The 51,459-nt window shown below is 33.1% G+C and overlaps 2 protein-coding genes across 2 annotated transcripts; one reads left to right on the top strand and one right to left on the bottom strand.

The window, feature by feature from the left end:
- Nucleotides 1–4,370: 4,370 nt before the first annotated feature.
- Nucleotides 4,371–11,115, top strand: LOC148271795 (peroxisomal membrane protein 11C-like). The gene is made up of 4 exons (XM_088240921.1): nucleotides 4,371–4,686; nucleotides 7,385–7,549; nucleotides 8,171–8,358; nucleotides 10,522–11,115. The coding sequence occupies exons 1-4, from the start codon at nucleotides 4,639–4,641 to the stop codon at nucleotides 10,793–10,795; spliced, it is 675 nt and encodes a 224-aa protein (XP_088097047.1). The 5' UTR covers nucleotides 4,371–4,638; the 3' UTR covers nucleotides 10,796–11,115.
- A 7,586-nt stretch (nucleotides 11,116–18,701) lies between these two features.
- Nucleotides 18,702–51,447, bottom strand: LOC148271794 (ectopic P granules protein 5 homolog). The gene is made up of 21 exons (XM_088240920.1): nucleotides 51,398–51,447; nucleotides 50,702–50,896; nucleotides 43,466–43,574; nucleotides 42,487–42,794; nucleotides 41,330–41,480; nucleotides 40,879–41,018; nucleotides 39,258–39,402; nucleotides 38,072–38,260; nucleotides 37,545–37,676; nucleotides 36,865–37,035; nucleotides 35,797–35,980; nucleotides 35,164–35,370; nucleotides 33,988–34,160; nucleotides 31,683–31,841; nucleotides 28,666–28,793; nucleotides 28,007–28,185; nucleotides 25,949–26,055; nucleotides 24,477–24,612; nucleotides 23,351–23,540; nucleotides 21,705–21,899; nucleotides 18,702–20,279 (listed from the first exon to the last, which is right to left on the bottom strand). Exons 2-21 carry the CDS (start codon nucleotides 50,890–50,892, stop codon nucleotides 19,973–19,975), a joined length of 3,501 nt encoding a protein of 1,166 aa, XP_088097046.1. The 5' UTR covers nucleotides 50,893–50,896; nucleotides 51,398–51,447; the 3' UTR covers nucleotides 18,702–19,972.
- Nucleotides 51,448–51,459: the final 12 nt, after the last annotated feature.

The following is a 51,459-nucleotide window of genomic DNA, read 5'->3' as shown; positions in this document are numbered from 1 at the left end:
TGTACATACAATAAATAGATTAATTAAAAAAACCATAAAGATAGTCGGTAATGGTCAGCGCGTTTGTCTACCAGACAAGAGGTCTCGAGTTTGATCCCGACATGGTTATGAAGTATTGATTTAAAACGGTTTTTTTACACTAGAATATTTCATAGTCCCTGGACTGGTATCTGAAGCTTAAGACTGATCATCTTACCTCCATGTAAGAAAAATGATCAAGATACACTGCGATTGGTGTACCAATGCAGTGTCCTATGCGCCATTTGCTGTGGAAAGGGAATGATGATAATGATAGATATTCACCATTGGCGTGTCTCTATTATTTTGCCTTTTTGATAAATTGCTTCTTGAGGGAGCTAGAACCATCCAAAAACTAAAGAAAGTGTCCAATTTTATCTGGCGTCTTCGGACGTACGATATACAAATATGGTGAAAAATAGAAAATGTACCAACAGAGGAAATTTTATTTTGATTCTTTTTCTTAAAAAAAGTCATCAAATCGGTTCAGTTTTGGCGTGCAGAGAACGGGACAGACTAACGACGATTTTGTCGATTTTAGTTAGGCTAAATTAGTCTCACGTGCAGTTGTCTTTTTCGTGCAGTATCGGGAAGGCATTTGTGAGAGAATGACAGAAAAACTATACGTTCAATTACGATTTCATCAAAATTGTCTGGCATCAAATAATTTTGACGCAATGTTTGATTATTCATTTTTTATACTAATTCGATACATACGTGCTATGGGATTGCAGCAAAGTAGGCGTTGTGATTATTCAGTAATAAAATATTTTTTCGGCGAAGAAGTTAATTGGGTGTAAATCTAGGGTTTCCTAGGACAGCGGTGCCGGTATCTTAACGGCCGTAGTGAACGGTGATGCGGCGGATTGCCGTCGTAACGGTGACTAGAGAGTGGTTTCCTAGGAAAACGGTGTAGATAAATGTTACCAACACCGTTTTCCTTGTAAACCACTCTCTAGTCACCATTACGACGGCTGTCCACCGCATCAGCATTCACTACGACCGTTAAGATACAGGCACCAATGTCCTAGGAAACCCTAGCTTAACGGACGGTTAAAACCTGTTACTTGTACAGTACATTGGGTTTTAAAATTATTTTCTCGGCCTTGTTGACAATACAAAGATTTCACCTTTACATAATATTTTAAACCACGTTTTGCATCGTCGTCGGGTTTTTTCCGCCTTTTAATTATTTAAAAATAATTTTGTAAACTCTTTTCAAAATATTTTATATTTAAGTTTATACTATTTTTTTAATGAAAATATTTTTTTTATATTGTGATACAATAAAAGAGTGTGTTTATGTGTATTTGTATGAGAGTAAGTGTAGAGGTGTGTTTGTGTGTATTTGTGTGGGATTAAGTGTTCAGGTGTGTGTAAGTGTGAGCATCATTAAATTGCAAGTGGGACCGTATCACAGCCAGAAAAAATAAGTCTTAATTTATTTTTAAAAAAATTAAGGGGCGTGTTAAATATATCAATAGATGAAAAAAAAACATTATAATTTTTATTTGTAAACTTCGCTGGTATGTCTTTGAACCGTACCTTTTTATGTTATTATATCATTGACGACTGTTTGTTTTTTTTTAAATAAAATAATAAACATTACATAAATTGTAAAATAACAAATAAATAAATATAAATTGTCCAAGTCAGTTGTCGGTAGTAATTATGTGTATTGTGATATTATTATTTTTCATTTGAATAGCGTAGTTGCTTTTTTCACGAACGTGACATTCGCTTCAGTTTTTGTCAGGTTGGCTCGTTTCGCAGTTTCATTTGTTTTACAGACACGCGGAGAAGTGATGACGTCAAAGGTACTGAATTTTAACCGGGAATTTACAAAAAAAAATCCTTTAAAAAATCTTCACGATGTCAAAATAACACATAAATATTATTTAGTTATGCACCAGTTTTATTTATAAATAAAAAAAAGCTCGACTTCCCATAAGTCATCTATTTTAACATACCGTAAAACTCAATTATCCGGATCAATGAGTGGCGGACGTTATACAGATATGCAGGAATCTGGATAGTTGGATTAACAATTGAATAAAGGCAATGTTTTGAATGAAAATGCAAAACTTGCTCTAAGATCACTTTTTTATAGTTTTTTTAAACAATACAGCAAATTGGAACACATTAAAAACTTACTTAATCATGTCCAGCAAACTTACTTGCTTTGATGAAGAAATTTGTTTACGAGCAGCGAGGTCTTTATTTAGAAGTTTCCGGATGACTGGAGCTCGAATAAACGGAGTTCTACTGTATTACAACAGAGGTGGATAGCAAATTGGAAAAGGGAATATGGATGTCTAAGAATTTATAGGGCTTATGACCTATCATTTGCTGGTTTCAGTTGGTACATGATACACTGTAACATTTACCTTTTTGCCTATGTTTGAACATTCATGTTTCTTCAATTCTTTTAGCTGTTGGCAACGCTTGAAAGCATTATTCAGTTTTTATACTTCCTGTTGGTTTAATCAATCATATTTTGAGTTTGTTAAAATGTTTATAGACAATGAGTGGATATAACCCCCTACAGAATTAAGATTAACATTTAACTACGACAACAACAACAAACCATCACACCATTTCCCCGTAAGGGTAGGCAGAGAGGATAAAACGCCACATCGCTCTATCTTTGTATATAGATCTCGCTTCCTCTACATTTATACATCTTCTCATGCATGCGCGCCGATTATTCTGACTTTTAACATGTCCATCTTCAAGTATTTGTTGGATTTGGTCATGCCATGTCCTTCTCGGTCTTCCTCTATTTCTGCATCCATCAACATTCGCATTGTAAATATTATTAGCAGTTCTTTCGCTGTCCATTCGTTCTACATGTCCAAATCAGCGCAGAGATCCTTTCTTGATTTTGTCAATAATGCTTGTCTCAGCCTTGCATAATGTACGGATTTCAACATTTGTGCATCTATCGTACATAGTTTCACCACACATTCGCCTGAGAGATCGCATTTCGACAGCATTCAACCTACTTTCATCCTTGTTTTTCCAAGTCAATACTTCGGTCGGGGTCGGGACCAGGACTCCATTGTGAACTGCTAATTTTGCCTCTTGCGACAAACATTTATTTGCCAAGGTTGATTTAAGTGTACCGCTCATTGTGTTCCCGGCACTCACCCTCCTTTCAATATCTTTCTCAGTCATTCCATCCCCAGTAAACACACTTCCCAGGTACACAAATTCCTCTACCTGTTTTAGTGTAACCCCATTCACAGTGATTTCACATTTAGTCATAATTTCATTTCTTTAAAAAACCATCACATTTGATTTATCACATATATGTTAATCTAAATAACTTCCTAAGGCAGCAGTTCCTAAAAGGTGTTCCACAGAACCCTGGGGTTTTGTGGAAGGGTCACCACAAGGGTTCCAAGAGATAGGGCGTATTATCGTATAAAAAAGGCCGACATTTTTATCGGTAAATAGTTTCACCATGTCGGACATTAAACCTAATTTTTGTGCTATTATAAGTAAATCTAAAAAAAAAACATTCTTAACATAAAATACCTGTAAAATGTTTTGATTTAAAATACTGTTTTTCTTTTCAAGTCAAACATTACAGCATGCAAATAATAATGTGTCGTATGGGTCTTAAAAATAACATTTATGTCAATTTATTTTTTATTGTCAAGATGGGGTTCCGCCAAAAAAAGTTAGATTAATTAAGGTTCCATGACCAAAAAAATTAAACTGCACCACCACAGTTCAATTGATATCGGAAAACTTTTGAAAATTAATATATTCAACGAAAGCATATTAATAAAAAACCCCCATTAAAAAAATAATAACATGGAGTGAAAATAATATGTTTGAAGGAATATTTCATCAAGTATGTATTTATAACATTTTTCATTGTTAAATAATGCAAATTCGACTTGATCAAAACTATTTTTAGAATATTTAAATTGTAAATAAAAATAAATATGAATATTCCTTTAATTATTGATATTTTTTTTTGTTTGTTTATTAAATATATATCCGAAATCGCAAAATTAATGACAAATAAAAATGGATTTATGTTATTATTTGTTAAATAAGAATAATGAAATATCGTGTAATATACAAATGTAGGTAATATTATTATTCATATTAAAAGCTAGTAATTAAAGTAAAAAATATATACCAACAGCACATTATAATCATTATTGTTTTAAAAATATTGCTAATTTTATTAAATGATACAACAAACACCGTAAATCCAAAAAAAAATTGTAAAAAGCATAAAAAATATACAACAATGTAATATCACGTAACACGCTTTCCGTGTATAAAATACATGTAGTGTGCATTATTAGTTCTTCTAGCCGTTCGTTAACAGCTGACATTGACGTTGACATGTCGGAATTATGTCCAAAATATGTTATAGGTTAAACTTTAACTAGTGCTGAACTTCAAGGTTGACTACAATAGTAAGTTGGTATGCTAAATGTAATATTTCCTACTTGGTGACTATCGCCTACATTATTATGAGACTGCTTTAGGCAATTTCAAACGAAAGTGAAAGTGCGGCTTGAGATTACGGGTCTTATCATATGGCACATTTAGAATCGCCGAGTGTTGACACTATCACTTTTGAAATAATTCACGATGGATGATATTTGTGAGTTGCTTTCAACATATAACGGTCGTGATAAGGTAAGTGACATTTCTTCTTGCATATTATAACTATTTACTCATCCCCCTAATTCATTATTACAAAAAAATATCTATTTTTTCTTTTTGCAAAATTTCCGATTTAAATCATACAACATATTGAGTCAATATTAACTAATCTAATTCACAACGTTTTCTTACGCAATTGATAATATTCGCCCAAAAATATTATTTAACAAAATATAAATGCCACTTTTAAATTTATGTACTTAATCAAGTTGGAAAATCTGACTCAAAAGTGAATTAATTCATATGCAAAAGAGAAGAATAGTGTTAAATTATAAATTAAATTATATTAAATCTGATGCTCATATTTCAAGTTTTTTGCATTCAAAATAGTACAAATCTCTGCCTCATTACATTAAAAAGTTTTAAAACAAATATGTCACTGAAAATTCTTTTGCTTTTATTGATAAATAATTTTAAACATCTTTTTTCCCTTTATTAGTTACTTTGTGAGGCAAGTTAATATTGTCATGCAAGGTTGTATTTAATGTCTATTTTTATCACATTTACTACCTGCATTAAGTTGAAAGTACTTTGTGACGACAGTTCGCATAATGTCAACAATTGTATCTTTTTTATGTTAATCCAAACATAAAATGTTTGTCTTTTATCTTGCTGATTTAAAAATAGAGAGAGCAGCCAGTATTTTAATTTAACCAAAAAAACTTGTTAGAAATAAGTTTTCAAGTTTAGAAATTACAATGCAATGATGTTTAATGTTAAGAAATAAAACATGATGGGGTACAGTGTTCAGAACGCTCAGATGTCTTTTAGTATCAAATCTCATAATTCTTTTATTTTTTTTGATACTGGTTTTATTTCAAAAATTGGTTTGAAGTAAGTAAGATTTTTGTAAAAAAATTGGTAGCTCATATACAAAACAAATTGAAGTTTTTTTTTATATAGAATTTATATTGAATGCATTAACTTTGTGGTTATCTTTATAAATATATAATTCTTCTGTACGTGTGATGTCACTGAACCCCTCCTAAACGGCTTAACCGATTTACGTGCGGTTTTCAGCGAAATGTAGATCTTTGCGTTGTGCGTGTTTGTAGATATTAAAATTTACAATCGAATCTGTAAAAAAAAGTTAGAAGCATAAATATGTTTTTCATCGACCTACCAGGGTTGCATTCGACGAGAATGCACCTACAAAAAAAATAAAGGATGTTGTTTTTTTATGTTTAAAAAAGTTTGTTTTTGAATGTTCACAAACAACATTCGCTATTTATGGATTTCAATCAGATTCTTTCCTTACATTCCTTATAATTTCTTCCCACTTATTTCTTTTTACTGGATTTTTGGCAATACTAAAATAATATTAACTGACATTCAATACATTTTTGAAAATCGCATTCATGAATAATGTGCACCCCTGTTGGTGAGAAGAGCTGAGTTCGACATATGCAAAAAGAATTCTATATTTAAAAATGAATTATTTTATGTTTCGAAATTCAACCATAAACAAGTACCTAGGTACCTACTTAAATTCAATATTTCAATAGAAACCATTTTAAATTTTGGAATTCAATCATAAACAAGTACCTAGGTACATACTTATTAATGAAAAGTCTTTTTCCAAGCTAATAGCAGGCAACCAAAGTTCAGGCAGGATAACGTCTGTCGGGTCCGCTAGTTCATTATATAATTCAATATTTGTTTTATTACCGACTGATTTCAAAGCTACATGAGCTTCCTTATCAAATTATATTTTAGTAATAAATATTATCCTATTTTATTATTTAAAGTATCTACTAAATACTAACTACAGTGTGTATTTATGTATTAGATTTAGTAGACACTGTTTAAACATAAAATAGATTAATATTCATCACTAAATCATACCTTGATAAGGAAGCTTGTGTAGCTTCGAAACTGGTTAGTAATCAATTAAATACTAAGTGGTTGAAAACAATGTGTTCTTATTTTAATTTTAATTGTTTTTTTTCCAAATTTAAAAATTAGCATCAAGCATTAAAAAAAATGTAAAGGTTATCCGTCATTCGAAAGAAAATTTTCTGCTCCACAAAGTGTTCTATTTGCTTTTACGTTAAATATATTATTTTATTTAATTACAAGCCTTCAAAAATGGAATTTCAAGTAGACGAAACAGAGCATTTCCGGCGACACGTTTAATCAAGGGAATAAATCAAAAATTAAATAAGGAGAATACATAATTGACTAATTTGTTGTAATTCTTTTTTTTGTTGTGTTCTCTTGTTCTCATTTGGAAAAAAACGAACAACTTATATTAACACGTAGTATTATTTTTTCGGTTTATGTTATTTGTTGACAATCTTGATGGAATTCCATTGTAATTGTATAATTCATTCATTTATTTATATATTTAAATATAAGTTATAAATTTAAAATACTTAGTACACATTCGCTTATTTATTTGACCAATTAGTACTTTCACTCTCTAATGGGCATATTCAGACTGGTTGACATATTTAATATAAGTTGTTACAAAAGTGTTATTTTTTATTTGAAATTGTCTATTGTACATGCTAAATACATATTAAAATGTAATGAATTACTCATCTGAATGGTTATTGCAATATATTACAATGACCATGTAAGTTTTATTTAAATTTAATGTTTCCGTAAAATGAATAACGTTTTTTTTAATGTATTGCTGCTTTAACTTGTACAAAAAAAATATTTGCAGGTTGTGCGTTTGGCCTGTTATTCTCTAAAACTTGTTGGAAGTCTTTACAAAAATGAGGGCCTTTTACGGGCGAGTAGCAAACTATCTGCTACCCGAGCCACCATGAGACTCTTCGATGACCTGCCTATGCTGAAATATACTCTAGAATATGGACTAGGTAAAGACGTAAGTATTATTATCAGCTCTCCCACCACATACCTCACCCCGCATCTGAGGACTTAAGACTCCTTGGCGGTACCCACATACGAGGAAAAATTGCTCATTGCTGAACGAGAAAAGCTGCCCGAAGAAGATCTCTGTAATTTTCGGAATCTTTGTGCTGAAAGGAGGTAATCCAAAAGTACATGATATGTGCTTCATTGGATTGAGGAAAATAGGAAAGTGAATTCTTCACTAAGTATTAATATCAGTTAGTAATAATAGCAATCAAGCACATTTATATCCGTCCTCTAGTATGAGCGTAATATGGTGTCCATAAATGCTTCTCCGTTGGTTTACAACTCCTGTGCGCTTTGTGTCAATAACTGGTTTCAGTGATCACTTTATGTTCATTGTAATTCCACTATCCTATGAGGGAAGGTGAATGTTTCAGAGTCCTAAACAGTTTCTCCATTTCTTGTGTTATTTTTAATAAGGATTATCAATATCTTGACAAAATCCTGGGTTGAAGCCAGCATTTGTCAACAAAGATAAGGACATATGAACTTAAAATATTATTGATAAAAACTATACTTATTATTGAGTTTATTTGGCATTAATAAAAGCGGTGATGCATTTTAATTTCAGGAACCAGACACAATATCCAGTGTTCTCGGGGTATTTGCTAATATTGTAGACCAACTGTTTTTCCCTCTGGAGAAGATATGCTGGTTCGGCGAACTGGGAATCATAAAACTAACTGAAAAGCAGGCCGAGAATTTCGACACTGCCAACACAGTATTTTGGGTTACATCTTTATATGTTACTCTTATAAGGTGAGTGATTGAGTTTATTTATAAATACATTATTCTTTTGCAAAAAACTTGTACAGATTCAGATGACACATGGTTTAAAGTATTTAATTATATAGTACCAAGTAATATTTTGCAAAAGTCAAAGAAATAAAAGCGTACTCTACAGATCTTTTAAAATAAGTAAATAACTGGTGAGCAGGTTTTCACAGTCACTGTTATCAATTATTTGGGTGATCCCGTGTAAGTTGGATTCGTTCTGACATTTCCGCTACCATCTTCAGGATAAACTGTGTCAAACAGGGTAAACACAGTTTACCCTGAAGATAGCTCCTGCAATATTAGCCAAAACATCAGAACTAATCCAACTTACACGGGATCACCAAAAAAGATACATATAGATAAGTAAATAACATTTTTTAAACTTAAAACATTATTATAATATGCACTTTACACAATGAAGGTTTTGTGATGCTTAAAAAACAAAAAAATATTAAATACAAGTAATTTTGATTTGAATAGCCTGATGCAGATTTTTAATTTTACAAGATTTATTAATGCCAAGTGGCTATTTTTAGAGATATAATTTTAAGAGAATCAAATTGCCCTATAGTCACAAACTATTTTTATTATTTAATATTTTCTTTTAAAAAATAGACCGTACAGATCAATGGAGAAAATTTTTACGTCAAAATTTGAAAAAATTTAGTTTTAATATTTCTGACGGTTATAACAATTATAATTTTCAAATGTAATTTATATTAAAGATCATTTGAAAATTTTATTTGTTTGTTTAATTTACAATATTATATGGATAGTGATTATTAGGACAATTTTCAGTGAGCCGAAAACATCAAAAGAATTCACTGGGTTTATCTACGACTTCCTTTTTAAATTATTTTTTTATCACAAAAATTATAATATTCTATCTTTTATCCTAAATCAATCATCAGAGTGAACTGATAATTTTATAATTCAATTAGATTCTGCTTAAATTGACGTGTTTTCCTATATCATATCAAGGCTATACTGACAATGCATTAAGTCAACAGTCTTTATATATTTAAAATATTTTTAAATATCGGTGCAAGATGTTGATTTCAAATTTTATGCTTTGCCTAGAATAAAGATAACTCTTTCAAAGCTTTAAAATAAAATAAATTGTGGGAGAAATAATGAGTTGAAAGAATAAAACAGCTTTAAATGCAATTTTTTATTTTATTTTTTTGTTTGTTTATTTTTCCATACATATATTATTTACATAGAAATATAATTACAAAAATATACTTTAGAAAAATACATCTTAAAATTAAGCTATAACATAAGCTATAGCTATAGCTATTAAGCCAAATATGTTAGTATTATAAATTTTTGTAAAAGGCAGATTTGCCGTTTATGTAAATAAAATAAAATAACATGAATTGGAAAAAATGCCCACAAAGACTACAGCGTCTGAGCTATTATCTCAGAACTTGTTTTAGTGACTTCGTGCATTATGACAGTAAAGCTCCGATATTTGTAATGTTATCATAATGCTTTAACTTAAATAACAAATGTTTTTTTTTTATCATTATGAGAAATGATACATCTAAAAACCTATCTTTAAATCAACATTTTGTAATGTCATATTTATGTTAAATTTAAAGTAAAAATAACAACTCCAATTTTCATTGCAATTGTTTCCTAAATTATATTTGTAGATATTAATGAAATTATTGGGATGTAATATGTGTGTTGACTAAAAGAATGTACTCTTCTCTCTATAAAGTTATTAAATTTGAAAATATAGTGAGCTACCAAATGTATCTATTACATTATAATTATTATGTTTTAAAACATATTAATACACAATTTTACAAGCACCTAAAATACTGATTGCATGCTCTAAAAATAAATAGGGTCTGAAAGAATTAGTTACACCATTATATATGTTATATTTTATATTTTAAAAAAATAATATTTACACTTTTGTATAACATTGCTACCTCTTTTATGAAACAAAATAAAATAAAAGATAAAAAGTCATGAATAACAATCATATAAGAATAATTAAATACAGTACATGGAGTGAGTGATAACATGTTTCTCTAGTTTAGCTTTTAATTCTCTAACATTTTGAATACATTTAAATTAAGTGGGTTATCTATTCAATTTAGTTTTTTATCCATGTTTATTATATTGTTCAAGATGTCTCAAGCAATTAAGAGTGACAGAGAAACAGCGGCAATACATGGACATGACACAGAATTCAGAGATTAAGAGACAGATGTCTGTGAAGTATATAATGGAGACCATCACCTGCATAAAGCTGTGTATGGATGTAGTTCACGCAGTCAACTGTCTACCCCGCGGCTGGCTGTGGGGAGGCAAGATGGACGGAGTTCAGGTTGGAGCTTTAGCCACGCTGTCATCACTTATTGGATTAGGAATGTATTTTGGGAAAAAACGGTTTTTGAAATAAGGTAACTTGTAAATGAAACCGTTCAATAATTTTGTCTCAATGCAACTTACTACTTACTGCTAGCCAACTCATTCCACTGCTGGACTTAAGCCTCTTCTAAACTCTTCCAATATTTTCTGTCTTGGGCTATCTGGTGCCATCTACAACCCGCAAACTGGACAATTTCATCTGTCCACCTTTTTGGTGGTCTTCCTAAGCCTCATTTGCTGTTCATTTAAGGTTGTAATCTGGTAAAACGAACGCAAAATTAAGAAATCATACGATTTTTCCATTTAAAACAAATGTTTTTTTTCAATCGCGCAATAATAAAAACAAATAAATTACATAAAAATAATAATTTTCAAAGGTATTTTCATTAAAGAATATAATTGAAAGTTTTATGGAACTAAAATATAATTACTTTTAGACCGGCAGATTACGCCATTTCAAATTTAGACGAAACTTAGGTATCTAGGATCTCAATAAAGACTAATACCCGTATGCAGAGACAAACCTTAAGGTGAGGAAAGTACATTCTATTGTTTTCACCTTCGGGTTATTCTCCGCATTTGAGATTAGAATGTACTTTCCTCACCTTATTGAACTAAAATTTGTTGTAATAATTTGAAGATAATAAATTGAACATAAAAGTGGCCGCGGCCAAATTTTAATATTTGTTTTTTAAAAGAATGTGATTTAAAATGCTTGTATTTCTTTTACTTAGTCTTTTTTTGAGATCCCAGATACCTAAGTTTTAAATGGCGTAATCTGCCAGTCTAAAAATAATTATATTTTAGTTACAAAAACTTTTAAGTACATTTTTTAACAGAAATACCTTTAAAAAATATTGTTTTTATCTAATTTATGTTTATTTATTTTTTTGTTATTGCGCGATTGAAAAAAAACATTCGTTTTAAAATGGCAAAATCGTATGATTTCCTAATTTTGCGTTCGTTTTACCAGACTACAGCCTTAAGGATTCCTGGCAAAAATCTGGCACTGTCCTGTTTCGCGACGTCCCCCATCCACTGTCAGCTTTGCTGTTCTTTCTGTGATGTTGATGCCTTCGTTCGGTGTCTAAATGCAACATCATATTTTATTCATTTTCAACAGCAGATGGAGGCATTCGTGATAAATAGTAATTTTTTTAGAAAAATAAATATTTGCGTTCTTATGATTTATTCAAATACTTCCATTTTAGGGTTATTTTCAATGAGTTGTAAATAATTCACTATTAGAAAATGGGAATCAAGTTGGGGTGGAGTGGGGTTTTAACCTCGGACCTCCGGACTATGAGTCCACAACACTAGCAACGGGACCACAACCCGATGACATAAAACAACTTTGTTGCGAGATTACAAAAATTAAATGTGATTTTTCTCAAGCCTGGGTGTTTGGTAATAACTGCCCACTAAGATTCAGCTTCCTACCCTTCACAAATACATAGATATTTATTTCATAATCATTTGTCATATTTTTTAGAATCACCGAACACAAAATATATTGTGTGCGTATCCTTATCATGGTTTTATAGAATATTTATACAACATTCTCATTACAGTGTTTTTAGTAGATATAACTAAAATGATAAATTACATAATTTTATGAAATATGTATTTTAAAAACACTTTGACTTTACAGTTGCACCAAAAAAAGTTGAGAAAAAGCTTGATTTTGCGTTTTGTCCAAATAGAGAAATGGGCTTTACGAAAAAGTAAAATAAGTCAGTCTATTTCATCAATTTTGATGGAAACACAACACTTATTACATTTTTATTTTATTATAAACGGTTTTTTGGTCCAACTGACCCTAACTGGAGTTGTTGTATACCCCGTTTTAAGGCAGTCAAAAACGATTCGATAAACTTCATTTCATTTTTTTAATCTTTCCTTACATGAATTTCATTAAAAACATAGAGAAAACTAGCTAGGAATTTTGGTACATATTTGTATGTATTTATTTATTTTTTACCTATTTGTAATGATTCAATATTATTGATTAATGAATATTAGGTAATGTAAGTGTATATTATTGCTGGAACATTGTAATATATAGGGGAAAAGGTGTTTTCCCTCTTCCTATAGGAATAATTGAAAAATCAATATTAAGTCATCCTGTTTAAGTGATAAATATATAAATATTATATTGTAGAAATAAAATATAATTAACCATATCAAAAAAATTTATAAATTTAGAAAAAAAATATTTTAAAATTAGGTTAGTCATATTTATGTTAGGTAATATTTTTTCCCAGTAAAATCGATGTATTAAATACATGTACCCAATTAAATGTAAATAACAGAGCCCAAATGAAGTATATTCCTATAGTATGGTTTCCTAAGAAATTGGTGCCGTTATCTAGCGACCGTGTCTATCCATCACCTAATTTTATTAATTTATTTTTATAAAACTGAAATGTGCTGCTGCGGGAATTGAAAAACAGTCTAGACAAACTTATCATTATGAGTAGACATATTTGGAACACAAAGAATCATAGCAAGTCAAAAACTATCATTTGAAGGAAAGTGAGATGTTTAGAAAGCATGCTACAGAGCGTGCATTTCAAAGATTAGTGCAATTTTCAAATTTTTCACGATTTTATTACAAAACCCATCAAAATTTCGTCATTTTCAGACACCAAAAAATGTTCATCCCTACATGAAAAGAATGTTCCCTAACTGTTCATACCACTATAACGGCCATTTTGCAAATGACAGCACCACTGTTTGATGTTTTTCTCACAATCAACATTCTTTAGGAAACCTATCTAGTTTGTACAGAAAATGTTTTAATGATGTCATCCACCGCTATATGATAGCACCGCTCTCTTAGAAAACCATAACTTTAGGCCAGGCATAGTTTTCAGTAATGTTTGTTAAACATACTAATAATAATTGTCAAAATACTTTAGAAAACTTATTGTAAAAAAAAATATGTCTAGGAACTAACACTTTACATGTATAATACCAATATGTTTGGCTTCATATATGGTATCATTAAATGTAATGCGAACCATAAATCTTTGTATTTACGCTTTTTTGTACTTATTATTGTAAATAATCTGCAACGATTCTTCCATTTTTTGCCTCCCTTTATACATATATATTTAAATTGTGAATTATTTATTTTATTTGTATTTGCAAGTGACTGGTAGTTCGATTTATTGAAATCTTTATTACATCTTCTTGATGATAAATAAACATAATATGTTTAATGTGCCTTAATATGCATATTATGTCATATGCATTTCTTATCATAACAATTAAATTACAATGGATTTTTTTTTATTTATGTCCAATTTTATAAATCTAACCATATTTAAATTTGAACTATGAATATATTAGAAATGATTATTTTGTCCTTATCATCATCATCATCAGCCGTCTCTTGTCCAATGGTGAACATAGGCCTCCCCCTTTAGTCTCCATATCTCCCTATCCCGAGCCAACCGCATCCAATATCCTTATATTTCACACAAATTTATTGGAACTTAAAATTTAACATACGCCTTCCAAAACATAGATATAGGACTACAAAAAACAATCAGAAATTATAATATCAAGATTTACAGGCTAATGATACTTAAAATGAAGTATTTTAGAAAATTAGTAATCATTTTGATTCTGTGCCGTTTTTTTAAAATAACTAAATTTTAGTTTTATTATTTAAAAAAATATATATTTAACTGTATATTTTTAAAAATCGATTATAATCAATGAGTCTAGAAAATAATAGTTCTGCCAGCTATAAAATAGACATGTTGCAGTAGAGTTTTGATCCAAAGTCCACCACAAGTAACTATAATTTAGCAAAAAGTAATATAATTACTTACCTATTTCATTTTTTCCAAATAAAGTTTTCAAGTGTATTCCTTACCTCATCACTTCTCAAAACTATCCCCAGGACACTAGTAGAGTTTATAAATTGTATCCATATAAAGCATGTGTGAATGAACTGAACGACTTCATAAATAGTAGAATAAAATATTAGATGCTCTTCTGGTTATACTTTTACTGGCAAAATTACGATACAATGTTTCATAATATTACAATCATTGTTGATGGAAATGATTTTTTCAACAATAAGCAATAACCAATTTTATTTCATGTTGATTAAATCAAAAGAACACAATGTTTTATAGTACAACAAAATTTAATAAAAAACAAGGTTTTATGTCAAATTCAGTTGTTAAATTTATATATTTTTTTAAGTTTTTAAGGTATCCATGAATAAAATTATTCACAAATTGTACTTAGTAATTTTGATAATTATTTTGAATGTTACAATTTTAAGATCTTTTTAACAAAATAAAGTTTATTATTATTTTCAAAAAACATTATTTTTAATGAGGAATGCAACCAGCCCCTACTGTATTCTATTTTTTTCCACCATGTTCCATATTTTTTTATGAGTTTTTACAGATTGTTTATTGAAATCTTTGAGGAGTTTTTGAGATTGTATCTAGGAATTTAAAAAAATATACATTGAATCTTTATTGGTTATAAGGTATATAATATGTAAATAGTCTTAAAAGTATTTCAATTCTATTTAGCATTAATTTTCTTTGAGAATCTGTCTTTATTAGGTACTTTTGCATTGATCCATTTTTTCATACACTGCTTTAAAAAAAAAAGTATGCATTTAATTAACAATTTCACTGCGCAGGACTCGGGGTAATAAGGTTGTGAATAAAATCATTACCAGCTCGGCATTTGGTATTATTATCACAATTAATTCATGTCAAATTAACGCTGTAAAAAGATGTTTTCAACATAGTTTTTTCTTACTTTTTATACTGGGAACATTATTTTTCAACTAAACTCTGTATGTACATGTTCAACATCTTATGTTTCTTTTTTTATCATAAGGAAACTCGTATGTATTACAAATAAAAGACAATTTCTATGAATATTTTTTTATTAAAAAGTAAAGTGATATAAATGATATGGAAAATGATGTATGTAATATTATGTATTGTAAAGGCCGGTTTTATAAGCAATCTATCAAATTTCTGTCAGCGCTACGAACCGTCAACCATATTTGTAACAATAACTGACGGTTGCATGTTTTATAAACCAATTTTGTTAACTGATGGTTACCGGTAAGAATTTTGTAAATGAAAATTTTTGTCATATTTTGTGTTTTTTTGTCAATAATATTATTTATTATCTGTCAAGCGCAAACCTTATGTATCGCTATGCTCTGGATTTTAATACATATACATTAATGATTATGATACTTTTACAATTTGTAAAGAATAAAAAATATTTTAAAAAACACAGAAAGAGAAAGTGACAATATTCTAAATTCCAATTGTGTAAAGTATGAAAATATATAAGATTGCTGATAGGTCGGTGACATTAGCTACGTTTGTTTTGTTGTTTGTACACCTCTTATACTATGTGTATAAATAATATTTACCTAATACAACGCGAAGTAAAATGTATTAAAATGGTAATTCATAATCACATATTGCAAATGAATTAAGCGGCGAACGAAAGAAATGATCAAATTAATGACAATGTGTTTGAGCATCTGTCAGTATCAAATACTGCAACAGTGCTGATGATAGCGAATCATAATGTATTTAACCGGCCGAAATTAGGTAGTAATCATTTAACCATTATTTAACCGACTGGTTACGCTTCGAACATTTATAAAACGCTATAATCGGCAGGTATACCAAATATTGTTTAAAAAACCGGCCTTAAGTAGCTTATGTGTCCAAGAGTAAAACGTGCATTTGTAATATAAACACAAGAACTAATGTATATTTTATACACAAATAAAAATAATTAAAAAAACTGTTTTTATTATTATCGCTTGTAAGTATGAATTAAATCACTCGCAAATATTTACTATAATATTTCATAAAATGTTTAGTAAATACAGATCCAATAAAATTTAAAGTATCAATTTAATTGTTTGTAAATTTTCTTGCACATAAAATTAAAAATGAAACATCAAAAATATAAATTCTTACATAGGAAACAACATTAAATTAAACAAATAAAAGGCATGTAAATTAAAACAATTAATAAAACAATTTTAAATATATTAGAAAAAATAATTAACAAATTTTCTAATTATTTAATTACATTTGAACAGGAAAGTTTAGTTTTTCTAATACATATTTAAATGATATTTTGTCAGGTTTGGTTTATACTATCTATATTAGAGATCGTAAATTAGTTTTATATACGACCGAAATTTATTTTCTGTGTACATATATAATAATGTTTCATATCGTACAAAGCAGATAAATTATTCATTTGAAAAAGTGCAATAAACAGTCAAGTGTGTATTCATTAATTTAATTAGTTTAAAGTATCACTTTTATTTATTTAATAAGATATTTTATAAAAATAAATGAGTCTACTTCCCTGTTCATTATTTATAAATCTAAGATATCAGATTTCATACGGAAACAATTTGACAAACATAGCTTTTAATGTCACTAATTTAAAAACTGCTCAGATGCCTTTCTGAAGGTAAAAATCGCGGTCAAAATATGTTCAAGGTAGCAAAAAGCCTATGATCGAAAACTGTCCATAATTTTAGAGTGTAATCTTTTAATGTACATAGTGATTTTCGTATATATTTTATATTCTGTTAAATGAATGTCATATACAGGTTGATTCAGTTTGATTATATTATATTAAAACTGGTGGTTGAGGAGATGATTAATAAACTAAATAAAATATTCATAATGAGTTGCAGATATTAATATTTTGAATGGAGAAAATTACTGTATTTTCTAAATCCCTGCTCTACTATTCAATAAATGGGGTAATTACTGTACGTACATTGGAAAGTTGGTATTATTATGAAATGTGATTCCACGTCATGAAAATATATTCAGAGAATACAAAATATTTTGAAATTGACATATTTATACAAAATTGCATCATAAAATTTTATATTATATTATAATATAAGTGCTAAATGCTGTAAATCAAAAGACAAATATAAATATTTTTTAATTTTACAAAATATGTAAAACAAACAGTTTTTATTTTTAAAAAATAAGTAGTTTAACGTTAAATGAGTAATCATTACGGTCAATAAAGTGTGACTTAATTCTGTAGTCCATAATGGTTTAGTATGTAGAAATATAATTTAAAAACTAAACAAATAACATGCGTTACTAAATAAATAATATACACGTAAAACAGTGCCGGATCTAATGGGATCTATCGACCCGTCACTTACTGACAAGGGACGGGAATATACACATTTGTAAATGAATGCGAGCGTACTATTCTCTTCCTTGGAAGGGAGTGTCTGGTTATGCCAACCGACCTATCGGTAGGTACGGCTCTGGTTATATTTATTAAACAAAGAAAAAACATTTAAAAGAAAAGTGTGAATATTTTAGGATGTTTTAAACAACACAAATTATGGATAGCAAATGTATTAAATTTTACGTAAGAAATAAGTATTCTCACCTTTTATAGCATTTTTCAGAAATTAAAATTTATAAGCATTGATGAAACCATACATAAATTATTAAAAACAGGGAGCAAATAGTTCCTTAAATTATATATTTTTAAATAACAACTTACTACTATTCTACTGTTTCATAATGTGGGAGGTATATCATAAGGAATAATGTTTATTTTTTAACTCTGATAACACCCAGGAAAAATTAGTAAACAATAATTGTTATTTGCGTCCCGAAAGCTTTAACTGTTAATATCTTGGCTACGCTAAAATAACTTGTGACTAGAATACAAAAACTTCGGGAAAGTCGAAAGACTCAGTCATAAATTATTTAAAAACTTAACAGAACTCAAAACACTATGGTTTTGTTTTAAATAAAGTTAAAAATTCGTTTAATTCTATGAAATGTAACATTGACTTTTTAAGATTAACAGATTTGGACATGCTGGAAAAATATTTGCCAAGTAGTAGTGATATTACGTCATTTTTGTATATTTTTTTTTAAAAACACGTGAAAAACAAAGAGACATGAAGAAGAAAACCTGACAGGGTACAAAATAGTTTTTTTTTTTTAATTTAGTTAATTGAAAAAGTGATTTATTATGTTATAAATTTACAGACCAGTACCAGAGCTGATTAGAAAATTCACATTACCATTTTTATCAAGGGAAAAAATAATAAATCTTGACAACACATCTGAAAAATTGAATAAACTATCTAAAAAAACATATAAAAGAACACAATATGATATATTGTTTGAATTGAAGTATTGAGTAAATAAAGAATGAACAAACAGTAAAAACAAATTAATTTGGCGTCACATTAAATATCTTAGGCTTTTGAGTTTTTCCGGGTTATTGTGCGGTATGTCGTTTGCAAGTTTTGGATCGCATCATCCACGACGATTGACACCGCAATGCGATACGAAACGTCAGAAAAGAATGCAAACGACACACGTATTACATAATAACCCACAATGACTCGATTTACACATACATACATAATGCACCCTTTTAAGAAAAGTGACACTAAACAAAATCACATGTTTTTCAATATGAGCACATAAAGTAAAGATTAGTTAAAACTAATGCAACACATGATTAACAAATTGCATTCCTCATGTGTTGAATTGGTTTTAAGTAAGAAACCTTGAGTTTTACTGCCAATAAGAATTTTGACAATTTTTTTGTACATAAATAAAATACGTCGCACCCCGGAAATAACAGTGGCACAACTCAAAAAACTCATTTTTACAGGAGAGCAGTAAAACAGACACTTGCTCTATCAACAAACTAACATTCTTTCTCAAAAATAAAGACACATAAAATTCACTCACTCGCAGCATCTAGTTTTCTTATGTTTTTGTACAAGTTTTTACATTTCAGAAATAACAATGGCAAAATGATCATCGTGAAATTATTATTTCTTGAATTTAACTGAAACATTATGGTAAAAAACATTGTCATTTTTGCTTTTAAGGCTACACAAACATTTTTAAGAGTTATGTCTTTAATTGTAAGGATAGGGAAATATTTTCAGTAACATTTCTGCTTGCTTTACTACAAACGGTCAATTTTTGACATGTGCCATTATTATCGCTAAGGTGCGTCATATCTAAAAATAATATAAACTGACATAATAAAATACATAAGGGACATTACACGAAATTGATAAATTTTGCATAGCGTCACTATGCTTATAAAGGTGCGATATCACATTATTTGTAAAAAAGTAGCCTAATTAAGCACCATTTCATCACATTTTAAATAATTCACACGTCGTGTATAAATAGTTAACGTCTGTGTATAACTGGGAACACAAATCCGATACGCTTTTGAGAGAGTCTTGTATGGTGTTGTTTTCATGCTTTAGGAAGTGAAGGCATCTACCAAGGGTGATCCGATTGTCTGTGTACGGTTTCTGGTCCAACATGGCCTCCAGGGCGGCCAAACTCTTGCCATACGAGCTGCTCTCGCCACCGGACTGCGAAGGGCTGGATTCTCGGATCTTCTGCTGGTACGCAAGGATCAGACATAGAGCGTACCGTGCGATGATGCGGAATCTTAAAAAAGTATTTAAAATTAGTAATGTAATTTTTTGGGTCTGGGCGGATTGATAACTCAACGATGTTTTAAGAATTTCCAAATGCTTACAGACAGGCTGGATTTCCTCCCTAGGGAGTCATTTAGATCCAAATTTGATGCAACAGAGAGGGAAAACATTTTTGAGAAGGGAATATGGAAGTCTAGGCATTTACGGGGCTCAAATCTCATCCGCATCAATAAAGGTTTTAGCTCTTTAACTTTAAAAATATCAACAGGTGGAAGAATTGAAGGAATATAGATGTTCAAACATAGGCAGAGTGGTTAATGTTACAGTACGTAAAGTGGCCACTTAAACCAGCCAATGACAGATCATAAGCCCTGTAAATGCTTAGACTTCCATATTCCCTTTTCGAAAATGTTTTCCCTCTCTGTTGCAACAAATTTGGATTGATAACTGCTTAAATAAATCAAGCTGCAACTGTCCCACCACTGTATACGCAAAAACAATTTAATATCTCGGGCTTGAAATAGATAATAACACGGCCAATAAACTCATAAAAGCTAATGTATTTCTTTGAGGCTGTGAGTAGAACGTCCACAGATCAACGACATACACATGTGCCGAATGGTTTTATCAGAAATCTAGAGTGTCGACCGAAGAAACAACATAACATTTTTCAATTTAACACAATAAATGAAATTATGCAAGACCAACAACTGCAGTACATTAGCATAGACGAAATAAAAAAAATATTTGAGCGGCATGTTAACAATGCAAATTTAATTTTGAACACTGAACAGTCCTTAGAACAGGTTTTCCTAGTGAGGATTCTGAAATTAATTTTCTAATTATTTTTTGCATATCATGGGGGTAATTACTTAATTAATTTTGTGTACCTCGGCTCGCTTATTTCCAGCAACGGCAGTTGCAGACCTAAGATTGGTCGCAGGATTCAAATGGCCAAAGAAGCAACGAACCGTTTAGAGAAGATTCGGCGAGATCGAGGTATATCAATAAACACAAAAAACTGATTGATGGAAGCCCTGGGATTTTACGTTTTCCTATATAGGGCTGAAACGTGGACAATGCGTGCCTACAAGAGGAAGAGGATCGATGAATTCGAGATGTGGTGTTGGAGAAGGCTGCTGCGTGTGCCTTGGACAGCCAGAAGGACGAATGCATAGATACTGGAAGAGCTCCATATTACAACTCGTCTGTCAGTGGTGTCTGAGGAGGACACTGTCTTGTGAAATAGAACCAGGATCCTGGTCAAGTGTTTTCCAGTTCATGGCAACTCTCAGATAAAAAAATCCGAAAAAGGAAATCGAGATAAGTACGCCATGTAGAGTACTTTTTCAAAAAATCAAAATCCAATTGTGAAGTCTATACGATAACAATTAGTTTAGTTAGTAAAGGACGCATAGTAAATAATAGAACCAACTTGTGGGATGGAGCCTTGTTCTCCACGAGCCTTATGGCCTTGAGCAGCCCCCAAGAGGGCTCCTGTGCCCAGCGCTCCAAGACAGCGTGCAGCAGGTGTAGCGCCCCCAGAGTGCCTGCCCTGTCCATACTGTGGTCACCCGCCAGCCACACGTAGTAACACACCCACAGGCTGCACTGACGCTCATTGGAACACCTGATAAACATGTGTGTTTATAAATAATGCTAGTGAAATGTATGTTATATTTTTCGCCAGTAAAATGATGGAGCGTTTAACTCGATTACAATTGTATACATAACAGGGATTAACACATTTTTTAATAACTCTCAATTTGTAAAATACAATAACAAAAATATAATGTACACCACCTACTATTAAAACATGTATGATTTTACATATGTGAACCCAGCCGTATTTAAAAATTGTAAAATCTTTACCTGGTGAGATAAAAATTCATATTAATACGTGGCCACTCATATTATTACAAATAATGGTTGGTGACAATGTAAAAAAAAAAAAGGTTCAGTAATATATTGTCAGCATATATAGATTCAACTGAATTAAAGAGGGCCAAAAGAGAGCAACTTGGCCATTTAATTAAAGGTATATATTTGAGTGACATACAAGCAACTTAAATTAAATTTTAAACACTGTATAGTCCTAGTAAGGAGGATCAGGTTTTCATAGTAAAGAGGAATCTTAAAATGTATTTTTTCATAATAATAGTGAATAAAAAAACAGTAAACAGGTGAAGCTTATAAAAATGCACTTCTTATTTTACTGTTTATATATTGTGGTATGGTAACATATTTTACAATGCTACATATAATTTTGAATGGCAGACAAAACCACATGGATAATGACAAACAATTTTAAGAGGTATAAAATAATAATAATAAAAAGATGATGATAGCTAATAATTGTTTAATAGTGAATCTGTTATAGAAATGTTATTTATCGCAATTAACTTGAAGACTTAACATACCGAATTATATGCATCAAGCCAAATAGTATATTTCATTTTACAAAGTTAAACTACTTTTAATTGGTGCATTACATGAGGTCTTTGTACTCACAGTATAAAATTGCTATTAAGAAATGGATAGTGGAGGTGAATTGCGCACGGATTGATGAGCGGATCAAGTCAAATAGTTAAAAATTTGTGTCCTGTTTATGAAATTTGGTCTACAAGTCTATATGAATTTGTTGTGTTTTTTATGATTATTTTTTATGTTTAAGATGATAATTAGATTAATTACGTTTTTATTGTCTTATTATATTAACTACGTTAAATAACTAATTTCAGGCATGTTTCACTTATTGTAAAATGTTTCCCTCGACACGGGACACCCCAGTGAAGAAACATTATTCTGTATAAAAAAATTAATACATACATTGTTAAATTATAAATAAATAAATAAATACTATCTCAATATTTTATCAATATTGTTACTCAATGAAGTATTCGATAAATTACAGCTCCGCTGCGGGGGTATGTCAGTGTTGTGGTGTCTACAATAATAAAGTCCAGCATTTTTTTTCTACATGGGTAGCTGTCAATATTTACAGAACTTTACAAGAAAATGACAAAAGTGCCATAATACGTTGCCGCAGGGTATAACAATACACTTTGAATGACGACTTACTCCGGGTCGAACCCGTGAAGGGCCTGCAGAACGCTCTTGTCCAGCTGGTTGAAGGCGCTCCCCTGGAACTTGCTCCTGTCTGCGGCCTTGTACGTGGCCAGCGCAGTCAGTGGACAGGAGAACCCGATTAAGTATTCCACGGAAACTATGCAGTTGTTTCTCCACTTGTCTATTATGTAGTTCCACTCGCCTGGGACCATACAGTACAAATTGAAAAAAAAAACAAAATATTATAATGCAGGTTAGACTTGTAAACTTAAAAAGCAAAAAACAAGAGTTATGTGATTCTTTTATATGCGTCCTTGGGGTGATTTTCACAAAAATGGCGCATTATAAATTATCAACAAAATTAAACAAAACATCACACCGTTTTCTCGTAAGGGTAGGCAGAGAAGATAGAATACCATATGACTCTGTCTTTGCATACATACCTCACTTTCTCTTTATTTATACATCTTCTCACACACTTAAGCCGATTATTCCGACATTTGACATGTCCGTCTTCAAATATTTGTTGGATTTGGTCATGCCATGTTTTTCTTGGTCTTCCTTGACTTCTGCGTCCATAAAAATTCGCATTGTAAACCTTTTCAGGCGTCATTTCGCTGTCCATTCCCTCTACATGTCCAAACCAGCGCAGAATACCTTTCTTGATTATGTCGATAATGCGTATCTCGGCCTCACGTAATACACTGATCTCGACATTTGGGCACCTATCGTACTCAGTTTTACCACACATTCACCAGAGAGATCGCATTAAGACAGCATTCAGTCTACTTCCATCCTCGTTTTTCTAAATCCATACTTCGCTTCCATATATAAGAATCAGCACCAGAACTCCACTGTGAATGGCTGATTCCGGCTGCTAACCTTGGATAAAATCTAATGTCCACTCGATTTCCGTTTTGCAGTATTTTATATGTAAATAAAAAAATATCGATACGGGTTAAATAAAATCAATACTTCATACTGAAGTCTAGATTAATTAAAAAGTCCAATCAAATTTTACGTTTTTAAAAAATAAATTGAACCTAGAACATCACAGCGTTATAAAATAATTCAATTTTATACTCTTGATAGGGGTGGGGTGGTCTGCCCTTAGGGAAACTATTAGCAATGGGATTACCTTCATGTTCGAAGAAGGCGAGGATTGTGTGTTCACCGAGTGTGCCAAATATGTCCCTCTGGGTGACCTGATACAGGCAAGAGATCAGGGACATGAGGCATAGCTTCGTTGTACTGTTAACCCATTTTATCCATTCCTACAAATTAAATGCATAATATTACTTACCAGAATTTACAGTATAAAAATATAGCTTTTGTCTTTTGGAAATTACAAAAAGCCAGCATGTGTTCTCTGTATTTATATATATTTTCCAATATAAAGATTTTATATCAAAATACATAATATATTTAACACAATACTTTGAAGGTTTAATACATTCTGCGACATTTATTGTTTATTAATGCATATTCCGTGATCTTTTATGGATTGTAAAGCAATAAAAACATTAATGGTTTTTTAGAGCATGAATTATGTCATACCCAAAACCCGTACGACTTTTGCTGAGACATCTCTCATTTATCGCACTGAGAGTTATCAATATTTTGGAAGAGCGTATTAAGCTCTCAAGGACAAAAACTGTTTTCAAGAAAGTAGTTAAGGACTGGATTTTTCTTAGCTGGAGGGATTTGATTAGGAAACTCCTTGATGATTTTCCGAATGTTTGAGTTTACTGTTTACTTTATTGATGTGCTATATATATGTATTTTTTGTAAAAGTATTTTTTATGTTTCTGATCCTATATTTGTGGTGATATACTCATGTGTCTATGTCAACTAATTGCTAGTCCCATCTTAACACAGGACTTAAAGTTCCATGGAGTTGGGACATATGTCTCAAATAATGTACAATAAACTTATGTATTTTAAAAAAAAAAAAAAAATTTATTGGGGATCAGTAATAAAATCAGCAAAATTTATTGGAAACTAATTAAATTAAAAACACACTTATAAATTCAAGTTTGCTAGAGAAAATTCTTGATGGAAGTTCATTGCAATTTATTACAGAATTAAAGACAAGTGATACTTAAATCCACAAATTGGGAATAACCAGTAATTGCCTTCGTGACATCTTGGAGACTGAGAGAGAATTTGAAATTACTTTGTAACACTTTGTAAAAGGGTCATTCAGACAAAAATAATTTAATTAAATTACTGTATTCTGCGGACGATAAGACGCGCTGGACCATAAAATGCACCCCAATTTTTGGTTGAATTTTTAGAGTAAAAACGTGCGTCTTATGGTCAGAAAAATACAATACTATTTATAATTTTTAATTCCACTTATCCTTACCGTTTTCATATAAATACATTGAATTTTATAATAAAGATACCAGTCTCAAAGATTTCGCTCATCACTTATCTTTTATTTCCATAATAAACATTTATAGTAACAGAAGTAAGAATTTTGGAAATGAATGAAATTAAAACATAACTTCGTATCATAGCCATGAGATTCCATTGAGAACAGTCAATAAGTAACATGATTTAGATAGAACACAAGAAAAATAATTTTGCAAGAAAATATTTAGTTACCTCCTGAGCAACTTCAGAAAGAACCATCATGTTCATCATCAGGACAGCATTACTAATGAGGGCGGATCCTTCCGCCAGCTTCTCTGATTCAGCAGTACTTTCTGTACCTATAAAATAAACACTCGTGTTAGTCAAAGCGCCTGGTCAGCACCATGCGAAGGAACTACTAGTGTTTTTATTTATGTTTTTTAAGTTAGTTCATAACATCTTTAATAAAATTACAATTTTTTTATCAAAATTTCTCAATAACGTATTTTTTCAAATTAATTTTAAATATTTCGATCTTTTCTATCTCCTTTATTCCTTCAGGTAACTCATTGTACAGCTTCAATCCCTTGTACAATGAGTTTTGAGATTCATATGTATGACATTGTTGGGTAAATTTACAATTTTTTTATCAAAATTTCTCAATAACGTATTTTTTCAAATTAATTTGAAATATTTCGATCTTTTCTATCTCCTTTATTCCTTCAGGTAACTCATTGTACAGCTTCAATCCCTTGTACAATGAGTTTTGAGATTCATATGTATGACATTGTTGGGTAAATTTTATTATTCAAGTCAACCTTGCCACAAATCAAATCATGACAAATAGAATAAAACAAGTTTAAGAGTATAATATTAATAGAATAAGAAATGGCAAACATTAATTTGTTTCAAAGATATCTAAATATTCAGAAAGTAAGTTCCATTTGTATTTCTTGCCATCGCAACACTGCCATCGCAACACTGCCATCGCAGTTTTACGCATACATGGTGTTTACCCTGACATATTGAGAAGGAGTTCGCCAAAGATGGATGTCCACATTGTCAATAATATCACGACCTTCATTTATCACACATTCTCCGCACGCCTTACAGATCTGTTGATGAATGTGGACTGATTTAATGTTATTTTTCTTTCTTTCTTCTTTTTTGGGAATAACCAGCTTAGCCTCTATTTAGAGGATTCTCAGCAGGTGGGAAAGAGGGCACGTGGAAGGAGGTTATGAAAAATACACCACACCACCCAGACCAGTTGAGAAATTTTTTTCTTGGATTTTTTCTTGCAACTAGCGGGAATCGAACCCGCAAAGCCAGTTTCACAGTTGCTTGTCCAGCCAACCGTGCGACGGTGCCACGAAACCAACTACAGACTTTATCTGACAAGCGGCAGGATTTTAAATTTTATTCAGCATTTCAAACAAGCACCACGAAGCGTACACAACATTAAGCTGACTCATAATGCCAGTAACGCAGACCAGAAACCAATCTCTTTTTAAAATGTCTAAATGTAAAACTAAATCTTTTCAAAATTCATTTGTAAATAGAACCTGCCATATGTGTAATCAGAAATTAAATTGTATTGATATTAATAACATATCTTTAACTTCCTTTAAAAGTGAAATTTCCAAAAATAATTCAAGTTATGATGTTGCGCCTTGAATCCGCAGCCTATATTATGCAGGTGATGTGCAGTTCTGTATGTAGGCACATAATAAATGAACACTGTATGGTCAACTATAGTTGTATTATTTATTGTAATGTGCAACTGTGTGACCAATATTCATTTACATTTCTAGTAATATTATAAGTTTTGTATGATTAGTTATTTTATGTTATGTATAATTTTTATGTGACAACATTTACAACATTTACAATAACAATATTATGTGGAAGCCTCTAATTGGACTTTATGATATGTATTTATGGTATAATTGATTCTTATAAATGTATAAATGTCTGTTGGCTTTCCAATGAAATTAAATAAATAAAATAAACTCTTTTTCATTAGGTCAAGGGAAGTACCACGCATGCACGAAACAAACGAAGCTCGGATATTTATTTTATTTTATTTATGTTACTCATTTTATTTTATTCATTCGAGATTTTTACAGCTATCACATAAAAAATAAGCAGAAATATATTAACAATACTAAAGCCAACTAAAAAATCCACAGTTAACCTCGAATACACTTCATTTCCATTACTTTAAATATGGTCTCTAATATTACAAAACACACAAGCACAAGCAGTTTCTAACAAAGCAATTTGATATGCGAGTGTAGGATGAGTGACCTAATGACATGGTGGTGTCCTGTATCCTCTGCAGCAGGTCCCGGATGCTGCCCGCTACTCCGGAGCAGCTGGTAGTGGCAGTTGCTGTCACCCACGCCTTCACAAGGTCACTCCTCTTGTTACTCCACATGATGCCCACCTCTCCGCCGGAGACCAGACCACCGACAGCGCAGAGCAAACTGCCAAAACGCAGAAACAGAATTATGCATTACATTTTCATACAATATTTTCGCGGCGGCTAGACTTTGTAAGGAAAAGGGACTAAACAGTAATTTTCATACTAAATCAGGTATTAGTACTACTGGGTGAGCTGATAATTAGTGCACCTATAAACAGATGACACGTCAAGCTCAAAAAAAAAAAATATTACCCTATGTGCTTCATCTGCAGCTTTTTTGAAGAAAGTAATGCACTAAAACTCCCCGCAAATACGCTTTTTTGACACAAAATTCGACATGTTTAATGCTATGAAAAAATATGTTGTTTACACTTTTGCGGAATAACATATACTGTCATTTCAAGCCTAATATGGTGGAGTTTCACAATGAACTTGACTGTAGTATTTCCCGACATAAAAAGGCAATGATAACATCACTTATTGAACTTATTCAAGTCCCTATTATATATAAATAAATATATTGTAATATTGTATAACTCACGGAACAAGACGATTGGAATGGAATATTTGTGTTGTAGAATTGTTGATACTAACAACCCAAGTCACACTCGCCTTGAATGCCTCTTCACTAAGATACTTCCATGGCAAATTTAAGGCATCATCCAGCACCTATGACATACACATTTCATTTTTGAGAAAGGAATATGAAAGTACCAGTATTTTCGGGGCTTATAAATTGTCAATGGCTGGTTTATAATTGCTATTAAGTAATTATAACGTATTCCGCACTAGGAAATACTGTGAATACATAATATAAAAATTTTATGTTACACGTTTGTTATAAATATACAATGCACAAATAATATTTAGCACAGTGCATTTTGCGTTGTCAAAAGACAAATTATATTTATTATATTGTGGAGATCATCACCATCAAGCCGCAAAGTTGGCAGGGCCGAACACCGTTCTGGCCCGCAACGCGTAATCCGATGCAACGTCAGCTCGGTCAAGTAATTAAACGTCGTGCAGCAAAAGAATATGCACATTTCATCTTGGCATTTGTCGCCCGTCCACCAGCTCCTCGCCAGTGTTCACTATTGTAAATTCCTTCTGTACAAAAATGTAAGGCTGTATCTCGTGTGTATCTACTCAATAAATAACTTCAATTGTAATACATCTTTCTCATTTAACCTCAAATTAATTCACTCATCCATACAAATGGTGTTCGGCCCTGTCAACTTTACGGTAGTAATGTTTTTTATTTCATTTTTTAAAAATAAATCTAAAACTCTAAACTTCATTGTCCAATAAAATTTTAAAAAATGTAAATAGGGGCTAGATTTCTTATTGTCCATGCGCTCTGTAGCTGCAAGACGTGCTATAATCTAGCTCATATATATCATAATTGGAGACGAGGAACTAGAATCCCAACTGTCCATGAGCTCTGTAGCTGCAAGACGTGCTGGGATACTTATTTATTGTACAGCGCCCTTGAGGTGATTTTCACATAAACAGCGCTATAGAAATCATCCAAAAATATATATACAGGGTGTTCTTTAAACCCTGTCACATCCGAAACTGCAATGATCAGTATGGGCAAGAAGACATATTAGCATATTTAAAACATATTTAGGACGGCGGCCTCCGTGGTGTAGTGGTCAAGAAGCTTGACTCACAGACGGAAGGTTCCGGGTTCGATTCCCGGTGAGAACACAAAAATTAAATGTGATTTTTCTCAAGCCTGGGTGTTCTGTGATGTAATTCACCACTGTAATTGGGCCTCCTGGCCTGTTGTGGTGCAAAAATAAAAAACAAAAAACAAAGAAATTTATAAAAAATTAAATATTTAAAAAAAACAAATGGTTGCTCACTTCTGCAGGGGAGAAGTGAGGGAAGCGCGGCGCAGTATCAGACTACCCCCTGACCTTCCTTGTTTCTGCCCTGCAGAAGTAAGCAACCATTTGCTTTTTTAGATATTTTATTTTTTAAAATTTTATTCGTTCTAAAATATTATTTTAATCTGCCAATATGTCTTCTTGCTCATACTGATCATGGTGGTTTCGGATGTGACAGGGTTTGATGAACACCCTGTATATAATATTATTAAAATATACAACTTTAAGTGATCACTTAAAACGGTGTAAAACATTCACCATTTTACTTTAATTAGAATATCAATCTCATCAACAAGTGTATCAAGTCTTTAACCTAATAAAAATTAACAATGGAAGAATCAAATAAATTTAGATGTTAAAATAACATGTGAAATCATCATCATCATCATTCCCTTTACGCACTAATAGCGCATAGGGCACTGGATTGGTACACCAATCGCAGCATATCCCGATCAATTTTGTTACATGAAGGTAAGGTGATCAGTCTTACGCTTCTGATACCAGTCCAGGGACTATGAAATATTCTAGCGTGAAAACACCATTTTGAATAAATAATTCATATCAACCATGTTGGGAATCAAACCCGAGACCTCTTGCATGGTAGGCAAACGCATTGACCATTACACCACGAGGCCGACAAATAAAATGTGAAATAATAAATTAATACTATTTGATGTGTAACAAGTGATCATTTTACACACTGTGAAACATTCACCATTTTGCCTACGGTTAAATATTAAGTAACATTACTAAGAAACAATGATCCTATTTACCTGCGTGAATATTTCACCATGAACTGATCTACGTGAAAATTTCAACGCTTATAAGTCCATGGTTTACCTCTTCGTTCTAATACTCAAGGCACTCTCTTAATACCCATCCACAATTCCTCTTTCTTCTCTAACTCATATAGTGTCCATGCGGCTCGACTGTGGAATCATCTCCCATCCACCATCAAAGATGTTACTACATTATCTCTGTTTAAATCACGTCTGAAGAAACATCTCCTTTCTCTTCCTTAATCTCTCCTTCTTTCCTCTTTCCCCTTTTTTCCTTTTTCCCATTGTAGAACAGTTTTGACTCTAGGTAACTTATAAACAAATATGTTTATTTCTATTTTTATAAATCTTTAGCTTTTTAATCTTTATTTTCTATTGAATATATTCTGTAACTTGAATTATAAAAATAAAACTTTTATTTTATTGGTTGGTTGGAAGAAATTGCCTTTTAGCAATAAGCCAATGTACAAATAACATTATGTACAAAAAGTTAAATAAATAAGTTTGTATTAATACATCATTTTACCTTTTATTTACAAGGTTAATTATTTTAATACTTATTGATCCAAGTCAATTATTTAAACCTATAAAGCCATGGTTTCCAAAGAAAGCGACGCCATTATCCAGCAGGCACGATATGCCGTGATGATCACCTGATTTGTTAAATTGTTTTTGAAAATGGACAATCTAGACATACTTAGCATTATCAATAGATATATCCTGACTTAACACGGATTTCATCTCTACCAAGTCAGGACATGAATATGAAAGCAGAATTGAGTCCTGTATTAAATGTAAGCAACCAGTCAAATTTTTAAAAAATGTACAAGACATTCATGGTAGTTTAACTCGTTTGAAAACCACACGTAATTGGAGTATCAGACCTGTTGGTGCAAGTCCAGCGTAAGGAGCAGAGGCAGGAGCAGGTGCACTATGGCGGGGTGGAGGGGGGGAGGCTGGGCCTCTAGCCACGGCCCCCATCTCCGGCTGCCCATACACTGCACCATGAAGGCGTTACACGAAGCCAGGTTGATATTACGAACCTGCACATGTTTGGTAATTAAATTTTGGAGATCTTTATATAATCACTTTTTTGTAAATAAATTGATTTCATATTTAAATTTATTTCAACAGAGAGGGAAAAAAATATTTTGAGAAGGGAATATGGAAGTCTAGGCATTTACAGGGCTTATGACCTGTCATTGGCTGGTTTAAGTGGCTACTTTACACACTGTGTGGTCATAATCCCTGTAAATGCCTAGACTTCCATATTCCCTTCTCAAAATATTTTTTTCCCTCTCTGTTGAAATAAATTTTAATATGAACAACTCCCTATGGAGGAAATCCAGCCAGTCTGCAAGCATTTGGACACAATCAAACATTGTTAAATTGATTTCAATTTGTTTTTTCTTCGATTATTTGAATTTTTATTATTGCTTATATATATTTTACATATTACATACTGTGTTTTTGGCTAGTGAAATGGTATATTTTTTACTGTCTACTTACCCTAGTAGACAGTCAAAACAATTTTATATCAATGTTATAATTTTACGCGTTTATTACACATGATGTTTTTTATTATGTATACCACGGTGATGGTGGAGGCGAAGTGTATTTTAGTATTTGCAGGTTGGTGTAGTGAGTGTCCTGATGAATGTACGTCTCAAAACCGGTAGACATAAAAAGCCGGTAAGTGGTTAAATACTTAGTAACATTAATGATAATATGAAAAGAAAATTTAAAAACCCCAATACAATTTTTCCCTGACAGCAGAAAGTTCAATGAGGAATTCCACTGTTTTCTAATTTATTTATTTTCTATTAGCGTACTATTTAACTAAGCAAATATATATATCTATATATATTTTTTTTGTGAGTTATTTACATAGACATGATTTTTTAAAGTTACATTTATCAAATACCGCGCCAAATTACTGTAATCAGTGTGTCACTTTTCAGAAGTGACGTCATGAAACGGTTGGCGTTCTTACTTTCATTGACCGCGGTAAGTTGTAATTCTCCAGCCAATAACAAAACTGACAAGAATCTTGCGTTGATTACTTCATTTAGTTGATCGTAATTTGCTCATTTCTATGTTATGGTTGTTTTTATGAACGTTTCGATTTAGAAAAACCTAGAAAATTGACATAATCTCTGCTTGAAATGTAAACAAAGTATTTCTATACTCTATATACTCTCTATTTCTATACTGTATACTCTTTGTGCTCTATGGTCAAAACGTTCCTTACAAGGTGGCGGAGGCTTTAAAGTGGAAACCGGAAATACTACAGGTAGATATAAGGAGTGACGTCATTATTTACGATTTTAAAATTAATATTATTTTTAACATTTTTTATTTATTTTTGCGTGCGTTTTTGAGATATTTCATCTTACACCAAAATTTTTAAATATTCACGTGTACACGAAAACATTTTTAAAATTTAATTCCGGGTTGGGCTGAAATTCCTCATTGTCACAAAGAACCAGACACTTATTTAGAAGGGAGTGGAGAATAATAATATGTAAGTATTCATTTACACACAGCCTCAGGTATCGCGAGTTAAATGTAAACTGAAATATGGACTGACGTTGCAACACAGGCACTGAAACGGTGAATAAGTACAGTGAAACCCCGTAATTTGCGTTTTCTCGCAATTTACGTATAATTTTTCAAAATTTAATTTGAATTTTGGATGTGTTTTGCAAACATTCATTCCTGCCTTTTTTGTATTTTTGACTACTCAAAAGTCTGAAGTTATGTCTCTAATCTTTATATAAGCTTGTTGGTCGGAAGAAATTCCAATCCCCACTGAAAACTGACAACACAAGAGTCTGAAGTTAGTCTCTGTCATTATACCAAATGGTAAGTTAAATAGATAATGGAAATTATTGCCGCCATTTTTGTGTTTTTTTAGTTGCACAAAAAGTTTATTGTGTCTTATGAACATTTATTGCCGCCATTTTCATGTTTTAGTTATAATTTTAAAGATGGTTTATTTTGTTTTACAGACATTTATTATTCATGGATATATTTAAAAAGTTGCAATATAAAAATTAAAACATTGCTCCATATTTTTTTTTATAAAAAATAATTAGCTGAATTCATTTTATTTTCACTACCCCCCCGATTAAATTTCTTTTTGCCGGTCCCTTAAAAAATGTAATTTAGGGATTTTACTGTAATTACCTGGGCGATGGTCTGCAAGTCGGGGAATGTGATCCAGTACTCTGGGAAGACTGTCCAGGGGAGACGGGCCAGTGCGGTGTGAACCCGTGACAAGACGTGTGGGGGAATCGATGAATGGGGGAAATTACGCGCGTACCATTGCCAAGTCATCCCCAGAAGATCGTTGATACTGCCTGGGAAGACATTAACAATAAATTTAAAAATTGGTGGCAGAAATGAGTAGAATGTCCCTTGTGAAGGTTTCCATACTAACAATATTTATATATTAGATATAAAATAAAATAAAATACAAGATATAAAAAACTATGGCGGCCTTCGTGGTATAGAGGTCAAGACACTTGACTTTCACACGGAAGGCTTTGAGTCGGATTCCCGGTGAGAACACAAAAATGAAATGTGAATTTTCTCAAGCCTGGGTGTATTGTGCTGTAATTCACCTCTGTAATTGGGCTTCAAGGTCTGTTCTGGTGCAAAAAAAAATTAGCCTTACACTTCAGGAGCCAGTCCAGGAACATGAAATATTGAAGTATAGAAATACCTTTTTAATAAAAAAGTCCTGTTGACCTTCCCAGGAATCGAACCTGGGACTTTAAGTGTGATAGGCGAATGCACCAGCCACAAACACTATGGATTGTAGTGCTTTCACACTTGATTGTAGTGCTTTCACACTTACTATGGAGGTATGTTAAATATTAATTTACATCCTGAATTTAGATCAAAATATAACAATCTTTCGTGGATTACAATCCTTTTTATCTTCAGCTATAAAATATTGACAGTCACCGCAAGTGCATGTGATTGCTGTTTTGCTGATAGGTTATGATCGCCATTGTAATTTTGGATATTTGCACCGCAAAATTGTTTATTTGTTCAAGTCATACAAACCCACCTTGTTTAAGTCAGCCTTCAATAGAGCCCGCCTGCGAGAAGAAGTTCAAACAATAAGGTGGGTAACCCAAGTATAAGGTGAGTGCTTGTTTTCATTTTGTAATGGAGTTAAGAGCAGTTTTAATAAAACAATTAAATCTTTCAATTGACCTCCCAATCGTGCGCCTACCTATCATCCAGTAAGTGGCGCAATGAACATTTATATACTAAGCAGACAGGGCGTCCTAGAAGACACCGGATTTTTTCCATAGTTTTGTTCAATAAACTAGTCATTTATCTCACAAATACCTGGAAGGGTGCTGGCGCAGTAGTGCAGAGTCTCCACAAGGGCGTCCAGCATGCTCTTCGGGTCCTGATCCTCAGCCCCCCAGGGCATAAGGCAGGCTCCCCGCGCCAGGTCCCCCACCCAGGGGGCCACCTGGGAGCCCCCGCCCCACCATGGCACAAGCCACACGTCCCAGAAGGTGAACATCGCAGTGGTCACCAAGGTACAAACTGTGAAACAAAATTGATCATTTATTTATTGAATACATCATCGTTGATACCAATTTATTTATTTATTTGACGGACTTATGCGGTCCATTTTAACACTGGTAAAGACAATTTTTTATAATAAATACAGGCGCTTATAAAATAAAATACAACTAAATAAAATTAAAGCTAGGACCAAAAAAAAAATTACTACCTCAAGACAAGATCCGGTCTACTACTAGACTAAGAGATGGACTTATCTCCGCTCGATTTCCTTATTCAGGATTTTTAGCTGAGAGTAGCCATCGACCTAAAGCATTCGTCCAGGATTCTAGTTCTCTTTCACACACTGAAATGTATTCTTTATCGCCTGGACACAGAGATTCTTTATTTAAAACGGTATTGCCTGGAATGCATCCACCGTGTAAAATACGAGTCAAGTTTAATCACTTTGTTTGGTAAGCAGTGGAGGGCTGTGCAGCATGGCCGTGCTGAGTACTGTGGAGGCAAGCAGGGCCCCCAGGCGGCCCATCTGGGAGGCGTACGCCCCGTAGGCCGAGTACAGACCGTTAGGTCCGCACGAGCCGCGCTTCGACCACCACTGCCGCCCTATCAGCTCCATACTCTCGCACGCCTGGAATACAAACAAGAAAACAAAACCCATAGAGTAAAGTATAGACACAGAAATAGACAATAAAACCGCATGATATGGAAAATATTATGATAATTTCTCCCATAACATGGACATTATATTGTAAATATTTTAGGTTTTTTTATATTGGAGTTACATTATATTTACTTTAAAAGACAATATACTACTAAATTTACTTCAAATAAAAACTTTAAAAATTAGTTATGTTTGTAATATGTAATGATCGGGTGGGATATTTAATTTATTCTAACGACAAGAAACCACAGAAAACAGCGGGAAAAACGTGACATGTTTTCGTTCATCGACAGAACTTCTGATCCACTTGAAGAGTGCTCAGCATTTGAAAAACAAATATTTGAGGTTTATTTATTAAATTGTACAATAAGGTCCCAAGGAGCCCTTAAAATAGAAATAAAAAAAGTTTTTCCATGTTAACAAAAATAAAGGAGTGCTTTAAAACTTCCGCATTTTTTTATTAAAGTTATCCGAACGAACAATATAGGTAACCCTCCTACAACACGGTAGATAGGTTCCTATAAAATGCCGTGTTATGTGAAACCGTATTATACGAGACTCAGAGCCAGTACAAAAAGGGGGGATAGGTTCACAAAAAATAAAAAACAGTTTTTCTGTTATAAAAAATGCAATAAAAAATATTGTATTTATGTGTCAAACAGGCAAGATTTATTTTAGTGTTCCGTTTATTCTATTCCTGAAACACATCCACCATTCAATTTCTTTATCTATGCACCAGCACCCACCCTCCTGATATCTTTCTCAGTAGACCAGCAATCTCTCATTTTAATATATTTCTCAATTATACTGCAAGGTTTACCAAAAGATTATTTCTATTTCATTCTGATTACCTGGTGATGGAGTAGGAGGTGGGGGTAGGTCTCGATGATGGTGATGCAGTGCTGCCAGGTGTTGGGGGGCAGCTTCCTCTCCAGGGAGAGGCTGCACAGTGTTCCCAGCACTTGACTCAAATGGACGGGAAACTCCCAAGCCAATACTTTACTGAGATGAACACACATCAACTAAAAAAAAAAAATATATAAAAATATTCAGGCTTAGAAATAAGTCCATTCATATTTATTATTATTATACCTACTTTAGAAATCGCACAATAAATGATTTAAGAGTCCTCATTAGGATTACCTGTTCCGAGGAGGACTCCACAAAGTAAATTTTTTGAATCTTTATTAATATATGCTACAGCCAAATTTTTTTTAAACTATAAACTTTAAAATGATTTTTAAGAAGCCTTTTTCAGGTCTGATTTAATTGCCGTAGTTATAAGAAAACATTCTGTATTCAAAATTGTAAAGTAGGCAAGCGTGGTTAAGACTTTCGGGAGACATCCATCCAGCCATATCGCCTGTGTTTGACGACAGTTACGACTTTCGGTAAGAATGGATTAAAAGTTTGTGTATATTTGAATGAATTGCCTTACAATACTGGATTTATTACAAGGAAGCCTTCTACAGTTGCAGTTATACTTAAAACATTGATAAATAAATAACATGAAAATTTATAAATATTTTACCTCGTGCAGTATGAGGCGGTCATCTTGAGGTTCGTAGCCTGACATGCCTAATCCCTCGCACAGGAGAGATATGAAGCGACTTCTCTCCATTACCGTCGGTCGTACGTCGTATAGCCACCCGGATATGTGAAACTAAACAATCAATTTACATTTTCAAATATTTAAATCATAAGTGGCACACAAGTCTACATAGAATACAAGACTAGATATATCTCTCTTATTTAAAAAAATAATGAAATAGTATTTTGCTATAACAGGTCTTATTTATACGATTATTTTTTCAAATGTCAAAAATAGGTTATTATACATAGGCATCCAATTTTTGTTTTTAAATACCCGTATTTAAAAATATCTCATCTTTTGCTTAATGTAACAGGACGTTTCAGCTATTGTTTATGTTAATTTCTTCTCTTATTCTTCTTTTGTTTTTTTATTTTAGTATTTCCAGATGAAAATATTGTCGCATACAATTTGAAGAACTAAGGAGTGCAGGATAAGACGTCATGATTATGAAGTAAATGTTTTACCTTGGAGAGGTAACTGAATGCCACACGCGTGTCCTTCACTTGAATACTGATGGCCGCGTAGACTTTGATCATCTCAGCTGTGGGAAGTTGCGAAGGGCGGAGTAGAGTGCCCACGAGCCCGATGCTCTCCGCACCGCGGACCTTACCCACAAGTTGTTCACAGTGCACACCGCTGTTAGTCACAAATTTCTAAAAAGAAATAAAATATTCTTAATACAGGTGCAGTTGAATGATTAAAGAGTTTCCAACTACAATAGGCCAAGATTTTTTGATGAATAACCAGTTAAGCCTCTTGGCTTCGTAGCGGGTGGGAAAGAAAGGATATGGAAGAAAGTTAAGGAAAATAACACATTACAACAGAGATGAAGAACATTGAAGAGACAAATGAAGAACAAATATAGGCAGAATGGTGAATGTTACACAGTGTGTAAAGTGGCCACTTAAACCAGCCATTGCCAGGTCATAAGCCCTGTAGATGCCTAGACTTCTATATTACTGTCTCTTCAATGTTCTTCATCTCTGTTGTAATATGTTAATATAAACAGCTCTCCGGGGAGTTGAATCCAGTCCTTGTCTACAAAAATTTGGACAAACTCAAAATATTGTTAAGGAAAATAGACTAGAACACCCAGACCAATTGTGAAAAAAAACTTTTATTTCGCAACTGGCGGGAATCGAACTCGCGACGCCAGTTTCGCAGTTAGCAGTCTAACTAACTGTGTCACGGCACTTGTCAAAGAATAGTGAATGAACACAGAATTTAGGTGGAAGAAAAAACACAATTTTACTATTGTGATCTTATTGGGAATACAAATTACGTAATGTGGAAAACTACTAAGTTAATGCTTAAAATATGATTTACATAAAATTTTCGTATGGATAAAAAATTATTGTTTTCATTTTAAGCGAGCAGCTTGATATGCTTAAATATATTTAACGTAAGTTAGTTGCTGGCGTATTAAATTTTTAGAGACTACTTCTTCCAACCGTCAACAACCTTATTGCCCGGGAAATTCTTCCATTTATTTATGTTGAATCTGGTTTTTCTCCAGTCTGAGACTATGGCTTCGAAGTTGGGCATCTTGTTTAAGTTTGAGCGTGGAATCCAAATTTGGGCAGCTACAGTATTTTACATGACGAATATTGAGGATATAAGGTTAATATAAATGAAAAGCAGCAAAAATACCTCTCCCAGTTGTGTAGCTACATTGACTAGGACCTGGCTGGCCGGAGGGAACTGGGTATTCTCATCCTTAATGGCACTTAACACCGTGTTGAACAGCTGGACTCCCTCATCGCCCAGATTTGGTATTTGGCCATTGTACGCCAGTCTAGAGAGAACAGAAAAATTACGCAATAGGGAAATATCACAACATTTTTATTTTACAACTTTAAATTAATAAGGGTCTATGAAATACATCATCATCATTCCCTTTCCGCACCTAATGGTGCATAGTGCATTGCATTCGTGTACAAATCGCAGCGTATCTTGTCATGTTTTGTTACATGAAGGTAAGATGATCAGTCTTGCATTTTAGGTGCCAGTCCAGGGACTATGAAATTTTCCAGCGTAAAATCAACTTTTTAAATAAATATTTCATGTTAACGGTGTCAGGAATCGAACCCGCATGGTAGGCAGACGCGCTGACCACTACACCACGAGGCCGACGAGGTTATTGACTCATCAATTTAATCAATTAGCGGTGAAAGCGTTGTTAGTAGGTAGGTACTAAATTTGAGTTGATAAATATCAAACGCCAGTATGTCCACCCAATAATTTTTTTGATATTTGTTCTACAAAATGTAGAGGAAAAAAATATGTTCATTTCAGTACTGTTCAAATTAAAACATGTCCTCATTATTGCAATAAAACACTGTCAAAAAACACTATTTCAATTCAGAAGCTAGTAGGTCCACATGGACACTGTGGTGGATCATTGTGGACATACCAGTGTTTGATATTTATCAACTCATTTGACAATTTCAACACCAAGGGTTAGCAACACTACTTATCTTTGATGGGAAAGGACAGCACAAAACATTAGCTAAGTTCATACCCAGAGACATTGGCCTCTCAGGACAATATATAAAATTTAATTTTCCAACCATTCAGCACATTCTCTCAAAGACGAGCATTTCACAAGTATCGGTCGCTGTACTATGGGCACCCCTAGAAATCTCCCATTTCTCAACCCATGAGCATTACTCGACAGACAGAAGAAATATGGATGTTCAAATATGGGCAAAATGGTGAATGTTACACAATGTGGTAAGTGGCCACTTACACCAGCCAATGTCCATATTCCCTTCTCTAAAATGTTCTCCATCTCTATATATATTTTTTTTAAAACATGAATTTCCTTATACCCAAGATTTATAAAAAAAAAATTAACTAAAAATTATACAAAATTTATATTTAAAAAATTAACCTAAAAATTATACAGCATATTCAGTAGAAAGTTTAAATAATAAAACATTCTACAGTAAAACAACGAGAAAATCATAAGTACTGTTTCACACAGCTAGGCAAAGTGAACAAAAAACTGTATATATATATATATAATGAAATGCATGAATAAATAAATATAATTACCATTCACCATCTTTGAAAAAGTTCAAAAGTTTTGTTCTATAGGAACAATACTCTACACTAAATATATCAGATACGTGGGAATAACTATTGCCGAGTTCGTGAAGTCTATTTCATACGGCATTACAAGTATACACTGTCCGTGAATTGTTGCTATAAAATGGTGGCACCTGTCTAGTCATGATTAGTCATTTTTATGATTAAGTAAAACACTCACTGCGCCAGTTTGGTGATTATAGCTGTGTGTGTGGCAACATCATCGTATGGCTTCATGGCCTTTTCCAAAGCCGTTTTGTGAGTAGTTCGGTTATATCCAATCTTTATTTTCACATCTTCTTTGACCTTTGATTCTTCACACTGCAATAGAAATATTCAAAACTGAGACATTTAAAGGCTTTAAAAAACATACATAATTCTTAATTTATAATGATAACTAGCTTTTACACTGTGTTAGGAAAAAAGTTTATAAATTAGTTTTGCTGTTCAATATTAATAAGAATTTTCGAGGTGAAATGATATATTTTTTCTCAAGGTTTTCTTAAACTAATAATATATTGTTTTGTTTAAACAATAATGATTTAAAATAAGTGGCTAATTGTTTGATGTCTGTACACCAAAGAAGACGAGGTCTTTATTATAACCTCAAAATGAATACTATAATATATTACCTTGATCATGAATTCAGCTTTTCCTAAACACTTTTCACCACAAACTTTTTGTATTTTCTTGCAAAAATCTCTTTTCTCATATAGTGCAGGTATCAAATCACACAAATTCCCATCAATCGAACTCAAATAACGTGTTGTGTTGTCGTATTTCCTATAAAAATAATCAACATTATTTTCTGTCCTGGGAATATCTGTTTTGAGCTATTTGTAACAAAATTTTGCAGAATAATACAAAGGAGTCATAGATAAATTTTTAAAAAATCATATATATTGCCAGTGTAGCAGAATTAAGTTTTTTTTTCCTTTTTGAAGCACCAAAACATGATAATATTGGCCGAAAACAAGTTACATATATGTATTTAAAAATTATTACAATGAGCAAGATATAAATCAAATGAAATACATTAGAAGTGTGCCATAGACAAAAATGATTTGCCATGGAGCCATCTTAATAAATTAATGTCAATATATGAAAAAAAACATACCTACAATTCTATTTTTAAAATACGCTCTTATAACTAGTTTTAAACTGTTCTAAAAACATGGATTAAGTTGGCGAGAATTTGATCATGAACCAAAATTTCAGGTTTTTATCATTATTTTTACTAAGTAATAGTAACACCACACCGGGCTAGTATACCGAAGACAATTATAGCACGTTTTTACATACTAAATACGCGTTATAGCGCGCTGTAAATGCGTTCGAAATACCAGCCCTGGGCTAGTATGTAAATTTGCGCCAAAAATGCGTTTTATATGCGCGGTATGGTGTTCAGAATGTGCAAAATTGTAGTTTTTTTTAAGTTTAAAAAAAGCAGAAATGTTCCCGAATATATTTCCTATCCGCACAGTTAACGGCATAATTCTTAAAAATATTTATGTGGCCTTACAAGTAAAAATGTCCATTTTATGTTTTTCAGTTTTTTTTTTTCAAACTTAAGGAATAATAATGGCACAATGATTATTATGTCATTATTATTTCTGAAAATGTAAAATTACATGGCTTAGGTACGGAAACCTTAAGTTGTGACTTTGTTTTTGCAAATGAATGTTAGTTTACTGATAGCGTGGGTGTAAGTAAAACTGCTCTCCTGTAAAAATGAGTTTTTGACTTGTGCCACTATTATTGTCAGGGGGCGATAAATATATGTACTTACTTTGCACATTTCTCCAGAAACTTGAGATGATCTTTCATCAACTTGTGTACTTTGGAAAAGTCTTGGGAAAGTCTCGGATCAACCAAGGGTTCTAATCTGTCAGCTTTGTACTCCACAGAGTCGGTGGCAGGTTTTTCGTAAGTCTTCAGTCTCGAGAGGATTCTTTCTCTCGCGGTAGATTCTGGAGTCTTGGCGCGGGTGTTGGTCGATATAGAGTAGATGGAGCTACTGGGCATTATGGCTGCTGGCCACAAAGCTGGCTGAAGGCTTCGTAAGTCTTGAAGGTTAACGGTATCCATCCACATATCCTGAAAATATTAATTAAAAGTAGTAAAATCACATTCGCATACTGAATTGCACCATTAGAAACTGCCAAATGTTTAGTCCTAATGTCAAAGCATTTCATAATACTATAGAATGGTAATTTGATGAGCAACGGTGTTGATTTCTTTAATATGAATGTTAGGCCAAATATATTTTTTTTATATGAGGAATTTCAGTGGTTTTTTTTCATTTTTTATTTGTTGATAGACTATCAAACTAAGTCAAAACAAAAAATATATATATATATATATATTATCATCGCAATGATTTTTTCAAGTTTTGTAATCATACTGCCCATGACGTCATGAGTTCCCTGTACCTGTCTAAACATGGCTACCCAGATACCGGAAATCTATCACAACACATTCGATTGGATATTCTAAGCACATTCACCTGAACCTGTGACGTTTCAAAGTAGTTTATTTGGAGAAACTTCGCCATACAATTAAATACCCAAACTTTTAACGCGTGTAAGAAAACAATTTTTATATCTGATTTTACATAGCACTGAACTTCCTCATTGTAATTACCATTCTATTGTTTTTCCTTATTTTAATTTCTTGCATTTTTGAAAATGTCTTTTTGAAATAAAATTTGAAGCATTTGGTGTCTACATGTATGATAAATAATTTTAATTTTGAAACAGAGTTCTTACATTATTTCCTTCTCTTAATTTTTCAAATTTATTATTGTAGGGGCGTAATTTTGAGAGGTCCCTTGTATACACGTCATCATCGAGCCACACCTGGAATGCTTTCATCAATCTGAAAATGCCATGTAATCAATAGTTGTATGTGTTACATAATAGATATTACTATAACTATACAACATTTTGAGTTTGTTCAACATTTATTATCGTGGGGTAATTAGGAATTCCACTGTTTTCTAATTATTTTTTTTTCTATTAGAGTACTATTTAACTAAGCAAATATATATATATATGTGGGAATTCTGGCAACACCGGGCGGAAGCGGATGCGAGACGCCAGTCAATGTACGAGCGGCGTTGTGCGGAGACCCAGTTGAAATCTTAAAAGTGATTGTATGAATCAAGTCTAATAAAGAAGTTTAATAAGAAATGTTTTCGTTTTATCCTATTCACTGTTCTAATCCTACAACTTGGGGGCTCGTCCGGGATACGAAAAAAAGTGAATTAAATCGGAAATAGCGAGTTACGAAGAAGTTTCGAGAAGAAAAAAGACGCCATTTTTAAAATAGCCGTTGCGATTTGCGATTCATAAAGTGAATTAAAATCGGAAATAGCGAGTTACGAGAAGAAAAAAAAGACGCCATTTTTAAAATAGCCGTTGCGATTTGCAATTCATATTCAAGTGAAATTACGAATCGAGTGATTCCGAGAACAATTGTGTAAATTGCAAACATAGATTTATATTATATCTAAAAACATTTCGTGCCGATTTTGACATAACCGTGAAGCGACATTTTGTAAATTTTGAATCGTTTTCGACTCGGTGACAGCGCGCAACATGCCTCCGAAAATCGACAAGGCGGATGGAGAAACGGCAAAATTCACATTTAAGGACATTGAAGATGCCCTGACTGTATTTAGCGGCGAAGACAACTTCTGCGTCGACAAGTTTTTTGAAGATTTCGAAGATGCTGCGAATTTGGCGAATTGGAACAGCGTGGAGAAATTTATTTATACGAAAAAATTATTACGAGGAACGGCTCAGCTTTTCGTTAAATCGGAGTCATTTAAATCATGGTACGAGTTGAAAAAGGGCCTACAAGAAGAGTTTGGGAAAAAAGTTAATCCAGCCGCCATTCATCGCCTACTAGCAACGACAATGAAACTACGCGACCAAAGTTGCATCCATTATTTTTATCAAATGAGGGAGATAAGCAATCGCGGAAACATAGATGATGAATCTTTAATGGAATACGTTATCGACGGCATATCTGATTCGGAAATAAACAAATCCATTCTATATGGTGTAACAAGTCTGAAAGAATTTAAATGTAAACTCGATATATATTCCAAAATATCGATAAAGCAAAGGTCAAAGGGTGAGACCTTTAAAAATCAATTAAAAGAAAGTTATCCTAAAGTATCGAAAGACAGGTGTTTTAACTGCGGAGGGATTGGCCACAGGTCTGGAGAATGTAAATTTAAAGATAAGGGAACGAGGTGTTTTAAATGTAACGACTTTGGGCACATTGCGTCCAAATGTTCTAATTTAAGAGTAAATACCTCCAAGACCACACTGAAAGTAACCGTCCAAGAATCAGAATCTCCGCTCTACAAAACAGTAATGTTAGGAGGGAAATCAGCAAAAGCATTCATAGACACTGGTAGTGATTTAAATTTGATGACAATTTCGCAGTTATTGAAGATGGACCAGGTTAATCTAATCGACGATCCCTTAGAGCTCCGAGGAATAGCAGAAAAAAAGGTGACCACAGTTGGACATTTCGAGACGATGATGAAGATAGATGATTGTGAGTTCCCAACTACCTTTCATATAGTACATGACGCAGTGCTTCCCATGACAGTCCTCCTTGGCAGGGCTATTTTACAGAACGTCGACATGATGGTGCGTGTTGGAGGAGTTGAAGTCACAGAGAATACTGTAGATGAACAAGTAAAGAGTTTATACTTAATCGAAACAAAAGATAACTACGATCATGTAGAGTTAGGAGACGAGATTTACCGAGAGAGAATAAACACAATGGCCTTCAATTATTCTAGGGAGTTGCCTAGAGTTAAAGAAACAAATATTAAGATGAGAATTGCTTTGGAAGATGAGGCACCCATTTACCAGCCACCCCGACGTTTATCCCCTCGGGAACTAGAAGTTGTAAATAACCAAGTAGCGGAATGGCTCAACGATGGGATTATTCGCCCAAGCAGATCCGACTTCGCGAGTCCAGTAGTGTTGTCAAAAAAGAAAAGTGGGGAGATGCGTCTGTGCATAGACTACAGGAGACTTAACAAGAAGACGATCAAAGAAAGATTTCCAATCCCGCTGATAGATGATCAAATAGACAAACTACGAAATGCCAAAGTTTTCACTACGCTTGATTTGAAAAATGCATTTTTCCATGTACCAGTAGAAGATAATTCCATCAAATACACTTCGTTTATCATACCAAATGGACAATTTGAGTTCTTGAAAACCCCTTTTGGTTTATCCAACGGACCAGCTGTTTTTCAAACTTTCATCAATGCTGTGTTTAGAGATATGATGCTGAGTGGAATTGTCCTTACTTACCTAGATGACCTAATTGTTCCTTCCAACGATGAAGAAGAAGGCCTACAAAGATTGGAACTAGTCCTGAATAGAATGAATGAGTATGGACTAATAATTAATTGGAAGAAGTGCAGAATACTGATGAGGTCCGTAGAGTATCTCGGACATGAGATCCAAGAGAATGAAATTAGACCGAGTAGATTAAAGACCAACGCTGTGACTAGGTATCCAATACCGAAAACCTTAAAAGATGTCCAGTCTTACTTAGGGCTGACAGGATACTTTCGGAAGTTTATACATAACTATTCTAAAATAGCAAAACCACTGACGAATCTACTGAAGAAGGAAAATGAATTCATATTCGAAATCGAGGAAAAGACGGCCTTTGAGATGTTGAAGAAGATTTTGTCAAATGACCCCGTTTTAAAGATCTATGATCCTCATTTACCAACTGAACTACACACAGATGCAAGCTGCGAGGGATACGGTGCAGTTTTACTTCAAAAGGATCCGTACGATAATAAGATGCATCCCGTATATTATATGAGTAAGAAGACAACAGATGCAGAACGAAAATATCCCAGCTATGAACTAGAGGTACTTGCGATTATAAATGCTTTAAAGAAATTCAGAGTTTACCTATTGGGACTGAGCTTCAAGATTGTGACAGACTGTAAGGCCTTTGTCCTTACCCTGAAGAAGAAGGATCTCGCACCACGAGTCGCCAGGTGGGCACTACTGCTTGAAGAGTATGATTACGTCGTGGAACATCGAGCTGGCGAGAGACTAAGACACGCTGATTCACTAAGCCGACACCCTGTTGATTGCTTTATTCTTGAAAACGAACTAATAGCGCGATTGAGAAGGGCCCAATCCAACGATGAGTATTTAAATGCCATACGAGAGTTACTCACTCTTGGGAAGAGACACGAAGACTACACCTTAGATGGAGGAGTAGTCTACAGGGAACAAGGAGGCTATAAGCTTATAGTAGTTCCAAAAACTATGCAGACTGAATTAATAAGAATGTACCATGATCGTGGCCATTTTGGCATTACCAAGACAAGAGAACTTCTAGAGAGAGAGTTCTGGATAAAAGATTGTGCAGCAAAAATAAAACGATGCATTGAAAATTGCGTGGCCTGTATATTAGTAGACCGAAAGAGAGGAAAGCGGGAAGGTTTCCTACATCCTATAGACAAAGGTGATAGCCCATTAGACACTTATCACATAGACCACTTAGGACCGCTGCCTTCAACAAATAAAAACTATAAATATATTCTAACAATAGTAGATGCTTTTACTAAGTTTGTGTGGATCTATAGCACAAAGACTACAAATACTACAGAAGTTTTAAATGCCCTGAACCTGCAGCAACAGACGTTCGGGAATTCCAGAAGAATTATAACAGACAGAGGTGCTGCATTCACGTCCACGGAATTTAAAGAATACTGTGAGATACAAAATATTGAGCTTATCAACATAACAACTGGACAACCACGTGCGAATGGGCAAGTAGAACGCATGCACCAGATTATCATTGCTGTCATATCAAAGCTTAGCATAGATGACCCCACTAAGTGGTACAAATTTACCAGTAGGACACAGCAGTTTTTAAACAACACATTCCAAAGAAGTATTGGTCGCACACCATTTGAAGTATTGGTAGGTAAAAAGCAAAGGAGTCAGGAGGACTTCAAGATTGAAGAAATAATCAGCACTGAGCTTCTGGAACAATTTATGAGTGAGCGGGAAGAAGTGCGTGAATCTGCAAGGCAGGAAATCGAAAAAGTACAAAGAGAGAACCGGCGCGAATTTAATAAGAAAAGGAAAGCTAGTAACAAGTATGCTGTTGATGATTTAGTTGCAGTGAAGCGAAGTCAATATGGACCTGGTCTAAAGCTCTGTGCTAAGTTCTTTGGACCATACAAGGTCACCAAAGTATGTGGGAAAGACAGATATAACCTGCTAAGAGTTGGTGGAACTGAAGGCTCACGGGAGACGACGGCGTCAGCAGACCTGATGAAGCCTTGGAGAGTGGACGACACCGATGATGATTCATCCGAGGCGGATGACTTGCAGGATGACCGAGTTGTGGGAATTCTGGCAACACCGGGCGGAAGCGGATGCGAGACGCCAGTCAATGTACGAGCGGCGTTGTGCGGAGACCCAGTTGAAATCTTAAAAGTGATTGTATGAATCAAGTCTAATAAAGAAGTTTAATAAGAAATGTTTTCGTTTTATCCTATTCACTGTTCTAATCCTACATATATATATATATATATTTATTTTTTGTGCGTTATTTACAAAGATACGATTTTTTAAAGTTACATTTATCAAATACCGTGCCAAATGACTGAAATCAGTGTGTCACTTTTCAGTAGTGACGTCATGAAACGGTTGGCGTTCTTACATTCACTGACCGCTGTAAGTTGTATTTCTCCAGCCAATAACAAAACTGACAAGAATCTATGGAATATTGCTTTGATTGCTTCATTTAGTTGATCGGTATTTACAAAGATACGATTTTTTAAAGTTACATTTATCAAATACCGTGCCAAATGACTGTAATCAGTGTGTCACTTTTCAGTAATGACGTCATGAAACGGTTGGCGTTCTTACTTTCACTGACCGCGGTAAGTTGTATTTCTCCAGCCAATAACAAAACTGACAAGAATCTATGGAATATTGCTTTGATTACTTCATTTAGTTGATCGTAATTTGCTCATTTCTATGTTATGGTTGTTTTTACGAACGTTTCGATAGAAAAACCTAGAAAGTTGACATAATCTCTGGTTGAAATGTCAACAAAGTATTATTTGCCGGATTTCTATACTCTTTTTTTTCTATGGTCAAAACGTTCCACGTTACAAGGTGCGGGGGCTTTAAAGCGGAAACCGGAAATACTACACGTAGATATAAGGAGTGATGTCATTATTTACGATTTTAAAATGAATACTATTTTTAACATTTTTTTATTTTGCGTGCGTTTTTGAGATATGTATTTCATCCAACTCCAAATTTTTTATATATTCACGTGTACACGAAAACATTTTTAAAATTTAATTCCGGGTTGGGCTGGAATTCCTCATTACTACAACTAGGAAACTTCTAAAAACAGATTTTTACACCCTCCTCCATTAATGCTACAAATAAACAAGTCATTCATTCAAATCATCATAAATTATTTTAATGCATCACGACTTGTCAATTTGTAGCATTCGTGGATTAAGATACAAAGATGTGTTTTACTCAAAAATCCTGATTTTGACGTTACAAGTTGTAATTACCCAACGACATTGTAACAGATTCCAACTACCACAGCTTTATTACTATTCTGCCATCATACGAAGAATTACAATGACGAAAATTAGCATCAACTCAAAAGTTAAGATTTGAGCTCGTTGTAGCTTTATAGACAAAGATACTTTTATTGTAAAACAATTTGGATTTTGTTACATATTATTACGAGCATTTTAAAGCGCTGTAAACGCTAGGATCACATGGTACTAGCTATGGCAGTGCCCCCAAGCGGTGAAGGTCACATGGTAGATGGACTGACCGACAGCAGTGTTAATATATAAGATTGCGTAACAAAAAGTAATGCCGTTGAAATTCTTCTCTATAATAATAAAATACTCAGTTATATCTCTAACAATATATATATATTTTTAAAAGGAATAACCTGCTAAGCCCTAATTTGAGGCTTGTCAGCAGGTGAGATAGAGGGGATATGGAAGGAGGTAATAAAAAATACACCACAACACCTAGACCAATTGAGAAAAAAAAATATCCTGGATTTTTTCATGCAACTGGCGGGAATCGAACCCGCGACGCCAGTTTCAGTTTGCCGTCTAACCAACTGCACCACGGCACCTGTCTTGTCCATTTAAATGTTCTCTTTCTGATTCCAAATCTATACAGAACTAATTTTTGACAGAAATGGTGGTTACGACTTTTCTCCGTACGACAGCACTATTAACAAGCCCAGTTATGTTTCGGACTAGTTGAAAATGGATTGAAAGATGGATTGGGGAATTTTCTTTTTTGTATGTTTTAGAGAAGTTCAGAATTATTATTGTCCAAGGACCAGAAATGCATAAAAAAAGTTAAGTTAAATTGTTGCGTTTTCCTCAAAATGGACAGAAGAGCTCATACGAAAAAGGAAAATAATAAATTAAAATAAACTTTAAACTTTATTTAGATATAAATTGACTATAAGGAAGCTCCAAGTGGCACAGAGAAAACATGAAAGAGTCATGCTACATATAAAACCCTCTGACCGGACAAGAAACGCCGAGATACGGAAAAGGTCGGGAATAACAAATGTCAAAAGATTGGCTAAGCTTAAATGGTCATTTGTGGGACATGTTGCCAGATTACAAGACCAAAGATGGGCCAAAAGGATAGTTGAATGTCAGAAAATATAAAGAGAATCACTGGTGACTGGATAAAGCCATCGCAAGACAGGGACGTATGGAGGGGTATGGGAGAGGCTTATGTTCAGCAGTGGACAGGAATGGCTGTGTGATGATGATGATGAAACTTTATTTGACTTAACTTTTTTTTATGCAACTGGCCTTAAGAAATAATTTTACTTTTTTAAAGACTAAATTTCTTTATTAGGGTGCTGATTTGTTTTGAATAAAAATAAAAAAAGGATGTGAGGAAAAAACTTACTGTGTTTGGCATTCGTGAAACCACTGTTTCTCATTAGATCGGGACCTAAAGCCATTAGGATCATCACACAGTTCAATGGCTTTAGCCTTGTGAAAATTCTCCGCCTCAACAAGTCTCGCCTTGGCCCTCACCAAGAGTCGGGAATTCACTAAACCCTCGAAGAATAATGGACCAACTGGTTTGGAGTCCATTGATCTAAAATGAATTCAAATTTATTTATGACACCCGTAAATGTCGTAACTCAGAAAAACATTTATTTCAGTCGACGAGTAGGAAACTACAGTGGCTTTTTCTTACGCTAGTGATTATGTTTTTAAATTACACGACGAGGTCTTTCAGAGACATACTGCAAAACTTCATAGGAATATTCTTCAATATGTTCTCTAAAGGGCTCCTAATAAATTTTTAAGATTTTACAGAAGAAATTAAAACAAATTTAACACTTGGTTTGATCTTCCAGAAGCATCTGGACATAATCAGTCCTCTTCGGGAGACCGTTTTGCCAGCTAGCACTCCTGCCTCTTCCCATGTCAGACCTGTATCCGTAAGGTCTGCTAAATATAGCCGGAAGATCATCATCGCCAGTCTTTCAGGATGGTGGAGTCAGATTAAAGTTCTCTTGAGCTGCCGTACTTTCACATTTATACCTATTTAATTTTATTTTAATGTGGTTATTAAAAAAAAACTTGTGCTTACTCTAGAGAAGTGGCATCAATGTACAGATAGAAGAAAATTTGCCAAACGAGGGAGTAGATAGG

This window comes from Micrasema longulum, unplaced genomic scaffold, assembly GCF_059751315.1.
Source record: "Micrasema longulum isolate JH-2025_06_02 unplaced genomic scaffold, ASM5975131v1 h1tg002644l, whole genome shotgun sequence".
NCBI lineage: Eukaryota > Metazoa > Arthropoda > Insecta > Trichoptera > Brachycentridae > Micrasema > Micrasema longulum.
Note: the sequence above shows the minus strand (reverse complement) of the source record. Positions and strands in the feature narration are given on the sequence as shown.

Excerpts from the sequence above, each read along its gene's own strand:
- LOC148271794 (XM_088240920.1), bottom strand. The coding sequence starts at position 50,892 with ATGGACTCCAAACCAGTTGGTCCATTATTCTTCGAGGGTTTAGTGAAT. Across the intron at positions 35,981-36,864 it reads ACCTCCTACTCCATCACCAG|GCGTGCGAGAGTATGGAGCT; the intron begins GTAATCAGAATG and ends TTTGTATTCCAG. Across the intron at positions 28,794-31,682 it reads CGCTGGACTTGCACCAACAG|GTGCTGGATGATGCCTTAAA; the intron begins GTCTGATACTCC and ends TGTATGTCATAG.
- LOC148271795 (XM_088240921.1), top strand. The coding sequence starts at position 4,639 with ATGGATGATATTTGTGAGTTGCTTTCAACATATAACGGTCGTGATAAG. Across the intron at positions 7,550-8,170 it reads AATATGGACTAGGTAAAGAC|GAACCAGACACAATATCCAG; the intron begins GTAAGTATTATT and ends TTTTAATTTCAG. Across the intron at positions 8,359-10,521 it reads TTATATGTTACTCTTATAAG|ATGTCTCAAGCAATTAAGAG; the intron begins GTGAGTGATTGA and ends ATATTGTTCAAG.